Source organism: Coregonus clupeaformis, chromosome 12 (assembly GCF_020615455.1).
Source record: "Coregonus clupeaformis isolate EN_2021a chromosome 12, ASM2061545v1, whole genome shotgun sequence".
NCBI lineage: Eukaryota > Metazoa > Chordata > Actinopteri > Salmoniformes > Salmonidae > Coregonus > Coregonus clupeaformis.
This window is the reverse complement of record NC_059203.1, coordinates 9,595,888-9,654,485: the sequence shown is the minus strand read 5'-3', so window position 1 is coordinate 9,654,485 and position 58,598 is coordinate 9,595,888. Positions and strand designations below refer to the sequence as shown.

The following is a 58,598-nucleotide window of genomic DNA, read 5'->3' as shown; positions in this document are numbered from 1 at the left end:
AAGACCAAGTCCATATTATGGCAAAAACAGCTCAAATAAGAAAAGAGAAACGACAGTGCATCATTACTTTAAGACATGAAGGTCAGTCAATACGGAACATTTCAAGAACTTTGAAAGTTTCTTCAAGTGCAGTTGCAAAAACCATCAAGCGCTATGATGAAACTGTGTCTCATGAGGACCGCCACAGGAATGAAAGACCCAGAGTTACCTCTGCTGCAGAGGATAAGTTCATTAGAGTTACCAGCCTCAGATATTGTAGGCCAAATAAATGCTTCACAGAGTTCAAGTAACAGACACATCTCAACACCAACTGTTCAGAGGAGACTGTGTGAATCAGGCCTTCATGATCGAATTGCTGCAAAGAAACCACTACTAAAGGACACCAATAAGAAGAAGAGCCTTTTTGGGCCAAGAAACACGAGCAATGGACATTAGGCCGGTGGAAATTTGTCCTTTGGTCTGGAGTCCAAATTGGAGATTTTTGGTTCCAACCGCTGTGTCTTTGTGAGACGCAGTGTGGGTGAACGGATGATCTCCGCATTTGTATTTCCCACCGTAAAGCATGGAGGAGGAGGTGTTATAGTGTGAGGGTGCTTTGCTGGTGACACTGTCTGTGATTTATTTAGAATTCAAGGCACACTTAACCAGCATGGCTACCACAGCATGCTGCAGCGATACGCCATCCCATCTGGTTTGGGCTATTTTAACAAGAAGGAGAGTGATGGAGTGCTGCATCAGATGACCTGGCCTCCACAATCCCCCGACCTCACCCAAATTGAGATGGTTTAGGATGAGTCGGACCGCAGAGGGAAGGAAAAGCAGCCAACAAGTTCTCAGCATATGTGGGAACACCTTCAAGGCTGTTGGAAAAGCATTCCAGGTGAAGCCGGTTGAGAGAATGGCAAGAGTGTGCAAAGCTGTCATCAAGGCAAAGGGTGGCTATTTGAAGAATCAAATATAAAAATATATTTTGATTTGTTTAACACTTTTTTTGGTTACTACATGATTCCATATGTGTTATTTCATAGTTTTGATGTCTTTACTCTTATTCTACAATGTAGAAAATAGTTACAAAAAAATAAAGAAAAACCCTTGAATGAGTAGGTGTTCTAAAACATTTGACCGGTAGTGTATAGATACACTACATGACCAAAAGTATGTGGACACCTGCTCGTCGAACATCTCATTCCAAAATCATGGGCATTAATATGGAGTTGGTTTCCCCTTTGCTGCTTTAACAGCCTCCACTCTTCTGGGAAGGCTTTCCACTAGATGTTGGAACATTTCTGCAGGGACTTGCTTCCATTCAGCCACGAGCATTATTGAGATCGGGCTCTGATGTTGGGCGATTAGGCCTGGCTCGCAGTCTGCGTTCCAATCGTTCCAATTCATCCCAAAGGTGTTAGATGGGGTTGAGGTCAGTATTCTGTGCAGGCTAGTCAAGTTCTCCCACACCGATCTCGACAAACCCTTTCTGTATGGACCTCGGTTTGTGCACGGGGCATTGTCATGCTGAAACAGGAAAGGGCCTTTCCAAAACTGTTGCCACAAAGTTGAAAGCACAGAATCGTCTAGAATTTCATTGTATGCTGTAGCGTTAAGATTTCCCTTCACTGGAACTAAGGGGCCTAGTCCGAACTATGAAAAACAGCCCAGACCATTATTCCTCCTCCACCACACTTTACAGTTGGCACTATGCATTGGGGCAGGTAGGGTTCTCCTGGCATCCGCCAAACCCAGATTAGTCCGTCGGACTGCCAGATGGTGAAGCGTCACTCCAGAGAATGCGTTTCCACTGCTCCAGAGTCCAATGGCAGTGAGCTTTACACCACTCCAGCCGACGCTTTGCATTGCGCATGGTGATCTTAGGCTTGTGTGAGGCTGCCTGCTCGGCCATGGAAACCCATTTCATGAAGCTCCCAACTAACAGTTATTGTGCTGACGTTGCTTCCAGAGGTGGTTTGGAACTCGGTAGTGAGTGTTGCAACCGAGGACAGGCGATTTTTATGCGCTACGCGCTTCAGCACTCGGTGGTCCCGTTCTGTGTTCGGCTGAGCCGTTGTTGCTCCTAGATGTTTCCACTTCACAATAACAGCACTTACAGTTGACCGGGTTAGCTCTAGCAGGGCAGAAATTTGAGGAACTGATTTGTTGGAAAGGTGGCATCCTATGACGGTGCCACGTTGAAAGTCACTGAGCTCTTCAGTAAGGCCATTCTACTGGCAATGTTTGTCTATGGAGATTGCATGGCTGTGTGCTGGATTTTATACACCTGTCAGCAACGGGTGTGGCTGAAATAGCCAAATCCACTCATTTGAAGGGGTGTCGGCATACTTTTGTGTATATATAGTGTATCTTATAAAGAACTTTTGAAGTATAAAAGTGTGGCCATATGATCTTGGTCAATAATGGATTATTACACTGAACAAAAATATAAACGCAACATGCGTTCATATAAGGACATCAGTCAATTGAAATAAATAAATTAGGCCACAATCTATGGGTTTCACATGACTGGGAATACAGATATGCATCTGTTGGTCACAGATACCTTCAAAAAAAGGTAGGGGCGTGGATTAGAAACCAGTCAGTATCTGGTGTGACCACCATTTGCTTCATGCAGCGCGACACATCTCTTTCGCATAGAGTTGATCAGGCTGTTGATTGTGGCCTGTGGAATGTTGTCCCATTCCTCTTCAATGGCTATGCAAAGTTGCTGGATATAGGTGGGAACTGGAACACGCTGTCGCACACGTCGATCCAGAGCATCCCAAACAGGCTCAATGGGTGACATGTCTGGTGAGTATGCAGGCCATGGAAGAACTGGGACATTTTCAGCTTCCAGGAATTGTGTACAGATCCTTGTGACATGGCTGTGCATTATCATGCTGAAACATGATGTAATGGCGGAGGATGAATGGCACGACAATGGGCCTCAGGATCTCATCACGATATCTCTGTGCATTCAAATTGCCATTTGATCAAATGCAATTGTTCATTGTCCGTAGCTTATGCCTGCCCATACCATAACCCCACCTCCATGAAGGGGCACACTGTTCAAAGCGTTGACATCAGCAAACCGCTCGCCCACACAACGCCATCTGTCCGGTACAGTTGAAACCGGTATTCATCTGTGAAAAGCACACTTCTCCAGCATGCCAGTGGCCATCGAAGGTGAGCATTTGCCCAATGAAGTCGGTTACGACGCCGAACTGTAGTCAGGCCAAGACCCTGGTGAGGACTACGAGCACGCAGATGAGCTTCCCTGAGACAGTTTCTGACAGTTTGTGCAGAAATACTTTGGTTGTGCAAACCCACAGTTTCATCAGCTGTCCCGGGTGGCTGGTCTCAGATGATCCCGCAGGTGAAGAAGCCGGATGTGGAGGTCCTGAGCTGGCTTGGTTACACGTCTGCGGTTATGAGGCCGATTGGACGTACTGCCAAATTCTCTAAAACGACGTTGGAGGTGGCTTATGGTACAGAAATTAACATTACATTCTCTGGCAACAGCTCTAGTGGACATTCCTGCATTCAGGATGCCAATTGCACGCTCCCTCAAAACTTGAGACATCTGTTGCATTGTGTTGTGTGACAAAACTGCACATTTTAGAGTAACCTTTTATTGTCCCCAGCACAAGGTGCACCTGTGTAATGATCATGCTGTTTAATCAGCTTCTTGATATGCCACACCTATCAGATGGATGGATTATCTTGGCAAAGGAGAAATGCTAACTAACAGGGATGTAAACAAATTTGTGTTAAAAATGTGAGGCCTCCCGTGTGGCGCAGCGGTCTAAGGCACTGCATCACAGTGTTGCGGCGTCACTACAGCCTGGGGTTCGATTGGGAGTCCCCATAGGGCGGCGCACAATTGGCCCAGCGTCGTCCGGGTTAGGGGAGGGTTTGGCTGAGGGGGGCTTTACTTGGCTCATTGCGCTCTAGCGACGTCTTGTGGCGGGCTGGGTGACTGCAGGCTGACTTCGGTCGTCAGTTGAACGGTGTTTCCACCGACACATTGGTGCGGCTGGCTTCCGGGTTAAGTCAGCGGGTGTTAAGAAGCGCGGTTTGGCGGGTCATGTTTCGGGAGGATGCATGACTCGACCTTCGCCTCTCCCGATCCCGTTGGAGAGTTGTAGCGATGAGACAAGATCGTAATTGGATTGCAATTGGATATCACGAAATTGGGGAGAAAAAGGGAGTACAAAAATAAATAAAATGCCTAATTAAAACCCTTTAAAATAAATAAATAAAATTGAGATAAATAAGCTTTTTGTGCATATGGGATATTTCTGGGATCTTTTATTTCAGCTCATGAAACATGGGACTAACACTTTACATGTTGTATTTATATTTTTGTTCAGTATATTATGCCATTAATGCTCATAACAAAAAGTAAAGGGTGCCTTCCAGCCTGATGGAATAAAGCATGCCATTGACATCTCATTGCAGAGGTAAACATTATTATCATATAGCCAACTTCATCATCGGAGGCCTCAGCCTAGCACAACAACCCTTCTGAAATTAACTACATACATATTTTAGTATGACATTCTTTGAAAATCACAGCAGCTACTGATGTTCATCCCTTTTTACACCCTTTACTTACCGGTAAGTGAATTAGACCTACAATACCATGCTAAGATCTCACGTTTAACTAAATAACAGACACTACAGCCGGTAGAAGCTACATGTGTAGAAGCTTCCAGTTTTTACAAGGGTACAGAGTTTGTAAATTGCATTTTCTACATAATTTGAAACAGTTGTTTCTCCATTGAATAATGTATTTTAGCCTCTAACTACATTAGTTAGCCATATGAAAATAATGTATTTAAAAATTGCATCAGTTTATTTCCATCATATTTTCTGTTCTAAATATCTGCTAGTCAGGGAGTATGACTTTGTACATTTCTCTGCCAGTACTTGGGCTAGTCTTTGTGACGAAGAGATGCAATTAACTCTCATAGAATATATTGTCTGCCAGCTCCATCAAACTCTCATGCAAGTAAGATGCCCTAAGACACAATCAAATACCTTAAGAATAACATTTTCCATTGTACTATTTAATTTCAGGTATATATTGCTTTTAATTTGAATAAATAAACATTATCACATAATCATTGACAAACTATACTCTGTCCACAAATACATGGGCATAGCATTATATGCTGGTACAGTAGTGCTACATTTGATGAATGTACTCTCGTTGACTCTCCTTGATCCTTACAGTAACAACATGATTATCTCAAATAGACCTAAATCAATACAAATTGTCATTACTGGCCCATCATTAATTGTCTATATTCTGTAGATTACAGTACCTACATAAAGTAAATAGTGGAGGGAAAGACAGTCAGTGTGAGGCCAGGGAGGAGATTTGACCTTTCAGACTGAACTTTCTCGAGATAGGAGTAAGAGACAGGCCCTGCATGCCCAGTTGAGACAGACAGCAAGTGTAAGATTATCCTTTATCTGTTACTTGGTATTCAGGTGAGGTTGTAGAAGGCAGCAGACCTTATCAAACAGTCCCTCATAGACCCGCTGCATGTATCCCTGTTAGTCTCTCTGGCTCTAGTCTACACACACGCAGACACTCACATTGGCTGCTCCACTTCAACTCACAGCTTGGTGTCCGGAAACTTGAATGCTGGAGTGAGCTACACAAGGAAAACACTGGCGTTAAAAAAGACAGGAACATGCACAGCCAAATCATGCCACCACATTGTGTCTGCTTAAAATAGCTTCTGCTCTTTAAAATGTAAGGCATTTATATGCACCCAAACCAGAGCAGGTTGAATGTGTCTTCATGATTTCAACACATAACAGGGAGGGACATACTTAGTGCATGAGAAATGACAATGCTGGAGAATGTAAATGAGATGCTGTATTTGTGTAATGGATAAAAAAGTAAAACAAAAGGCAAACAAAAGACACTACTACATATGTACACCTCAATGGGTCAAGTGCATCAGAGGACGAAACAAATACTGCCACATGCATCAGTGGTAGCTACAGTATTAGTCAGAACAGAACAACGATGAGACACAGCTACAGTACCACACAGAGACTGTCAAGTCTTAACACTCATTCTCCAGTCAGCCATCCTGTATCGTTTGGAGAGAGGCTAAACATAACATCTCCTGCAGCAGGGACACAGAATGAGGACAGCGCCAGAGACAGAACAGGCCATCCTCACAGGAGGACACAAACACAAGGCAACACAGCACACAAAATAGGTTGAGCAAAACACAAATAGATAGAACCAACAGATAGATAGCTCCTGTAGACCTGCAGTTTCAAATATATTTTCAACCCAAAGTCAATTTGCATAATAAAACCATATCTAATTACATTTTGATCCCTCAAATGTAAAGTTCAAACAATGAGTAAGCCTGAATCCTGGGCACTGTTGTTCATTTTCTAGTGACACATTTTACCTCATGCTGAATCAGTGGCATGGATTGCAGGAGTCCGGCAACACAACCTGCCTCATAGTAAAGAAATGTAAGCAATGTTATTGGGAATATCTTATACTTTTCACAATGAATTGGCAAATAAAATTATTGCCCCCAAAGTCCTCGGACATACCTAAAATGTGGCCTTCATGAGGTGTTTTGGCAAATTTGTATTTGCATTATTCTACTATGGTAATACATTGTTGTGTTGTTATGATTTTCCTTGGTTTCTCTCACTAAATACATTTCAGGAAGTCCCGTTCCTTTTAAAAGCATCTCTTATTAATAATGGTTAAAAAAATGACATACTGTATAATTTTGAAACAAACATTTTCTTTTTAAAGGGGATAGTGCCATGTTTTAACACAGTGTTCTCTGATGAGCCGAATAGTCTCTCTTGGTAATAAAATGACTGGTGAGAGGCACCATGCACACTGTGGAGCTACAGAGCATCATATACATTATTATCTGGACAAACCTGTACCATTTCAACACCTTCACTGCAGCTCAGCCAAAGTGTTCATGTGTTGTCAACTCAAAAGTGCTGTAAGTCTTTTAAACCATGAAAGACGTGTGCAGCAGTCAGCAAGTGTGGAGAGTGTGTGATGGTGGCAAGGATGCTCAATTGATTACATTTAGATTCAAACTGATAGATTGCCAGATTGAAGTAAGGCTACTACTGTTCTTGGCAGAGTGATGGAAGAGTTGTCCAGTCCATTTGTGTACAGAATCACACAGGAAATGTAGGTTCAGTTCTTGATCCATTATAAATGGAAAGGGAAGATTCCTTGACGATCCATCACTGTATGATAAAAAATGCATAGAAAAAAGTTTGTTGATTGTTTTTTGTCTTTCGTATAGATTTTCTGTCCTTCATGCATCCCAGGCTAGATATGCCTCCTCACAGTGCCTCACAGTGGTAGATGCCTGGTAAGACAGGACAAGCTACAGATAGGGAAATAAAAATATTTAACGTGCCTGAGGGAAAAACAAGTGAAATACAAAAATAAACAGCATTAAAAAGATGAGAAAAATAGTTAATCCTTTTGGGAAGGGGATAAAATATTGTTTATGACTGAGTAGGATAGGCTGAGTTTGGGAAACAATAATGTTCTTTGTTCCACTCTGCTTGGGACCAAAACTGTCTGTGGATAATAGCCCAAGAGTAGTACTCCTTTGGTATTAGATAAATAGAGGAACTTATGAAGGTTTGTAATTTTCTTGTTCACATTGGCAGTACAACCAATGCTAATCATGTTACTGTGAGGTAAAAATGCAACAGGCAGCTCAACAGAAAAAATAAGTCTGGATTGTTTCGACTGAAGGCAGTCACTTGGAAAAAGAATAGCATGACAGGAAGAGAACAAAAAAGCCACAATCTCTTCAATGATGATAAACCTAATAGGGGTGGATGCAGATGAGTAGTTGGGAGGAGGAGGAGGAGGCAGTTTGGTTGAGAGAGCAGGGCCATTGTAGGTTCACTCCAGGTCCATCCACAAGTCAAGGGGCCCCATCAGTAGGGGAAGGGGCTGCCAAGGGGTGAGGAACAGGACAGGAATAAGACAGGAGAGAGGGCTGCAGGGATGTGGGATGTCAGAGCAGGGCAAGTTTGTGTAGGGCAGGGCAGAGGAGAGGGGGGAGCTCAGAGGGATGCTACCATCACAGTGAGAAGGCACAGGGCTCGTGAGACAGAGAGAGAGGGTGGTGGAGGTCAGGGGGCAAACTGGGTGCTAGGACAGGGTGAGGGCGGGGCAGGGGATCCAGCCTCAGAATATGGTGGTCTCGTACTTGGTGCTGACAGGGCGCTTGTTGGAGTCTCTCTGGTTGAAGAGCCAGGTGGTGCTGCCCAGGGACTGCATGTCTGCGTCCATCTCCAGAGGGTCAATCTGCCAGGGGAGGGGGGACGAGAGACGGGCGTGAGACTGCAGGAGTGGTGGAGGCCATCGCACACTCAAGTCCTCAGCCCACGTGCAAGTGGATTAAAGGCACAGTCCAGTGATATTAGAATCACAGACACCAGGGCTCAATCCACAACATAGAGATGTCTGATAGCAAAACAGGCTGCTGGAAACCTAACAGACCACACACACTCCCATCTGTCTCTTAATATGGGTTTCAAGTTAAGTGAAAATGTGAAAACACCATAAGGACCCAAACATGCGCTCATAACATGCTCTCACCCAAACAAAAGTCTCTGTTAACACATGAGTAGCCATACACATAATATGTTATAGCTTTTCCATGTGAATAAATGAACTTAAATTAGTAGTCCTGTATGTCTAATTACATGAAACACAACTGATTAAGAACATTGTGGCAATGGAAAACTGGGGTGTACAAGAACATCATTCAATTCTAGCTGTCAAATATCAGATTCATCAGAATCCAAAAGCTTAGTGATATAGGAGGATTAAGACTCAATAAGCCACCTCAAGCGTGTTGCTATTTATACTGATCACACAACTATGAAATTAAAGCACTAGATCATTAGCAGCAGAACTGCTAAGCCATGAATCTTCCGTAGATGGTTAGATCAAAGCTAATGTATAGCCTACTTATCCTCAGGAAAGAATAATGAGAAATAACTGCTTATCTTAAAACAGCTAAAATGGAATGACTATGAGAAAATAGAGAATGTGGCAGAAATTCAGTGTATGATATGTCATGTCAAAAGGGCAAATATTCTGTAGCTAGATGAAGTGCCTGGAAGCAAACCAAAAGGTGGACATGGAATGATAAGAGAGAGAGAGAGGTGTGTCAGGGGGGTTAGCAGATGGATGATGAAGGATAGCGGAAAGGAGGAGAGAGCAGGACCTGGACTCCAGGGCTAACAGAGTGCAACGGGAGGAAGGAGGGGCGGTGGGTAGTACACGTGTGACAGTAACAGCAGCGGCATTCTAGCGGAGGGGCACCCTGGGAAACAGGAGGACCAAGAAGACAAGAACAAAGAAATGTTAAACGGGGAAATAGAAGGACAGAGCATTTATAGTGGCACAGAACTGACCATAGCGGTGCAAGATATAAAAAGTGAATAATCTAGGTAATTTATCACAACCTATTAGGTGTAGACAAATAATGTTAATAAGATTTAACTCAGATTTTGTTTAAATACTGGACAGCAGCTGGCATAGCAGTGCTTTAACGCATCTGTCAACTAGACTGGACTGTACTAGCCAGGCTCCTCCAGTATCTAGACACAGCCACTACAGCACAGTGCAAAGTGATCAACTGCACAGTGATTTATGCCATTATTTACATCCGACAAAAATAGTGCATACCTAGCAAGAATGAAAGTACATTGGAAAAAAGGACAGGTCATCTCACAATTGTGAAATTATTGTCTACATTAAAAGCTTCAAATGGAGTTCTCTTGTTTTAGATGTTCCTAGAATTCCACTGCCTAAAACTAGATAATAAATACTGCCAACCCTGTGCATTATGCAGCGAACTGATTACCTCATGATATATTATGTTTATAGCAGATAATAAAGCACAGTGATTTGTGTGGATGCATAAACATGTTGAGCAGTGTGCATGCACGGTCCAGACAGTGCAGCTTTCTCAGGTGACTATGATCACTGAGTGTTCATTATTCAGGGTCCTGAAAGGTCAATACATCCATACATGGTCCAGGGCATACGTAAACATTTATGTAACATTCTGAATCAATATACTGGGAATCAGTGGAGGGGCCGGGCGACCAGCAGAGAGATGCACAGTTCTCCCTCTCTCTCTTTATTTCCAGATTAAATCATGTCCTGCCTGTAAGCAAAAAATAAGACTATTCATTCATCAAGTTTCACAAACTGTATGGCTGCAGGAAAATGACTCAGAGTTGGGGAGATGAGATTGGTAGCAAAGTAATGAGTCATCACTTTCATCGCACTACAAATCTTCCTTTTTTTTATGGTGTGATCAGTGGTTTAAAATCCGGAGGAACATTCGGTCACGAGGACTGTGTGTCATCTGATCGTGCATATTTATGCATACATGCCTATGCATGTACACATACAGGTAACTGCCAAAATAAAGGAAACACTTGAGTAAATGAGGGATACAAAGTATATTGAAAGCAGGTGCTTCCACACAGGTGTGGTTTCTGAGATAGTTAAGCAATTAACATCCCATCATGCTTAGAGTCATTTATAAAAATGCCCAGTTGTCCATTATTTTGGCTACCATGGCTGGAAGAACAGATATCAGTGAAAGAGAGGTCTTAAAAGAGCATAGGGGGTTTAAAGTGTGTGTGTGTGTGTGTGTGTGTGTGTGTATTTCAGTCACAATCCAATTGAACACTTATGGGAGATTCTGGAGCGGCGCCTGAGACAGCGATTTCCACCACCATCAACAAAACACCAAATTATGGAATTTCTCGTGGAAGAATGGTGTCGCATTCCTCCAATAGAGTTCCGGACACTTGTAGAATCTATTCCAAGGGGCATTAAAGCGGTTCTGGCAGATCGTGGTGACCCAACACCCTATTAAGAAACTTTATGGTGTGTCCTTTATTTTGGCAGTTACAGTTGAAGTCGGAAGTTTACATACACTTAGGTTGGAGTCATTAAAACTCGTTTTTCAACCACTCCACAAATTTCTTGTTAACACACTATAGTTTTGGCAAGTTGGTTAGGACATCTACTTTGTGCATGACACAAGTAATTTTTCCAACAATTGTTTACAGACTTATAATTCACTGTATCACAATTCCAGTGGGTCAGAAGTTTACATACACTAAGTTGACTGTGCCTTTAAACAGCTTGGAAAATTCCAGAAAATGATGTCATGGCTTTAGAAGCTTCTGATAGGCTAATTGACATCATTTGAGTCAATTGGAGGTGTACCTGTGGATGTTTTTCAAGGCCTACCTTCAAACTCAGTGCCTCTTTGCTTGACATCATGGGAAAATCAAAAGAAATCAGCCAAGACCTCAGAAAAATAATTGTAGACCTCCACAAGTCTGGTTCATCCTTGGGAGCAATTTCCAAATGACTGAAGGTACCGCGTTCATCTGTACAAACAATAGTATGCAAGTATAAACACCATGGGACTTTGGTGTGAAAAGTGCAAATCAATCCCAGAACAACAGCTAAGGACCTTGTGAAGATGCTGGAGGAAACAGGTACAAAAGTATCTATATCCACAGTAAAACGATTCCTATAGCAACATAACCTAAAAGGCCACTCAGCAAGGAAGAAGCCACTGCTCCAAAACCGCCATAAAAAAGCCAGACTACGGTTTGCAACTGCACATGGGGACAAAGATCGTACTTTTTGGAGAAAAGTCCTCTGGTCTGATGAAACAAAAAATATAACTATTTGGCCATAATGACCATTGTTATGTTTGGAGGAAAAAGGGGAAGGCTTGCAAGCCGAAGAACACCATCCCAACCGTGAAGCACGGGGGTGGCAGCATCATGCTGTGGGGGTGCTTTGCTGCAGGACGGACTGGTGCACTTCACTAAATAGATCGCATCATGAGGAAGGAAAATTATGTGGATATATTGAAGTAACACCACAAGACATCAGTCAGGAAATTAAAGTTTGGTCGCAAATGGGTCTTCCAAATGGACATTGACCCCAAGCATACTTCCAAAGTTGTGGCAAAATGGCTTAAGGACAACAAAGTCAAGGTATTGGAGTGGCCATCACAAAGCCCTGACCTCAATTCTCTAGAAAATTAGTGGGCAGAACTGAATAAGTGTGTGCGAGCAAGGAGGCCTACAAACCTGACTCAGTTACACCAGCTCTGTCAGGAGGAATGGGACAAAATTCACCCAACTTATTGTGGGAAGCTTGTGGAAGGCTACCCGAAACATTTGACCCAAGTTAAACAATTTAAAGGCAATGCTACCAAATACTAATTGAGTGTATGTAAACTTCTGACCCACTGGGAATGTGATGAAATAAATAAAAGCTGAAATAAATCATTCTATCTACTATTATTCTGACATTTCACATTCTTAAAATAAAGTGGTGATCCTAACTGACCTAAGACAGGGTATTTTTACTAGGATTAAATGTCAGGAATTGTGAAAAACTGAGTTTAAATGTATTTGGCTAAGGTGTATGTAAACCTCCGACTTCAACTGTACCTGTACATACTGTATGCATATAGAAACACACACACAGCTACATGTTGCGCTACGCATGCAATTTTTTGTTTGTGCTCAGTGTGTGGTACTCACTGTTGATCTCCTCATGCTGCTCCATTGCTGTGACGTGGGCCGGCTAGATTTGGTCTCAATGACCTCTGACCCCAGAGACATTGGGGGGACTGGGACATACTGCCTGGCCTTGGTCTGGAGAGCCAGCTGATAGGCCACCTCAAATGCCTGTCCCAGTGTCAGGATGATCTCATAGGTCTGAGTCTGTACCGAGGGAGTGAGTAATGAATGAAGAGACAGTTGCAGTAGTGACTGACAGCTACTTTGAATGAGGCACAATCTGCATTTTTATCATTGAGTTGTCATTCATAGCAGTAGAACTATGTTAATCAAGTATTCAATTAAACAATCAAGATGTAGCTGTGTCATGTGCCAGGAATGTTTGACACATGGCTTATAAAAGAGACTAATCAAGATATTATGTTACTTCCATGACAGCAGGTGCAATTTAATTAATCAAGAAGTTGCATGCAGTTTTGTCAGCAGGCTGCCAAGTCCCAATCAAGTTTTTCCTTTCAAGATTTTTTTATGATATGATATGGCATTTTGAAATAAATTAATACAAATCAGAGTACTTTAGAAAGATAGAAGGTGGGAAATGGGTGATTGTATTTTGGCATAGTCTTATGGAGTGATAATGTATGGAGTGACTGAGGGGTTTGGGCTGGTGTCATTATCTCCAGTGTAACTAGCTAGCCAGCTAACTAGCTACTTGCTATAAGCTACCGTTAGCGGTTTTCACCCAGAACATCTGATTTTCTGCCGGAATAACTGAATCACTGGACCTTAACAACAGATCGCAACAGCTAGCCGCAACCGAATGGATGTTGCTGTTGGCTAATCACCACTGCTCCCGAAGCAAGCACCAGTTAGCCTTGAGCTAGCCTCGAGCCAAGCCTATATCCCGGCTATCTGCCTCTCTGGCTACCGGACGGGAGTAGCCAGCTAACTAGCTACTTGCTATTAGCCACCGTTAGCAGGTTTTTTTCACCATTGTCCGTGGCCTGCACTACCTACCAGCCAGCTCTAGCCTGGACTATTATTGGCCAGTCTGCACAGCGTGTTATCGACCCAGATTCATATCGGATTTTCTGCCGGAATCACTGAATCACTGGACCTTTAACACCGGATCATCGCAACTAGCTAGCTGCAACCGAATGGATGTTGTGGTTAGCTAATCAGCCTTGAGCTAGCCTCGAGTCAGGCCCATCTCCCGGCTATCTACCTCTCTGTCAACCGGACGGGACCTCCTAGTGTCGACACGGAGCCCCGCCGATCCATCACGACTGGTCTGCCGACGTAATCGTCTGTGGTTTCAACAGGCTTCCCGTTGCGATGACCACAAAGATCCATCTGCTATCCCCGGCCCGCTAGCACATGCAATTCAACAGCCGTGCTTCCTCATCGCCTGTGCTGTAGCACCAATTCGAACTGCTCTCGGACTCACATTGCTGTTCACTGAACCTTATGATCACTCAGCTGCACAGCTGATGCCTGCTGGACTGTTCCTTTACACGGTACCCTGTCCTGTTTTATCTGTTTAGCCTCAGCCCAAACTTTCATCGCCATTACCAGTTGTTGTCTTAGCTCTCTCGAATAACACCTGTGATTGCTTTATGCCTCTCTCCCATGTCAATATGCCTTGCCTATTGCTGTTCCAGTTAGTTCTTATTATACAATTTCACTGTAGAGCCCCAAGTCCCTCTCAAACTGCCTCAAATAGCTCCTTTGTTCCACCCCCCATACACACGGAGACCGGCTCAATCGTTGCCTCCAGTGATGCTATCTCTTTCATTGTTACCCAACGCTTAGGTTTACCTCCACTGTACTCATATCCTTCCATATCCTTGTCTGTACATAATGCCCTGAATCTATTCTACAACGCCCGGAAATCTACCCCCTTTATTCTCTGTACCCAACGCACTAGAAGACCAGTTCTTAAAGCCTTTAGCCGTATCCTTATTCTAGTCCTCCTCTGTTCCTCTGGTGATGTAGAGGTTAACCCAGGCCCTGCAGCCCCCAGTATCACTCCTACTCCCCAGGCGCTATCATTTGTTGACTTCTGTAAACGTAAAAGCCTTGGCTTTTTGCATGTTAACATCAGAAGCCTCCTTCCTAAGTTTGAGTTATTCACTGCATTAGCACACTCCACCAACCCTGATGTTCTAGCAGTGTATGAATCCTGGCTTAGGAAGGCCACCAAAAATGCAGAAATGTCCATCCCCAACTACAACATTTTCCGTCTAGATAGAACTGCCAAAGGGGGTGGAGTTGTAATCTACTGTAGAGATAGCCTGCAGAGCTCTATCATACTATCCAGGTTTGTGCCCAAACAGTTTGAGCTCCTACTTCTAAAAATCCACCTTTCCAGAAATAAGTCTCTCACTCTTGCTGCTTGCTACAGACCCCCCTCAGCCCCCAGCTGTGCCCTGGACACCATATGTGAATTGATTGCCCTCCATCTATCCTCAGAGTTCTTACTGCTTGGTGACCTAAACTGGGATATGCTTAACACCTCGGCCATCCTACAATCCAAACTAGATGCCCTCAATCTCACACAAATTATCAAGGAACCTACCAGGTACAACCCTAAATCCTCCCTCATAGATATCATCCTGACTAACTTACCCTCTAAATACACCTCTGCTGTCTTCAACCAGGATCTCAGCGATCACTGCCTTATTGCCTGCGTCCATAACGGGTCTGCGGTCAAACGACCAACCCTCATCACTGTCAAACGCTCCCTAAAACACTTTAGCGAGCAGGCCTTCCTAATTGACCTGGCCCAGGTATCCTGGATGGATATCGATCTCATTCCGTCAGTAGGGGATGCCTGGTTGTTCTTTAAAAGTGCTTTCCTCTCAATCTTAAATAAGCATCCCCCATTCAAAAAATTCAGAACTAAGAACAGATATAGCCCCTTGTTCTCCTCAGACTTGACTGCCCTTGACCAGCACAAAAACATCCTGTGGTGTACTGCATTAGCATCGAATAGCCCCAGCGATATGCAACATTTCAGGGAAGTTAGGAACCAATATACACAAGCAGTTAGGAAAGCAAGGGCTAGCTTTTTCCAACAGACATTTGCATCCTGTAGCACTAACTCCAACAAGTTTTGGGACACTGTAAAGTCCATGGAGAATAAGAGCACCTCCTCCCAGCTGCCCACTGCACTGAGGCTAGGAAACACTATCACCACCGATAAATCTACAATAATCGAGAATTTCAACAAGCATTTTGCTACGGCTGGCCATGCTTTCCACCTGGCTACCACTACCCCGGCCACCAGCTCTGCACCCTCCGCTGCAACTTGCCCATGCCCCCCCCACTTCTCCTTCACACAAATTCAGACAGCTGATGTTCTGAAAGAGCTGTTAAATCTGGACCCCTACAAATCATCTGGGCTAGACAATCTGGACCCTTTCTTTCTAAAATTAGCAGCCGAAATTGTCGCAACCCCTATTACTAGCCTGTTCAACCTCTCTTTCGTAACGTCTGAGATCCCCAGAGATTGGAAAGCTGCCGCGGTCATCCCCCTCTTCAAAGTGGGTGACACTCTAGATCCAAACTGTTACAGACCTATATCCATCCTGCCCTGCCTTTCGAAAGTTAACAAACAGATCACCGACCATTTCGAATCCCACCGTGCCTTCTCCGCTATGCAATCCGATTTCCGAGCTGGTCATGAGTGCACCTCAGCCACGCTCAAGGTCCTAAATGATATTATAACCGTGATCGATAACAGACAGTACTGTGCAGCCGTCTTCATCGACCTGGCCAAGGCTTTCGACTCTGTCAACCACCGCATTCTTATTGGCAGACTAAATAGCCTTGGTTTCTCAAATGACTGCCTCGCCTGGTTCACCAACTACTTCTCAGATAGAGTTCAATGTGTCAAATCGGAGGGCCTGTTGTCTGGACCTATGGCAGTCTCTATGGGGGTGCCACAGGGTTCAAATCTTGGGCCGACTCTTTTCTCTGTGTATATCAATGATGTCGCTCTTGCTGCTGGTGACTCTCAGATCCACCTCTACGCAGACGACACCATTTTGTATACATCTGGCCCTTCATTGGACACTGTGTTAACAAACCTCCAAACGAGCTTCAATGCCATACAACACTCCTTCCGTAGCCTCCAACTGCTCTTAAACACTAGTAAAACTAAATGCATGCTCTTCAATCGAACGTTGCTGGCACCCGCCCACCTTAGAATATGTGGACAACTACAAATACCTAGGTGTCTGGTTAGACTGTAAACTATCCTTCCAGACTCACATTAAGCATCTCCAATCCAAAGTAAAATCTAGAATCGGCTTCCTATTTCGCAACAAAGCCTCCTTCACTCATGCTGCCAAACATGCCCTCGTTAAACTGACTATCCTACCGATCCTTGACTTCGGTGATGTCATTTACAAAATAGCCTCCAACACTCTACTCAGCAAATTGGATGTAGTCTATCACAGTGCCATCCGTTTTGTCACCAAAGCCCCATATACTACCCACCACTGTGACCTGTACGCTCTTGTTGGCTGGTCCACATAACATATTCGTCGCCAAACCCACTGGCTCCAGGTCATCTATAAATCACTGCTAGGCAAATCCCCACCTTATCTTAGCTCATTGGTCTCCATAGCAACACCCACCCGTAGTATGCGCTCCAGCAGGTATATCTCACTGGTCATCCCCAAAGCCAACACCTCCTTTGGCCGCCTTTCCTTCCAGTACTCTGCTGCCAATGACTGGAACGTACTGCATAAATCTCTGAAGCTGGAGACTCTTATCTCCCTCACTAACTTTAAGCATCAGTTGTCAGAGCAGCTTACCGATCACTGCACCTGTACACAGCCCATCTGAAATTAGCCCACCCAACTACCTCATCCCCATATTGTTATTTATTTTGCTCATTTGCACCCCAGTATCTCTATTTGCACATCATCTCTTGCACATCTATCATTCCAGTGTTAATACTAAATTGTAATTATTTTGCACTATGGCCTATTTATTGCCTTACCTCCATAACTTGCTACATTTGCACACACTGTATATATATTTTCTGTAGTATTTTGGACTTTATGTTTTGTTTACCCCATATGTAACTCTGTGTTGTTGTTTTTTATCGCACTGCTTTGCTTTATCTTGGCCAGGTCGCAGTTGTAAATGAGAACTTGTTATCAACTGGCTTACCTGGTTAAATAAAGTTGAAATAAAATAAAATAAAAATTGTGTTCCTCACCACTTCCACAGTGCTGAAGACATGGCAGAAGTGGTGGCCACTCTTACTGTCCTTGGTGATGTAGGCGAAGGTGCAGAGGTCATCAGGGTCCTGGGCCGCACAGGAGATGTTCCTGATCTCATGCTCGGCTACTATTGTCTGGTGAGAGGACAAAATAACATGTTGGAACTGAGGAGCAACAGGAACAAAACCATCGACCAGTAACAGCCACTGACTTCATCAGAACCAACAGTGCTATCTTTATTGTAGGGGAATCAATATGAAAACGCGAGAGAGAAAAATGATTGCCTGCAGGCTCCCATTACCTTAGTGGCGGCATCAATGAACTTGACCCCTTTATAAGTGATAGAGAGGATGACAACAGGTCCCTTTCTCGAATGGTCCTTTGACTTCTATAAGTAGAAAGAAAATGGCGAGGCGATCCATATGAATATGGCGTGCTAGAATAGAGTGATTGAATATTGATCTGCAGTATGACAGTCAGACTTACCCTAATTTTAGCACAGGCTTCTTGAGTGGACTCAATCCCCCTTAGATCCCTGATAATCATTGATCCCAAATACTGGAAAATAAGCAACAAAACAGGTTATCATCTCTGAACCCATTGGGCACAGACGTCAATTCAATGTCTATTCCATGTTGGTTCATACTGCAGATCAACATTGATTCAACCAGTGTGTGCCTAGTGGGAACTATCAATTCTTTATACATCAAGTGATTATCAAACTTGGATTAAATACTTTTTCTAGTGGCCGAGATTCAAGGGGACTTCCATTGACACAACAAGACAGGAGATTGACCATTGACATGACTTACACTGGCCTCATACCCGCAAGACTCTAAGATAAGTTTCTCAGGCTGGTGATGCCAAGCAGAGACCGTGGTGTACGTGGCAGACTGGCTCGGCGGCCGGAGGGTCAAACGGGGTTCCCTGTGTCGGTCACTCTGTCTGTCCTAGAAAGAGACATAGAGACGGATTGATGCTGTAGTGTACAAAGATGTTATGGCAGAACATTTAGTCACAAAATATTACAGGATTCTAAAACTAAAAAGATGCTGTAACACTTTGACTGATCCCCCCCACACTCACACACACTTTTGCCCTCAGAACAGCCTCAATTCGTCGGGGCATGGACTCTACAAGGTGTCAAAAGCATTCCACAGGGATGCTGGCCCATGTTGACTCCAATGCTTCCCACAGTTGTGTCAAGTTGGCTGGATGTCATTTGGGTGGTGGACCATTCTTGATACACACAGGAAACTTTTGAGTGTGAAAAACCCAGCAGCTTTGCAGTTCTTGACACAAACTGGTGCGCCTGGTACCTACTACCATACCCCGTTCAAAGGCACTTACATTTTTTGTCTTGCCCATTCACCCTCTGAATGGCACACATACACAATACATGTCTCAATTGTCTCAAGGCTTAAAAATCCTTCTTTAACCTGTCTCCTCCCCTTCATCTACACTGATTTAAGTGGATTTAACAAATGCCATCAATAAGAGATCATAGCTTTCACCTGTATATAACACATTAAGAACAGGAACAGGTGTTCTTAATGTGTTATATACTCAGTGCATATTTAGTACAAGCATGGAATGACTTCAATAATCTGTTAAACACCCCAGCAGCAGCTTTCTTTCTTTCTAACATGATTACCCCAAGCACACCACAGAGACACATACTGTATTTCTGTCACTTTATGAGGTACAGGTAAAGACAGCGTTTTGGCAGGAGGACTAACGTGGGAGCGGGGTCTCTCGCTGTAGGAGCGCAGGGATATGCTGCAGTCCTGGTCCATGGCTCTCCTCCTTCTTCCTGCCTCTCCCAGGGGCAGGAGCATGTCCATGGAGCGACTGGTGGATGGGTCCATCTGACTCAGAGGAGAGGTCCCTGTCTGGGACAACAGGTCCTGAAACTGCCATATACAGATTGATTGATCAGATTGATGACTGAGATTTCAATAAGGTATTAGAGCATTATGTAGTGGCATACAGTACAAGTGGGATCCCAGCTAGCACATAATTTTCGGAAAAACATATGTTTCATAGAGCTTGGTGAGAGTGTGGTTGTCCTATGGTTATTTTGCATACAACCTTCCCACAACTTTCTGGGAATGGTGCAGGATAGTTGCTTGGCTTTGGAACATTCTCAGCACATTTAAGGAACTTGACAAAAAATATATAATTTCTTGATATTTCATTACTTTAACAGAACGTTTCTTAAAAGTTCAAACATGGTTACATTTAAAGATGCACTTTGCAGAAATCGCACCAACATTTCATGGTTGCATTTCATGGTTTCAGTTTATGTGACAAACAAGCAAGTATAGTGAGAAAATCATTGTACCATCTAAACCGCTGTGAAATATATTTTCCATAACCAAAAATATTTTATTTTCAGCTGTTTGAAGCTGGTGTACAAAACTGAAAGTAAAAGACACAAAAACTAAACTTAAAAATGGGAGGCATTGAAATAGCGCACCTAGAACAGATGTACTGCTTTTTAGACTTGCTTTCAATGAGAATGACAGATCTATAACTCACACTTCGATGTGAATTTTGTCAGGCCACCCAAAATGTTACATATTGCAGCTTCAATTTCAATTTTGGTAAAAAAAAAATGTTTTGGTAATGTTCTAGGAACGTTCTCCAACTTGTTTGACATTGGGAATGTTTAAATATAGTTCAGAGAACATTAAGAAACAACGTTCTTCTGTGGGAATTTCAGTACTTCAGCATAACGTTTTCTACAGGTTTCCACATGGTTCTATTTAAAGGCATGTTCTCAAATTGTTTCGAGAACATTATGAAAACTTTCAATAAAAACCACAAGAAAACTAGTAACGTTCAGAGAACATTTATGTTATTTAAAAGAATATACATTCCATTCACAGGAGGTTGGTGGCACCTTAATTGGGGAGGACAGGATCATGGTAATGGCTGGAGCGGAATGAGTGGAATTGTATCAAATACATCAAACACATGGGTTCCATGTGTTTGATGCCATTCCATTTACTCCTTTCCAACCATTATTATGAGCCGTTCTCCCTTCAGCAGCCTCCACTGATTCCGTTCTCAGCATCAACAAAACTTTCTCTATTCTCTATCTTGTTAAGTGTGTTCAGGTGTATGGCCTCGACCGCTAATTGGCCACACCTGATCTTAATGAGTGCTTGTCTCCTTTGAAAAGGAGTCTGTTTAAATAGACTAAAAGGAACAGCTTTGTACAGTGCATTTAGAATGTATTCAGACCCCTTGACTTTTTCCACCTTTTGGTACATTACAGCCTTGTTCTAAAAGGGATTAAATATATGTTTTTTACACAACACCCCATAATGAAAAAGTGAAAACAATTTTTATTTTATTAATTTTTTTAAATAAAAAACAAAAATACCTTATTTACATAAGTATTCAGACCCTTTGCTATGAGACTCGAAATTGAGTTCAGGTGCATCCTTTTTCCATTGATCATCCTTGAGATGTTTCTACAACTTGATTGGAGTCCACCTGTGGTAAATTAAATTGATTGGACATGATTTGGAAAGGCACACACCTGTCTATATAAGGTCCCACAGTTGACACTGCATGTCAGAGCAAAAACCAAGCCATGAGGTCGAAGGAATTGTCCTTAGAGCTCCGAGACAGGATTGTGTCGAGGCACAGATCTGGGAAAGGGTACCAAAACATGTCTGCAACATTGAAGGTCCATAAGAACACAGTGGCCTCCATCATTCTTAAATGGAAGAAGTTTGGAACCACCAAGACTCTTCCTAGAGCTGGCCGCCTGGACAAACTGAGAAATCGGGGGAGAAGGGCCTTGGTCAGGGAGGTGACCAAGAACCCGATGGTCACTCTGATAGAGCTCCAGAGTTCCTCTGTGGAGATGGGAGAACCTTCCAGAAGGACAACCATCTCTGCAGCACTCCACCAATCAGGCCTTTATGGTAGAGTGGCCAGATGGAAGCCACTCTTCAGTAAAAGGCACATGACAGCCCGCTTGGAGTTTGGCAAAAGGCACCTAAAGACTCTCAGACCATGAGAAACAAGATTCTCTGGTTTGAAGAAAACAAGATTGAACTCTTTGGCCTGAATGCCAAGCGTCACGTCTGAAGGAAACCTGGCACCATCCCTAAGATGAAGCATGATAGTGGCAGCATCATGTTGTGGGGATGTTTTTCAGCGGCAGGGAGACTAGTCAGGATTGAGGGAAAGATGAACGGAGCAATGTACAGAGAGATCCTTGATGAAAACCTGCTCCAGAGCGCTCAGGACCTCAGACTGTGGCGAAGGTTCAACTTCCAACAGGACAATGACCCTAAGCACACAGCCAAGACAACACAGGAGTGGCTTCGGGACAAGTCTCTGAATGTCCTTGAGTGGCCCAGCCAGAGCCCGGACTTGAACCCGATTGAACATCTCTGGAGAGACCTGAAAATAGCTGTGCAATGACGCTCCCTATCCAACCTGACAGAGCTTGAGAGGATCTGCAGAGAAGAATGGGAGAAACTCCCCAAATACAGGTGGGCCAAGCTTGTAGCGTCATACCCAAGAAGAATCGAGGCTGTAATCGCTGCCAAAGGTGCTTCAACAATGTACCGAGTAAAGGGTCTGAATACTTATGAAAATGTGATATTTCCGTTTTTTATTTTATTTTAAATTTGCAAAAAAATCTAAAAACTTGTTTTTGCTTAGTCATTATGGGGTATTGTGTGTAGATTGATGAGGGTAAAAACATTTTTTTAATCCATTTAATAATAAGGCTATAACGTAACGAAATGTGGAAAAAGTCAAGGGGTCTGAATATTTTCCGAATGCACATTATGTGCAAAAGAATATGGCATGCTAGCTCCATCCTGATGGCACAGTGGACTAATTCCATGAATAGAGAACAGAAGATTATACGTTCGAAGCTCACTAATACTGTCACACAATTCAAAAGAAATGTGTTTGCATTTCCATGTGTCCTATCTGTGCTTGGATAAAAAAAAAAAAAAGTGAATACTAAATAAGCTAGCAGTGTTATTAAAACTCTTATTGAAACATTCAGTGAAAGTTTTAAGGAAGTTATTCAAAAACCTCAAAATAACCTATAATTTTAGTTCTCAGAGCTTTAATAAAACCTCCCAGAAAAACTTTAAAGGAACCAGAGTAAAACATTCCCAGAACAGGTAACATTTTCGCTTCCGTTCTCAGAAATCTTCAGTTTTACCGGTCAGGAAACTTATGGCTTCGTTTCCAGAACCAGTGGGAAACCAAAAACGTACGTTCCCACAACTTCCAAGGAACCAAATGTGCTAGCTGTGATTATTGTTAAAATGTAAGACACTGAGGACTCTTACTAACCCTGATCTGTGAGAGACGGTGAGAGATCTGTGATTTGGTCGGGGCCTCCTCATAGGGCCGCTCTGCCAGAGACGCTATGATCCTCTTCCTGTGGCCCAGAGAGACGATTTTCAACACCTGCAGAGACAGGCACAGATAAGACACAACAGTAACTACTAGACCGTACATAGTGCTATGTTCATATGAACAACACAGACACTAATATTGACAAACAAGTACAAACCAACAAATATGAATGGATATACACCCACACTGACTGTATACAGTGAGTCTGACACCCATGCTGGCACTTGGCAAGCAGACAGAATGGACTCTCCTCAATTATTCAGCTCAAATCTGTTTTGCCTTAAGCTCAGTACAGTGGTGTCTCCTCCCTGAGGCACTCCATAATTCACTAACAAAACATTGGCCTCACGTTGACAATCTCCAGCTCCCATAGGTTCTTCACACAGTCCAAGGTACGGTAGCCACTGGACAGGAAGTTAGGCAGGTACTCCTGCAGGCCCAGCACATCCAACCAGGTGGAGAGAGAGGTGCTGCCATCACAGCCAAGGGCTTTCACCTACAAAGAGGGACAGAAAGGAGATCAAATTACATTCAAATAAAAGCAGGATTTCACAATTTCTTTCAAGCTTTTTTAAACCATACCCAATGTCAAAGGGCTTTTTCACATAATTGCTATTGCCACCCATAGCTACAGACTAGATCAAAGCTACTTTACAATACATGTCATTATCATGATTGAAATTACTGTACACAAGATGGCTTCTTAGACAGGAATGAATGGTCAACCAGGCACAAGGTTGCAGGCAGTGCCATGTACTGATGATAACTACTGTACCTTGGGCAAGCTGCGTGCTGCATGGATGATCTTCTTTCTGTGTCCAGGGTCAGTGATTCCCATATCTCTAAGGTCCGTGTCCTCCATCACGTTACTGCCCTACGCACACACGCACATGCACACGCACATGCACAAATTAATTACACAAGTACGACAAACTGCAGACACTTCACAAAGTCCACAGTATACAGAAACACGTATAAATCACTTAAGCTAACTATTAACATAGACATTACAACATCTCCTACACTCTATTGGTCCCTATATGCAATCAATAATACACACAGACACACATACACAGAAACACAAATGAACACACACACACTTATTTATGTCCTCAGACAAACAAGAATGACACGGTGAGAGGACATTGGAGTCAAATTGTGCATGTTAAAGGTAATCAATCTATTTTAATGCAACACCACCAAGGAAAAAGCAATCAAAACTGCAGCAGCTTTTACTTCTGAGCTGCAATGTTGCATTGAGACATTACATTTGCTAAGAGGGAAATGTATAGGACTACACATCTGTGTGTTTGTGTGTGTGTGTGTGTGTGTGTGTGTGTGTGTGTGTGTGTGTGTGTGTGTGTGTGTGTGTGTGTGTGTGTGTGTGTGTGTGTGTGTGTGTGTGTATGCGCGTGTATGCACATGCGTATGCAAACAGCTGTGGTGTTATAGACAAGGAATGAACATTTCACTGCATATAATGGTGAAGACAATAAAATCATCTTAACATTTCCCATTTTCCTTTACAGTAATGATTGACAACAATAGATGTTCACCATTGGTTTTACATAACTCTCCATAAGTGGCACATGCTTCATCATCTAATCGGGTTTATAGGGAGGAATAAAGATATAAGGAGACCCTTAAAAATGTTGAGCTCAGCATTTTCCCAGTGGACTGCTGCAGATTGATTCTTCCTGGCCAAGAATGTTAAAATGGAGCTAGTCTTTTCTAAATATGGCATCACTGCTTGTTTCTGGAGCACAATGCAGCAGTTACAGTAACAAGGGAGGACAGTAGGAAATTACACACTGATTATCACTAGAACAAGGATCAAACTAATTCAGTGTCTGACGTCAGGAATAGCCTGAAATAGATATTTCCAATGAAGTGATTGTTGGATGTTCCAGGAGGTCCCACGGGAGCTTGTCATTTATACTTCATCAGGAAAATATGATTAAGTAATGAAAAGCTATTTTTGTCCATATCTATAAGTGCTTATTACATAACCATAACTGTGATACATACAGTCCCTCATCACAAAGGAGAAAGGTGTCATGAAATGAGGAGGCTCTAAAAACATGTATTTTATTATTTGCACCAAAAAACCCATAAGGGCAGAACGGTAGGCCATACGAGAGACATGAGAGACCCATTTATCGGTGGATAAAAGTAACAACAACAAAAATTATCATCTTGTAAAAATTAGGAAAATGGGGACACAGCAGATTATTATTTATGATCCCTCAAAAGCTGCACACTACAGAGTGAATGTGGGCATGTGTTCTCTGGTGGTAGGCTTACTGTATCTACAGTGATAGGTCGGAAGGGTAGACTAACTCTGATTTCTCAGTATTGAAGAATTGGTTCTATGACACTCTTGCCTTTTGGGTCAGCAGGAAAATAGGGTACTCAGATTTCTCTCCTATTTTCTTAATGAAGATGACATCTTTGTCTTTGAGTTGTTCACCAACTCATGTGCATCTCTGGCACAGTCACTATTACCTTTGCTCCTCTGGGCTTCATGACATTGTATTTCTATGAGATTTATAGATTCATTTGATGATAGGGTTGAACAATGTTTCACAGAATATCTCAACTATTCAACAAAAACGATGCGGGGCAAAACCCAGCATACCACTTCTCCTGATCCACAATCAGCCCACCAAGCAAATAAAAAAATGAACAGATCAGACAGTCCAATAGGACACCACTGAACCTTTACAACATCTCTCTGACTGCTCTGACCTTTTCAGACAGCAACCTTCAAGTCCTTGTAAGTATCTGAGGGTAATTTGTCCTGCAGGGAGCTAATCAATTATCTGCTTGGTGCTTCTACACCTCAGACACATTAGTCAAGAGATTAACATTAACATCACAATGCTAATGACCCATGATCCTAATCCTCATCCTATTATTACCTTATTAAAGAGATTCTCCGGTACTTTTGTATAATTTTTTGCCAGTAGTTCTGAAAGTAGAGCTTACGGTCCCCGGAAATGGTGTACTACATCACGTCCAGATATGTGCACCACGTCATTGCACTTTCTCTCGCTCTGCTGTGTGTGCATCTTGCTAGCTGTTACTCAAATAGCGAGGGGCTGAACCTCATTGGCTGGAACTTGAATTGCTAGGGGGCTGGCCCATGTGCGTGGAAATGTAGGGAAAATGGCGCAACACAGCTTCTAGTAAACGGTCACTTTCAAACTAGGGATTTCGTGGCTAATTGAGGTAAAACAGTAATTCTGCTCATAGATTATGATGTATGAACTACAAATTGACACATCCAGCCCAAAGCAGGAGGCTTAAAAAATACTTACTAGTCGCCAAAGTTCCGGAGCATGTCTTAAACACAAACACCTAATGGTATTGGTACAATAGATGATACAACACTGGGCAGACTGACTAGCTATTCCCAGTCCATATTCAGTATATCAGACCTCTTCCATTGGCTATGTGACCTCTCTAAAAGGTGCAGTCAGTTGCCCCTTACCAATCTGTCATCTATGGCAACCTCCTGTAGACTACAGTACTGAAGCAGTTGTGTTGTCAGATCAATTAGTGTGTTTGCTTTAAAGACCATGTTATTCACCATTTACAACAGCTTTTTCAGAGTTGCGCAATCAGTGGAAATGTAAGTGTTGTTTTGTACATTCATTTGCAAATGTTGTAACACACACACACATCTGTGTGATGTAACTTAAAAGGAACAAGATAGTCCCTTTTAGTTTGACTCAAAACATACAGTAATTTGAGCTGCGGCTAAATGATTTCAGCAATACATGATTCCAGAGACTTTTAAACAGCACAGCCAAGTTAATCTGTCTATGCTTTTCAAAAACAAGAGACATACAGATGTAGGATCTTAATTTGAGCCAGTTTTCTACAGCAGGAAAATAATCCTGCAGCAACAGGAACTTTGAATTATTATGTGGATTATAATGAATGGACATTTTTGGTAGGGATTGATCCATTTTTTGTGAATCAAGTCTGACATTTCAGAGTGTAAAATACAAACTTTAGAAGCCTTTTTAAAACTCAAATACACTACACGTTTGTATTTCCGGCTGAGCATGAACATTCTCAGCAACAAAAGAGTGATCAAATTAAGATCCTACATCTGTAAGAAGCACAAGGGATGTCATAATGATGTAACATTCTGGTTGAATTGAGTTTTTCTGGCTGAAGTGGCATCTGTTAAAGATGTATTTTTCAGGACTACAAAAATGTCCTTTTTTAAAATCAGTATACAACTTGACCATGAAATCACAATAGACGAAGTCACTACAGCATGAAGTCACTACAGCAAAAATTATTTTACCGTAAATGAGATGGCATGTTAACAGGTTTTGTTGTGATTCGTCTTACCATTGGTGACAGCTTATACACTTCAAAGGGGATTCACCGTAAACACATAAATCTGTATGGGGTCATCTACTGTATAACAAGGAGAGGTGAAGAGCAGCTATAGAAGGGAGATGGAAACTGGGAGAGAGAGAATAAGATGGATGGAGAAAGTGAAATGGAAGAGGGAGAAAAGGAGATGGAGAGCGATGGAAAGTGGAAAAGATCTTAGAAACGTTGACTCACCATGTAGCGCAGGTCATCAAAGCCATTAAGCAGCAGCTTGCTCTCGTACTGTGGCAGCCCCACATGCTCCAGCCACTCTCCCACGGGTTGGTCCAGGGCTTTGCTGCAGGCCCCATCTGCCGAGAGAGGGAAGCGCTTCAGCAGGGAAAAGCCGTTCAACCGGTAGCAGCGGCACTCCGAGGACGAGACATGGCATTGCCACATCATCCTCGGCCAGCACAGCCGAGTGCAGGAGCACCAGCAGGGCAGAGGAGACAGGGTCCAGGCTGGGGGAGGGCAGCTCCCACAGAGCAGGAGGGGCCCAGCTACTCTTACACTGGAGATATAGTGGTGGAACCAGCCCGCCGTGATATACTGTACACCCACCGTTGTTACTGTGAGTGTCAATGTCAGGCAAGGGTAGAGATAGAGTTGGATATGTAGACCCTTTGAATATTGATCACCACGTTCAATTGATTGAGCCAATCTGGCATCTTCCATCAAAATGTTTAGCTAATTACTTGAAAAATTAATGAAAATTGATCCCTTTGGTAGGTACATCAGTGACTACAAAAAAGCATTTGTGACTTTGCCTATGCCTAAAAATATGTCAATATTTCCAGTACACTGTAATATGAAGCACTAAACAAAATAACTTTCAATGCCATACAAAGTTATACAATATTACTGGATATCACATTCCACATGGTGTCCTTTATCCTGGTTAAACCATCATCATAATCATCATCCTTGAAACAGATAATATTCCACAAAGGTATGGTAAACCACAGTAAATTACAGCTCCACAGAGTACACTTTGTAGCACTTGGTCACCTCTGTCTCAGTCCCATGGCTTTAGTGGACAACCTGTCTGAGAGCTCTGACGTGGCTCATTGAATAAAGGTAGAACCATGATAAGGTAAGGTTTTAATGTAATCTGGATCATGATATTCTCTCTATGATTATTTTCTTACTCCACAAACGGAATGAGAGTCCAATCTCATACACCAAAACTCAGGTCTCCCCTGTGGCTCCTGACTGTTGATGAAAAACTGCTGAAATCAAATCAGAATCCAATTACCAGCCCCTTGATAAAATTCTGCCTGCTTGCCTGTGAAAAGAGGCTCTATGTCCTTGGTGTTCCCAGAGATCCTGGTGGTAAACCTGGTGCTTCCCAGCGAATAGACTCTCCTCTGGAGACTGGCTCATTCAGAGAACGTTCTTATCATATCTCACACCAGTAAATCCAAGCTCAGCTCCAACAGAGCGCAGGTGAGCCTCTTGACTCTTGGCTGAGATTTCCACAGGACCACCTTGGTTCAGCCTGCCCCCTCCCCATGCGATAAGCCCCCTCCACCCCACCTGGCTCTCCCCCGCTGTGGGTACAGCTAGCTCCAGAAGCCCCTGTGCTCTGGGCAGAGGTTTGCTGCATCCCCTGTCTGATGCACGTACTGTCACAAAGAAGCTGCTCTCGGCTCACACGCTCCCCTCACTGCTCCCCTCACAGGGCATAACGTCCTGATGCTGGATACTCACGAGCCCAGAAAGCAGCCTCAACCGTGTCCTTCCCGCATCCACAACAGGCAGTCTTGATGCTCATCCCCTCTCCCATTCAGACAAATCCCTCAAGCTTTATCTTACCCTGTCTCTCTTGCTCTCTCTCTCTCTCTCTCTCTCTCTCTCTCTCTCTCTCTCTCTCTCTCTCTCTCTCTCTCTCTCTCTTCTGCTCTCTTTCTTGCTCTCTATCACATTCCCTCATTCACATAGTCTCAGTGCACTGCAGGGCTGCCGTATGTTGCCTGATGGAGCAGGGTACAGCTCCACGTATCAGCTCTCTGTTCCTTCCTTTATCTCTCTCTGCCTCACACTCTCACTATATCAATCACCCTCCCTCTCTCTCTGCCTCACAGTCTCTCGCTCTCTCTCTCTCCCCCCCCTCTCCCTCTACTCATAGCCTCTCTCTTCCTCTCGCTCACAGCCTCTCTCACCCTCCCTCTCCCTCTCCCTCTTCCTCTACCACATAGTCTATCTCTCTCTACTTTACCTCTACCATTCAGTCTCTCTCTATTCCCACCCTCTGCACTGATTAGAATTGCACAGAGGCACTCTGATCTTGCTAGTGCAGAAAGGACACCACCATCAGAGGCAGGGAACAAGCACTGGGAACCCTAGATCACAGACCTCTGTATGGAATAAATATGGTATGTATGTTTCTCCCCTTCTCCCATTCTACATGGACCGTGATTTCAAAGCTAGGCTTCCCAGTGCTTAACAAGGGATATTAAAACAAAGACAATTTTCAAGCTCTAGCTTATTAGCAGCTTTAATTAATTTACATTTCGCTTTGATGATAGGACTAGGGGGCAACACTGATTAAAGTCAGTGCAGCTCTCACTCACACATGCACACACACACCTGCGCACACACGCACACGCACGGACACACACGCACAGACACAGTGCTTTAACAGAGTGACTCTCATACTGTCAAACATAGTGACTCTCAAGTCCTTGTCATTCAATACCCCCCATGCTACAAGATGACAAGAGAGACACATTCCATTAACTCCTGTTGTCACGTTAGCACATATCACAAACTATTTTTAGAATACAACAGTTGATGCGTGAAGCTTACAGGTCAGATAACTGCTGGAATCATACAGTGAAATGCAACAGGATGATACAAATGGGCACACAAACTTCTATGGACATAAATCCAAATAGGCATTAGCACCCACCTACACAGGGCTGCTTACTGCGTCCATCACTGGTGTTATCTGGATACAGCTGCAGGCACAGAGTAATTATGCAGGCTTTCAGTCTGCCTGTGAACACCTCACACATCACATCCCCAGCCAGCTGGCCAGAGGAGGAGATCAATCGAGTGAGCTCCTGACGTAATTGTCCGGCTGTAACCTAGTTGCTGTGCCTTAACGATCAGGTAAAGGTCAGGTCTTTGTGACAACACATCCGAGCTAAGAGCAAGAGCTAACACTTATAATTCATAATCAAGACCAGACAGCCCTCCTATTAGACACACCCTGAGATAGAGAGAGAAAGGGAGAGGGAGAGAAAAGGAGAAGACAGAAAAGAGACACACAGAAGAAGATGAATAGGGAAGGTGATGAAATGTGCATGTGGGGGAGATAAGATGGTAATGAAAAATAGGAAAGATTGGAGAAGACTCATTATGTTTCAGTCAGACCCCTCCCCTTTCTCCCTTCACCCCAAGCGTCACCCATGTCAGCTCCTTTACTATATCACTCAAACAAAGCCTGTATAAAATACCAGCCCTCCCCACCCAATTACAGCCATTCATTTGGGACGACAACCCCTCCCAGGGACCAGCGGGGCCTAATTACTGACTGACAGAGGGTCAATCCATCGCTCCTGTTACTGTTAGGGGGAACTGGGTCACAATCTCAGCCTGCTAAATGGGTCTTCACATCCAGTTTGGGCTAGTGAGCTTTCGCATAGGGAAAGAGAAAGCTACCTAGGTTTAGACTTGGCTCAGAGGGAAACCAGACAGACCTAGTTAGGGAGAGGTAAATGCTCTACTGCCTAGATGAAGCACTGCCTCTTTATCAGTGTGAGAGGAATGTTGGCTCCCTGTCAACACATCAACAACTCTACCAAAATGAGCTGCAGAGTTGAATTAATTCATGGGAACGGAAGACGGACTCTATTCCTTTGAACGTCAGAAGAATGGCGTACACAAACTGAGCTGCAGGATGTCTCCTGTGTGTTGTTAGGAAAGCTCTCTCTCTCTCCCTGCTCCCTTTTAAGCTCATTTACTCAATGCTCCTGCAACAGACAATTGAAGCACTTTCGAACCACAAATGCAAACAGCACAACGCTTAAGCATTCAAAATTCCACATGGAATTGCAGGGATGTTTCTAGAGGCAGTCTCATATAAAAACATTTTTATAGTTTAGAATTAATTAGCACAACTTGGCTCCAGGCCATCCCTGGGAAATATGATCTATGGAGAGAGAGGGATGGAAGGAATGGGAGGGAGCGAGAGGGATGGAAGGAATGGGGGATAATGGAGCTCCTTTACAATGGTGGGATAAGGGAGGGTAGAAGAGTGACAATTTGGCTTCTCTCTCTCTCCCTCCCTCATTCTCTCCCCCTCTCTCTCGGGGGTCCAACGACGGAGTAATAAGCCTGAGTACAATCAGGAGATAAAATCAGCACAGCTATGACTCAGCTAAATCTGTGACAGGCTCCTGTTAAGTCCTCTGTATGACAAACTTAAATACAGAACTAGTATAGTAGCACCGTCTACATCAACAAACACATCAATTACCGTATTTTCCAGCCACATTACGTAGAGTACAATAACCTCAGGTATAAAAATAATAGTAAATTAATATCCAGTGGCCTCAACAAATTGGGATAAAATATATATGTTAAAGTGAAGGAGAGGAAACACTGAATTGGTGAGTTTCATGACAGTGGTTATGACTAATGATAATACATTATGTATCAAGGACCATATATGGAGATTATGACTGAGGCCTGTTCAGTGTAATGGGCACACATCGTCAGAGGGAGGCAGCTGTGCTGAATGATGTCATGAAAAAGACCCCAGCACAGTGAGCCTGCAGTGGGTAGCTAGCTATTACTGCAAATTAATTCATAAGATACTGTACATTAAGCCCACCTATAAAACATATTGCAACATTAAGCCAAAAGAGTGTCATTATCAATATGAGTTTGACAAAAAAATCCTCATAGGAAAATGACCCATAATTTTCTGCAGTACATAGCCTTATAGAGGGATCTAAGAGAGACTGTTGCGCAATGGAGATACCGTATATCAAGTTGGGAATGCAATCTAAACAAATTGAGCCATTGCCAGTTGGCTTCCCCCTGAGCGCAGCCTGAAGGACAGACTCGATGAAGCAGAGCATCAATTCAGCCACTATTGAGACAGGGCACAGGAAAAATTACAGTCAAGTGAGTTTTAAATTAGATTTATTTAAAAGTGGAAATACACTTCACCCCACAAAAACCCCATACAGATGAGAGAAGTTGCACACATAACTAATGACACATTGGATTGTTTTGATTTATGGGGGAAACAAATCTTCCTATCATTCATGTATTTTTCTATTTTATAGTATTTTTTTTTGGGGGGTAGATCAGCTTTAATATTTCAGATAGATTGTGGGTTCTATCAATTTAATTGTTTGCATCATTTTTAATCCCTCTTATTTCTTTTGATTTTGATTATTTATACTATTTTCCCCCCTACCCTACCATCCCTACCCTGATTGGAGTAAACTAACGGACAACAATACTTCTACTGCTACTTACAGCTATTTTCGCTCACATGTAAGGTACATGTAATTAAATACTTATACATATATTCCTAATTTCATTTTTTTGCAAGTTCTGGATTTTCACCCACAGCGGCCAATCCACTATTCATTGTGATCTTAACTCCAACCCTCCGATGTCCACAGATTAACACATATTTCCCAGTATAATGCCATTTTGCTATTTCCTTTTGCAATACATCCCTCCATTTTACTGTGAGGTCTTACGATGGTCCTGAACCTCCCTATTTGTAATTTTTTTAACAGATATTTCCCTAAAAATAAATACTTTACCCAAGAGTATAATGATATTTCCAATTGACTGATCGTGGTTTTTCAGATCCCCTAAGGAATACAATTTGCAGGTCCATCTGAACCCTGATATTATGGCATAACAACTATTCCTGGACCTGACTCCAAAAGCTAGCTACCGATGGACAGTACCAGAAAATATGCTCTACTGATTCTGTTTCCTCGTGGCAGAGTGTGCACAAGGCTGACTGTTCAATGCCCCATATATTGAGCATTCTTTTTGTAGCAAGTATTTTATATAATAGCTTAAATTGAAACAAACAGATTGATGTATCAATTGTTGTTTTATATATCAGTTCATAGACCCGATGCCAAGGTATTTGGACATCAAAGACCTGTTCCCAACTAACTTGAATTTTATACGACATTGGTGTCAAACCTTTTGACTTTAAGTGAAACTGATACATTTTTCGATTTATTCTCATCATTTTAAGACATTTATGATTTTTAATGGGTGGCAGAAATACTTATTCTTTAATTTCTTCTTTAAGTAATTGTCTCTTCCAATTTTGTGGCAGAGCCGTGATGAGTTGGTTATCATTTTGTCTTACACCTGCATACGCTGTTGTTAGTTGCTTGTGTGACATAATTTTACCGTCCTTGTTTACAATGTCCTTCATAAATATTATACCCTTCTTGTACATTTTTTTCCAATATATATATATATTTTTCTATCAGTACATTGTAGTTTAGCCATATTATTATCTGTAATATTAGATCTGCCTTTTCTGGAGGATGAAATTGAAATTGTACCCAACTCTGTATGACTTAAAAAGGAGGATACTTTAAACATGGATGCATTGTCAATCCAACTAAAATGTAAAGTTTTAATCTGCTAAAAGGCAAAGAGCCCACTATTAAACAATGGATGGGCCTCTCTTAGTAGAAAACCAGTTTGGATTTAGATACAATTTTGGTACAATGGAGGCTTTAAGAGAGAGGTTTAATGCCTTAATATTTAATAGTTTTAAACCTCAAAACTCCTTTTCATTATATAAATATGCTCATTTAACTTTATCTGGTTTGCCATTCCAAATGAAGTGAAATATTTTTTTCTCACATGGTTTGAAAAGGACTCTCCTGGAGTCGTTAGAGACATGAATAAATATGTAAACTGCGATATCACTAAAGAATTAATCAGGGTAATCTTTCCATAAATGGATAGGTGTTTCCCTCTCCACGGTTTCAAGATTCTATTTTTTCACAATTTAGAGCAACTTTTCCAGGATATGTACACCAAGCATATCGACATCACCATCTGCCCATTTAATCGGGAGACCACATGGCAATTTAAAGTTTGTGTCTTTTAAAGACCCAATCCTTAATATAGTACACTTATCATAATTGGGTTTTAGTCCAGAGAAACTGGAGAAATTATCCAGGTCCTCAATGAGGCCCTTCAAGGTTGAAGATTGAGGACTCGAGAAAACTTGAATCATTGGCGTACATTGATACTTTTGTCTCTAATCCATACATGTTTAGCCCCTTAATGTTATCATTAGCTAACAGTTCAATGGCCATAATAAATAGGTATGGTGACAGAGGGCAACCTTGTTTTATGCCTCTTGACAATTCAAAGTTATCAGAGACATAACAGTTATTTATTATTTTAAATAAAGTATTGTCGTACATTACTTTTACCCATTTTATTAAAGATTCTCCAAAGTTGAAAAAATCCAGGCACTTGTAAACAGATTCTAGACATACTGTATTTAAGGCTTTCTCAAAATCTGCTATAAAGATTATACCTGGTTTCCCTGCACATTCATAGTTTTCCATTATTACTAGTAGTTGTCTTGTGTTGTCTCCAATATATCTTCCTTTTAAGAATCCCGTCTGATCGTGATGAATTGTTGTACATTACCGGTAAGACCTTTTATATTCTATGAGCAATACGTTTTGCCAATAGTTTTGCATCGCAACATTGAAGGGTGAGGGGCCTTCAAGAGCCCCCCTGGCTCCTGCTTCAGTAGGAGAAAAATCTGCCCCTCTTTTTGTGTGTCCGACAGTCTGCCATTTATATATGAGTAATTAAAATATGATATTAATGGATCTTTCAGTAGTTCATAAAAAGTTTGATATATCTCTATTGGAATGCCATCGAGACCAGGGATGTTTCCTGTCTGAAAGGAATCAATTCGTCATAGCCAACCATAGCTCGTCATGTGTAATTAAGCATTCACAATAACTTTTTTGTGCTGCAGATAGTTTAACCTGATTTTGGGGGAGAAGGATATCACAAAACTCATTGTCAAGTGAGGTTGAAGGAACTTGACAAGAGAACATTTGTTTAAAATATTTTACTACCTCATTCCAAATCTCTGTTGGTGAGATAAGGATTTGTCCATCGTTTGTAACAATTTTTTTAGTAGTTTTTTTTTTGGTTGCGTTTCTATATTGAAGGTTTAGGAAAAACTTTTTGTCAGTTCTCCATCCAATTTGCTCAGTTTTTTTGATAGATGAAACCCAATCTTTCCAGAATAAGTTCCTCAAACTCCTTTTGTTTCGCGTCTAGATTATTCAGTGCTTCTGTATTACATGTATCTACACCATTGACGTGTAATATTTTCTATCAGTTGTTCCCTCCCCAGAGCCTAGCTCAAGAGTAGACTTACTATGTGAATGCATTTACCGTTGTAGCTACCGTTGTAGCTGTTTGAGAGGCACGCTAAAATTGAGCAGGGATGGGAAGATTTGATAAGCCAATGTATATTCCTGGCTAATGGAGCTCAGATACCCCACTTCCCCCCAACACACACACACGCTGGTCCCCCGTGGAGACCCTTCTTCCCCAGCACCCCTGTGCAGTCAGACTATTATGATGCTGTGCCGCCAAGGCCACAGTATTCTGCCCCCTCTCTGATTGTCCGAGTGCGACCCTCCCCCCATGGGTTACTGCAGCCAGTGTTGCCAGCGCTGCCACTACCTGGGTGGGGTACTCCACCAGAATTCCCACCGGCTATCATTTATGTTAATAGGGTTGTTGGCTGTTAGTGAGACTGTACAGCATAGGCACATTCTACTTGTAATGAATCGGGTTAACCCTTTACTAGAACACTCTATCACAAGGCTGACATAGAGCTTACTGCAGCATTTACCTACATGTAGGTATTCAAGACAATACAAATAAATAACATTTACCTGGGGGGGATATGCACTGCTTGTCATTGGATGATTCGATGCCTGCTCCAATCAGGTTCATAATCTTGTCAATCTGAGGAGGAGGAGCAGAACAAACCATATACGGTTACCCCCAGATTCAACAATAGCAGTATTAAACATATTCATCCTTTCCATAACACAAGTAAGCGTAATATAGTATATTTTCGGAGTCTGTAACCTTATCCTTTACTGCTAACATTTCTTAAGACAGGCTTAATAAGCTTCAACATGTGCTCATCCATCTTCTGTATGTGTGTTTACAGACAGTGTAATGTTGATTGAACATGGAGGCTGACTGAGGAGGAGGGCTGAAGATGGCAGAGGGTTGATGAAGAGTAACACAAACATTTCGGTAGCGTTTTGATGGTCATTCACACTCCCTCCACCACTCAGCAAAAACACAGCAGGGTAATAGGGTCACTCACAATTTAAAGTGTTGGAACCTTGTGTGCACGAAGCCCAGGGGAAACAGGCAGGCCAAATAGCTTACGGTCTCTGCGAAATGACCTTTATGAGATTAAATAAGGCTCTATGCCCCATCTCTGAACAGAAAGGGAAAACCTGCAGTATACAGAGTGTATACATGCCTGCCTGGAGGTTAACACAGATCAATCCAGCACATCATGGACCTAAAACCTCATCTCTCTTGGAAAAGAAAGGATAATAATGTATCTTATAAAAGTAAAGTCAAGAAGAATATTGCAGTAATATTGTACAGTTCAGCCCTGTATTGTTGTGTGAGAACTGGTGTGACATTCTCCAGCACCCTCTCCTGTTGGCAGACTGAGATTATGGGAAGAGAGCTTCTCAGAGCCATGGAGGGAGCTTACTGTACACTAACTGTTCAGGTGGTAGCTAATGCCATAATACAGTGCTATCCAGTGATTACCTCTGTATTTTCTACAACTATAACAGGCTGAAAATCTGAATTTGCTTTCACTAATTACACTGGAGACAAAGAAAGGGCTATTTGATGCAATATTTAGTATTTGAGAAGTCCTATGCACTTTGCTAGTGGCATCAACACTCAGGAAAAGCCTTGATTCATTTAGAAGTCAGACATGTGGGAAGCATGGCAGCTCCCTCCAGCGATACAGACCTTACATATTCCACTTTGAATTAACCCAGTTACATTCTATATCACACACTTACCAGCACCACATTGCCCCCAGTGCACCTTATCTCAGCCCAAAAGCTGCTTTTTGAGGAATTCCATCTCATTATAATTAAAGACATTCTTTCGGCCTGAGAGTAATACAATTTAGGCTACATAACTGTTCCACATCATCTTTTTTTAAATCTATTTTTTTCTGGCTAGATATGCTTACTGTTTTTTATAGGTCTAATTTGCACACATTTACTATGCCAAGACTAAGATGTGCCAATCACATCTTAAAGAGGAAAAACAAGACTAAGCTAACAGTACAACCATTTATCTGCTCAAAACCCATCAAACCACAAGCAGTATCACTAATATCCACCACCTGATCAACTGGAGGGAAGAAGCGAGGATGTTCAGCTTTAACTAAAACATGAGTCACTGTGCTGCCATTTTCTTTTTTAATAACCCACTTGTAGCTCTGATATTCTCATGGTTGTGTTGCTGTGACGTCGCCGTGCCCTGTTCTGGTACACGGTGGCTATAAAAATACCCTTTTCATGTTGGTGCAGCAGAGAAAGCAGATGTTCCCACAGCGAGGGACTGGGGGCTAGAGGCCTGGAGGGATGACTCCTTTGACCAGGGAATATGTCCCTGGCTGGCTGTGTCCCTGTGCTAATGCTAACATGTGTAACAGATGTGATCGTACTATGTAACTCTATTGCGTTGTGTTTTTAAAGAAAGGACTATCCAGCCAGCAATCCCCGTTGATTGGTGTTTATTCTGATGATAGACTCAAGTAAGCAAATTAGATATGAAGGACAACAGTATGTTGATGGCTGTAGATTCGTTGTTAGTCGTTTGCATGTCATTACCATACTGGGTATTTTGTAATCAAACATCATAACAATGACAAAAATAGTACAAAATACAATAAATATAAGTACCTGACGTGTCACGCCCTGGCTCTGGGGACTCTTTAATGTTGAGCCAGGGTGTGTAAGTGTCTATGTTGTATTTTCTATGTTTCGTTCTAGTTCGTGTTTTCTATATTGGCCAGGGTGGTTCCCAATCAGAGGCAGCTGATTCTCGTTGTCTCTGATTGGGACCATCCAGAATCTACAGCCATCAACACCATAGTGCCCTCAAAGCTCATCACTAAGCTAAGGATCCTGGGACTAAACACCTCCCTCTGCAACTGGATCCTGGACTTCCTGACGGGCCGCCCCCAGGTGGTAAGGGTAGGTAACAACACATCTGCCACACTGATCCTCAACACGGGGGCCCCTCAGGGGTGCGTGCTCAGTCCCCTCCTGTACTCTCTGTTCACCCATGACTGCATGGCCAGGCACGACTCCAACACCATCATTAAGTTTGCCGACGACACAACAGTGGTAGGCCTGATCACCGACAACGATGAGACAGCCTATAGGGAGGAGATCAGAGATCTGGCCGTGTGGTGCCAGGACAACAACCTCTCCCTCAACGTGACCAAGACAAAGGAGATGATTGTGGACTACAGGAAAAAAAAGAGGACTGAGCACGCCCCCATTCTCATCGACGGGGCTGTAGTGGAACAGGTTGAGAGCTTCAAGTTCCTTGGTGTCCACATCACCAACGAACTATCATGGTCCAAACACACCAAGACAGTCGTGAAGAGGGCACGACAAAGCCTATTCCCCTCAGGAGACTAAAAAGATTTGGCATGGGTCCTCAGATCCTCAAAAAATTCTACAGCTGCACCATCGAGAGCATCCTGACTGGTTGCATCACCGCCTGGTACGGCAACTGCTTGGCCTCTGACCGCAAGGCACTACAGAGGGTAGTGCGTACGGCCCAGTACATCACTGGGGCAAAGCTCCCTGCCATCCAGGACCTCTATACCAGGCGGTGTCAGAGGAAGGCCCTCAAAATTGTCAAAGACTCCAGTCACCCTAGTCATAGACTGTTCTCTCTGCTACCGCACGGCAAGCGGTACCGGAGTGCCAAGTCTAGGTCCAAAAGACTTCTCAACAGCTTCTACCCCCAAGCCATAAGACTCCTGAACAGCTAATCATGGCTACCCGGACTATTTGCACTGCCCCCCACCCCATCCTTTTTACGCTGCTGCTACTCTGTTAAGTATTTATGCATAGTCACTTTAACTCTACCCACATGTACATATCACCTCAACTACCTCAACTAGCCGGGTGCCCCCGCACATTGACTATGCAACGGTACCCCCCTGTATATATAGCCTCCCTACTGTCACTTTATTTTATTGTATATATAGCCTCCCTACTGTCACTTTATTTTACTTCTGCTCTTTTTTTCTCAACACTTTTTTGTTGTTGTTTTATTCTTACTTTTTTGTTTAAAATAAATGCACTGTTGGTTAAGGGCTGTAAGTAAGCATTTCACTGTAATGTCTGCACCTGTTGTATTCGGCGCATGTGACCAATAAAATTTGATTTGATTTGATTTGATTTACTTAGGCAGCCGGTTGGCACTAGTTTATTGTGGGATCTTGATCTGTATAGGTTTGTGTTGGTGAACCTTTAGACTTCACGTTTCGTTTTGTTGTTATTGTTAAAGTACTCATTAAAAGATGTACGCCTATCACGCTGCGCCTTGGTCTGCCTCTTGTGACGATCGTGACATGACGATAGACACAAGGAAGCACATTAGATGTGCAGGACCAACATTTTGTTGATGGCTGTAGATTTGTGATTTGTGTGTTAGCATGGAAATAACTGTGAATAAGCAGGGAGCTTATGCGACCATTACAATTAGAGCATGATAGCTAACTCGCTCTTACAGCAATAACATACAAAAGCACACACTCATATACACAGTGCATTTGGAAAATATTCAGACCGCTTGACTTTTTCCACATTTTGCTACGCTACAGCCTTATTCTAAAATTGATTACATTATTTTTTTCCCTCATCAATCTACACACAATGCCCTATTATCACAAAGCGAAAACAGGTTTTTAGACATTTTTGCAAATGTATATAAAAAAAACAATTTAATACATTTTAGAATAACCTAACAAAATGTGGAAAAAGTCAAGGGGTCTGAATACTTTCCGACTGTACAGTGCCAATCAAAAGTTTGCACACACCTACTCATTCAGGGGTTTTCTTTATTTTTACTATTTTCTACATTGTAAAATAATAGTGAAGACATCAAAACTATGAAATAACACATATGGAATCATGTAGTAACCAAAAAAGTGTTAAACCAATCAAAATATATTTTAGATTTTAGATTCTTCAAAGTAGCCACTCTTTGCCTTGATGACAGCTTTGCACACTCTTGGCATTCTCTCAACCAGCTTCATGAGGAATGCTTTTCCAACAGTCTTGAAGGAGTTCCCACATATGCTGAGCACTTGTTGGCTGCTTTTCCTTCACTATGTGGTCCAACTCATCCCAAACCATCTCAATTGGGTTGGGGTTGGGTGATTGTGGAGGCCAGGTCATCTGATGCAGCACTCAATCACTCTCTTTGGTCAAATAGGCCTTACACAGCCTGGAGGTGTGTTTTGGGTCATTGTCCTGTTGAAAAACAAATGATAGTCCCACTAAGCGCAAACCAGATGGGATGGCATATCTCTGCAGAATGCTGTGGTAGCCATGCTGGTCAAGTGTGCCTTGAATTCTTAATAAATCACAGACCGTGTCACCAGCAAAGCACCTCCACACCATCACACTTCCTCCTCCATGCTTCACGGTGGGAACCACACATGCGGAGATCATCCGTTCACCTACTCTGCGTCTCACAAAGACACGGCGGTTGGAACCAAAAATCTCAAATTTGGACTCATCAGACCAAAGGACAGATTACCACCGGTCTAATGTCCATTGCTCGTGTTTCTTGGTCCAAGCAAGTCTCTTCTTCTTATTGGTGTCCTTTAGTAGTGGTTTCTTTGCAGCAATTCGACCATGAAGGCCTGATACACACAGTCTCCTCTGAATAGTTGATGTTGAGATGTGTCTGTTACTTGAACTCTGTGAAGCATTTATTTGGGCTGCAATCTGAGGTGCAGTTAATTGCCGATTTCTGAGGCTGGTAACTCTAATGAACTTATCCTCCTTTCCTGTGGCGGTCCGCATGAGAGCCAGTTTCATCATAGCGCTTGATGGTTTTTGCGACTGCACTTGAAGAAACTTTCAAAGTTCTTGACATTTTCCGGCTTGACTGACCTTCATGTCTTAAAATAATGATAGACTGTCATTTCTCTTTGCTTATTGGAGTTGTTCTTTTTATTTTTTATTTTTTCTGGGGTAATGGATCAGCTTAATATTGCAGATATATTGTATCTTCTATCAATGTAATTGTCTGCATCACTTCCAATCCCCCATGTTTTTTTATATATATATACAGTGGGGAGAACAAGCATCCGACACACTGCCGACCCCGCAGGTCCTCCCACCCACAAAGAACGCAGAGGTCTGCAACCCTTATCATATGTACACCTCAACTGCGAGAGACGGAATCCAAATTTTTTTCTCCAGAAAATCACATTGCATGACTCCCAAGTAATTAATTTGCATTTTATTGCATGACACAAGTACTTGATCACCTACCAACCAGTAAGAATTCCGGCTTTCACAGATTTGTTAGTTTTTCTTTAAGATGGCCTCCTGTTCTCCACTCATTACCTGTATTAACTGCACCTGTTTGAACTCGTTACCTGTATAAAAGACACCTGTCCACACACTCAATCAAACAGACTCCAACCTCTCCACAATGGCCAAGACCAGAGAGCTGTGTAAGGACATCAGGGATAAAATTGTAGACCTGCACAAGGCTGGGATGGGCTACAGGACAATAGGCAAGCAGCTTGGTGAGAAGGCAACAACTGTTGGCGCAATTATTAGAAAATGGAAGAAGTTCAAGATGACGGTCAATCACCCTCGGTCTGGGGCTCCATGCAAGATCTCACCTTGTGGGGCATCAATGATCATGAGGAAGGTGAGGGATCAGCCCAGAACTACACGGCAGGACCTGGTCAATGACCTGAAGAGAGCTGGGACCACAGTCTCAAAGAAAACCATTAGTAACACACTACGCCGTCATGGATTAAAATCCTGCAGCGCACGCAAGGTCCCCCTGCTCAAGCCAGCGCATGTCCAGGCCCGTCTGAAGTTTGCCAATGACCATCTGGATGATCCAGAGGAGGAATGGGAGAAGGTCATGTGGTCTGATGAGACAAAAATAGAGCTTTTTGGTCTAAACTCCACTCGCCGTGTTTGGAGGAAGAAGAAGGATGAGTACAACCCCAAGAACACCATCCCAACCGTGAAGCATGGAGGTGGAAACATCATTCTTTGGGGATGCTTTTCTGCAAAGGGGAAAGGACAACGGCACCGTATTGAGGGGAGGATGGATGGGGCCATGTATCACGAGATCTTTGCCAACAACCTCCTTCCCTCAGTAAGAGCATTGAAGATGGGTCGTGGCTGGGTCTTCCAGCATGACAATGACCCGAAACACACTAACTAAGGAGTGGCTCCGTAAGAAGCATTTCAAGGTCCTGGAGTGGCCTAGCCAGTCTCCAGACCTGAACCCAATAGAACATCTTTGGAGGGAGCTGAAAGTCTGTATTGCCCAGCGACAGCCCCGAAACCTGAAGGATCTGGAGAAGGTCTGTATGGAGGAGTGGGCCAAAATCCCTGCTGCAGTGTGTGCAAACCTGGTCAAGACCTACAGGAAACGTATGATCTCTGTAATTGCAAACAAAGGTTTCTGTACCAAATATTAAGTTCTGCTTTTCTGATGTATCAAATACTTATGTCATGCAATAAAATGCAAATTAACTACCTCAAAATCATACAATGTGATTTTCCGGACCTCTGTTCTAGATTCCGTCTCCCACATTTGAAGTGCACCCATGACAAAAACCACAGACCTCCACATGCTCTGCAAGCAGGAAAACCCGCAAAATCGGCAGTGCACCAAACACTTGTTCTCCCCACTGCATACTCCCCTTTATTACTTTTCAACCCCACCATCCTGAGTGGCGCAGTGGTCTAAGGCACTGCATCGCAGTGCTAACTGTGCCACTAGAGATCCTGGTTCGAATCCAGGCTCTGTCGCAGCCGGCCGCGACCGGGAGACTCATGGGTGGCGCACAATTGGCCCAGCATCGTCCAGGGTAGGGGAGGGAATGGCCGGCAGGGATGTAGCTCAGTTGATAGAGCATGGCGTTTGCAACGCCAGGGTTGTGGGTTCGTTTCCCACGGGGGGCCAGTATAAAAAAATAAAATATGTATTCACTAACTGTAAGTCGCTCTGGATAAGAGCGTCTGCTAAATGACTAAAATGTAAATGTAAATGTAATCCTTTCCCTACTTGGAGTAAATTAGTGAACAACAATGCCCAGGCCTCTACTTCCGGTCTATACTTACTATCTACACCTTATGGACAGAGTTAATTTTGCAATAATTCTATTGTAAAATATATATATTATTTTTTTGCTTCTGAACTTCTTCTACTCTCAACCTCTCCGATCATTTTCATGATGTCCATCCGGTTTGCTTCTATATGCCATATCTTTCTAACTGTGCTCTTTCCCAGAAGCTCCCAACATACAACCTATATACTTATTATGGACACAGTATGCTTACATTATTAGCTATCTTTGTTATTATTTGTTGTTATTTGTTATTAGTCCCATCCTTCAACTCTATTCAATACCTCCCATCTATCTCTTAACACCATCCATATAGGATTTCTATTTGCCATACAGTGGGGGAAAAAAGTATTTAGTCAGCCACCAATTGTGCAAGTTCTCCCACTTAAAATGATGAGAGAGGCCTGTAATTTCATCATAGGTACACGTCAACTATGACAGACAAAAATAGATTTTTTTTCCAGAAAATCACATTGTAGGATTTTTTATGAATTTATTTGCAAATTATGGTGGAAAATAAGTATTTGGTCAATAACAAAAGTTTCTCAATACTTTGTTATATACCCTTTGTTGGCAATGACACAGGTCAAACGTTTTCTGTAAGTCTTCACAAGGTTTTCACACACTGTTGCTGGTATTTTGGCCCATTCCTCCATGCAGATCTCCTCTAGAGCAGTGATGTTTTGGGGCTGTCGCTGGGCAACACGGACTTTCAACTCCCTCCAAAGATTTTCTATGGGGTTGAGATCTGGAGACTGGCTAGGCCACTCCAGGACCTTGAAATGCTTCTTACGAAGCCACTCCTTCGTTGCCCAGGCGGTGTGTTTGGGATCATTGTCATGCTGAAAGACCCAGCCACGTTTCATCTTCAATGCCCTTGCTGATGGAAGGAGGTTTTCACTAAAAATCTCACGATACATGGCCCCATTCATTCTTTCCTTTACACGGATCAGTCGTCCTGGTCCCTTTGCAGAAAAACAGCCCCAAAGCATGAAGTTTCCACCCCCATGCTTCACAGTAGGTATGGTGTTCTTTGGATGCAACTCAGCATTCTTTGTCCTCCAAACACGACAAGTTGAGTTTTTACCAAAAAGTTATATTTTGGTTTCATCTGACCATATGACATTCTCCCAATCCTCTTCTGGATCATCCAAATGCACTCTAGCAAACTTCAGACGGGCCTGGACATGTACTGGCTTAAGCAGGGGGACACGTCTGGCACTGCAGGATTTGAGTCCCTGGCAGCGTAGTGTGTTACTGATGGTAGGCTTTGTTACTTTGGTCCCAGCTCTCTGCAGCTCATTCACTAGGTCCCCCCGTGTGGTTCTGGGATTTTTGCTCACCGTTCTTGTGATAATTTTGACCCCACAGGGTGAGATCTTGCGTGGAGCCCCAGATCGAGGGAGATTATCAGTGGTCTTGTATGTCTTCCATTTCCTAATAATTGCTCCCACAGTTGATTTCTTCAAACCAAGCTGCTTACCTATTGCAGATTCAGTCTTCCCAGCCTGGTGCAGGTCTACAATTTTGTTTCTGGTGTCCTTTGACAGCTATTTGGTCTTGGCTATAGTGGAGTTTGGAGTGTGACTGTTTGAGGTTGTGGACAGGTGTCTTTTATACTGATAACAAGTTAAAACAGGTGCCATTAATACAGGTAACGAGTGGAGGATAGAGGAGCCTCTTAAAGAAGAAGTTACAGGTCTGTGAGAGCCAGAAATCTTGCTTGTTTGTAGATGACCAAATACTTATTTTCCACCATAATTTGCAAATAAATTCATAAAAAATCCTACAATGTGATTTTCTGGAAAAATAATTCTCAATTTGTCTGTCATAGTTGATGTGTACCTATGATGAAAATTACAGGCCTCTCTCATCTTTTTAAGTGGGAGAACTTGCACAATTGGTGGCTGACTAAATACTTTTTTCCCCACTGTATATATTTCAACCGTACTGTGATGTTTTACAAAAGTTCTGAACCTTTCTATTCTCATTGCTTCTACAGATTGTGAATTAAAAATAAACATTTTTGCTAAAAGTATTATTATATTATTGATTGATTGACTATGACTTTTCAGATCACCCAGTAATGCTATCTGCAAGGTTAGCTCCAGGTAAATATTGCAATCCTTTAGCCATTCCTGGACCTGTGTCCAAAAACAAGCTACAAATCACATCATCACTCTTGCCAGATGTACAGGACATCAGGTGAGAACAAATTCGTGGAAAATGTGTACAAAAACCTAGCCAGTGTAGGTATCATAATGCATCACATAATAGATGATTATTCAAAGTGAATTGTGAATTGTGATCCCATTCTTTGAGGTTCTTACAGTAGAATGCACATATGCACTATCTTCCAGTAAGCTCTTGAGTGGCAAGCCTTTGTTTAGTGCGACAGTGGGTGGGAATAATCAAGTATAGTGACCACAAATAAATATAAATTATAGCACAGTTATGAAGTCAAGGGCCTGTTGATGGACTCAATTAAATCAATTGTGCTCCTCTTAAAGTGATCAGGCTGTATTCAGATGGGAACTATATGCTAATCCTCTTAGTGGGCACTTCAATCTCTGCTGCTGATGCCATGCTGCTGTCACACTGCTCTGTTACCCACACCAAGGAGCCAGGGAGAAGACCTGTTGGGAAGCTTACCCTAACCAGGGCCTCTCATGGGTCTATCGCTCAGGGTTAAATCTGTATAGTAATGTATAGTATCCACATATAAAGTCCCCATATAAACAGAAGTTAATTGGTTAATTATACACCCATCTGTGTAGATCATGAATAATCACTGTCAGCTATAAGCTTTGAGCTGGATAGCCATTAAACTACTTCATCCAATTAGCAATTAGGAGCCTGGACTGTTAATCCCTTTGCCAGATTGCATAGCAGCAGCTCTTTATGGAACTTTTTCTCAGTATCTAGGCACCATAAGAATGTGTGGTCCATAAGTATTGCCTTTTCACTGCAGGTATATTACAAATGAATGGTGACGTTTAGCCATCAGGAGGTAATATGAGGCTGGGGGTTAAGTCAGATTGGTATGTAACAGGATCACTAATTTAGGACAGGCCACAGTACAGACTAATGGACTGATGGTGGAACCAAGAGGACACCTCAAAGACACATGACTGAAGACGTGGGGTTTTTCATGGATCTCATTGTCATGCCTGTTTTACCTATGGAATATGTTCACTGCTGAACTGCCCATTCGCTCCATGCCTAGATGATGAGAGCAGAGACTTTTAATCAGATGTTCAATCAAGCAGGTTTTCTCACATCCCCGAACCATGATGGCACAGCCTGCTCTCTGTTAGTCTGGTGCAGTGGGATGGGGACATCAGGTGGATGCAACATGGCCTACGTGTTTTGCTGGGTGAGCCAACGCAGACCCACATTTTTTTTTTCAGAGTTTTTTTGCCAATGTTCATGAACACATCTGTCAAACTAGATATTATAAATAGATGTGCACGCACGCACAAACACTACAACCACAATAATCTCTCTGATACAAAAAGGTCATTTGAAGTAAGCTCACTAATGAATGGAGATATTCAAAGCATCACTAATGAATGGAGATATTCAAAGCATCACTAATGAATGGAGATATTCAAAGCATCACTAATGACTGGAGATATTCAAAGCATCACTAATGACTGGAGATATTCAAAGCATCACTAATAACTGGAGGTATGGAGGTATGCAATCTCTAACATGTCTTGTTTGGACACTTGTGTCTTTAGAGAATTTAATAAATGTACTCAAGATGTAAAGCTGTTGATCATAGATGTCATCATATATGACATTAGCATCCAGTGTGATGAGCCCTTGCTTGCTAGAGTGCTTTCCCGTGTGGAGGACCAGCATAATTACAAATATACCGGTAAATGACTTCAGACAATTTTGACAAGTGTGTGTGTGTGTCGACCCGTGGCTTCGTCTCTCCCTGTGTGTGTTTGTGTGTGTTTGAGTGTGAGTGTGTGTGTGTGTGAGTGTGAGTGTGAGTGTGAGTGTGAGTGTGTGTGTGTGTGTGTGTGTGTGTGTGTGTGTGTGTGTGTGTGTGTGTGTGTGTGTGTGTGTGTGTGTGTGTGTGTGTGTGTGTGTGTGTGTGTGTGTGTGCGTGTGTGTGTGTGTGCGTGTGCGTGTGCGCGTGTGTGTGTGTGATAGAGCCTGGCTCTGGACTGTCCAATGGGGAAAGGGACGTTGTTAAGTCTGAGTAAGTATTTGCCCCTGCGTCCTCTCCCCCATCCTGCTCCAAATTAATCCCTTAAATCTAGACGAGAAACAGACACACGGGGGCAGCTGCAAAACAGGATGCCCTTGAGAACAGGACACCCCACCCAGCAGGGCCTGAGTAAACAGTACTGTCAGGGAGCAGAGAGGAGAGGGGAGAGCAAGAGGTGGCCGGGGAACCAGGGAGCAACAGGGGGCATGGCCACGGGGGGAGAAACTGCTGAGTCAAAAGAGGCAATAACCTCTATCTAGACTAGAGTTCAGCACAATGCAGCTTTAGACCAGGATGGAATCTGTATACATACAGTAAGTGTTGAGGTTGGGGCTGTGGCCTGCATTAGCCTACCGGAGAGCAGGAGAAACAGTGGGAACAGGGGAGACATTGAGCCATGCATGGGCTGACCCTTGGGAAGCAGTCTGGCTGGATCTGGAGTGACAGTCCAAGCCTAATTAGCCTTGTGTGCCAGGGCTGCTATGGGATATCGGTGGGAGTGATCAGGCCACTCATGCGTTCAGCACTTGCCTGCAGGCATTCTGCAGTGACTGTATAGGTAAAGCCAGCGCCGCTGATGCCTCTTCCCCTCCTGCCTCTCACTCTTCTTCCTTCCTCTCTTTATCACTCATTACAATACTCCCCCTCCTTTCCCCTGAGCCCCTATAGGAGTTAAAAAGCTCTATTGGTAGCCTGTCTAAGCCTTAACTCTCCCAGTGCCAATCCCTGCCTCTACTCCCACCCAGAGAACCCATAGTATTACCTCATCCCACTCTGAGGTGAAGGAGGGCGATCTCTCCATCCGTTTTTTCCCAGAGCTGCAGTTGGTCACATACTCACAGCGGCCGTTCAGACCCCCATCCTCCTGACTCAGGGGAGACACAAACAGGTCTGAGTCCAACTTGGAGAGGCTGCAGGTCAGCTTCAGGTCCACCGGAGGCCTCAGCCTGACTGGAGGTACAGCCACAGCACCTGGCGACTCCCATGCTTTGGCCTTGGCAGTGTGGACAACCGTGGCGTAGATGGGATCAGCGTCCAGGGGGGAGGCTGACATGACTGTTGAGCTGCCTGTGTGGCAGTGTAGCCTCTCTGTTCTCAGGCCTCAGGCAGCAGTTTCTCCTCCTATGCCAGTGGCCACTGGTAAGAGTAGATAGTGCTGTAAAACACTGCAGGATCCAGGAGTCTCAGTCTGTGCAGAATTGTTGTTTTCTGGGTGAATTCTGAGAAAAAGCCAGACAGAAGATATTATGTAAGAAACAGTGTGACAGAAAACTGCCTACTAAATCTATTCCTGTTTAAAATATATCAAATCTATTCCTGTTTAAAACATTAAATCTATTCTTGTTTAGGGAAAGGGAGCATGTAAAAGAGAAGCTTGCTGCTACGTGTGTCCATGGCTCAGATACAATCATTAGACGCCACCCACTAGTTGTATCCGGCTGCCCTCCCCTTAGTGACTGCTGCCTCAAATAGTAAAAAAAAAAAAAAACATTTTCCTTCCCCTCCCTGCATGTCTCTCTCTTGCTTTCTCTCTCTATCTTCCTCCTCTCTTATTCTTAACCAACATAGTATCGTTCAAATGGTCCGGATTTTAAACAAGCATGGCTAGAGAAACTTCCCGACAGGACATACACTGAGTTTACAAGACATTAGGAAAGCTTTCCTAATATTGAGTTGCACCCCCTTTTGCCCTCACAACAGCCTCAATTCGTCAGGGCATGGAGGTGTTGAAAGCATTTCACAGGGATACTGGCCCATGTTGACTCCAATGCTTCCCACAGATGTGTCAAGTTGGCTGGATGTCCTTTGGGTGGTGGACCATTCATGAAACACACAGGAAACAGTTGAGAGTGAAAAACCCAGAAGCGTTGCAGTCTTTTTGTCTTGCCCATCCACCTTCTGAATGACACACATACACAATCCACGTCTCAATTGTGTCAAGGCTTAAAAGTCCTTATTTAACCTGTCTCCTCCCCTTCATCTACACTGATTGAAGAGACATCAATAAGGGATCATAACTTGCACCTAGATTCACCTGGTCAGTCTATGTCATGGAAAGAGCAGGTGTTCTTAATGTTTTATATACTCAGCATATGGCTGAAAGTAGACACTAGAGTGAAAAAACTGGAGGAAAATCCAAAAATGTGTGTGATACACACACACACACGTTGGTTTTACTATCCAAGTGGAGAACAAAACTTTTATTCCCATTCAAAATCTTATTTTACCTAACCCTAACCCTAACCCTAACCCTAACCCTTAACCTAACCCTAACCCCAAACCCCAAACCCTAAAACTAAACCTAACCCTAACCCTAACTCCTAACCCTAACCCTAAACCTATCCCCTAACCGCTAACCCTAATTCTAAACCTAACCCCTAAGCCTAAAATAGCCTTGTCAAAATCTTCCTTGTTTTACTATCCTTATGAGGACTTTTGGAACCCAAAATGATAGTAAAGTTAGACCACACACACACACAGAGAGAGAGAGAGAGAGAGAGAGAGAGAGAGAGAGAGAGAGAGAGAGAGAGAGAGAGAGAGAGAGAGAGAGAGAGAGAGAGAGAGAGAGAGAGAGAGAGAGAGAGAGAGAGAGAGAGAGAGAGAGAGAGAGAGAGAGAGAGAGAGAGAGAGAGAGAGAGAGAGAGAGAGAGAGAGAGAGAGAGAGAGAGAGAGAGAAGAGAGAGAGAGAGAGAGAGAGAGAGAGAGAGAGAGACAGAGACAGAGACAGAGACAGAGACAGAGACAGAGACAGAGACAGAGACAGAGAGAGAGAGAGAGAGAGAGAAAGGATGCTCTCTCTGTGCTTGTTATTCTAAAACTCATCCAACACAGCAACAGTTAGTAAGTCATTCAAAAACAGCTACTTACAGGAACTGTAATAGCTTTCAAAACACCATGTGAAATCCCATTCATAAGCTTTCCCATACCTGCAAACTTTGTCTTGACTGTATCCTGAGAGGAGCTACCGTCCCTTTCCTTGCCTGTCCTCTGACTCCCTATCGGAGGACTTAGTCTGTCCTGTCCTGATCCGTGGTGGGGATATGAGGCTTGGCCTAATTCAGACTGACAGCTGGGGTGCCTGCCTGTTCAGAGGGAGGACTGTCTGGGAGGATTCCTCCACCACAATGTGTGCTGTACCACTGGGTCTTGGATAAGCCCCTGTATGAATTAGTAGAGTATATTTTCTAGTCAAGATATTTGCTCCATTCGGCATTGCAATGGTTAAAATGGATGAAGAGACTTGATGACTTGAGAAGAATGCAGTACAGATCCCACACACTCTCATATCCTGAGCAGTCTGTTCATCAGGGGTTGATTCTGACAAAGGGCTCTCTTGTAAGGCGTCCTTAGCATTCAGCAGCACCCGCTGCCATGCACTGTGTACCCCTACCCTGCAGTGCCCTCAGCCAGCCAAGTCCCTGGCCTGCCCACCTCTTCCCTTTTGGTAGGGCTGGTATGTACATGACACAAGTGATAACATCCTAGCCAGGGAGAGAGAGAGAGAGAGAGAGAGAGAGAGAGAGAGAGAGAGAGAGAGAGAGAGAGAGAGAGAGAGAGAGAGAGAGAGAGAGAGAGAGAGAGAGAGCACAGTGCTCAGCACTGAACACCACCACACTCTACAGTACACCATAACACACACTGGGCTCTGACAACTTCAGACTAATGACAAACAAATCGGAGGTGTAATAAACCAAATTATTCATAACCATTAAATCAATTTGGAAAGGTTCTGGGCGTACAATAAATGTTTACAGAGATGTAATGATGCCTTAACGGTATATTAGAGGAACTACAACAAGAAGAAATATGTCTGCTCCTTCATCTGGCTGCAGAACCCCAGGGCAGAGATGATGACTCATGAACACGGTACTCCAACCAAGTGAAGCACAGCCAGCAAACACAGCATCACCATGTAGTAAACACATGCAACGCAAGCACCGCTCCGTGTTTCAGTTTGTTGTGTAGGCTCTGACTCACAACTGCATTTTAGATTTTGGAGTTCCTATGCATTTGGTCTTGAAGGTACTTTGCACCTATGTATCCCCAGGCCCTCAATTTACATTTTCATAACACTGCAGAAATTCCATTACTTCCCTCGTGCTTGAAATCATTACTTCTCTCTGCAAACCTCATGCTTTACATCATCTGGACAGGCCCCAGATGACCGCATTCATTCTAGGAAGTGAAAGGGGGCCATTGTGTTATAAAGATATATAACCAGAGATGTTATTGCCTTCTGTGAAGCAAGCTGTTTGGCTTGAATACAAATCTTAGAACCAAGATAATTCATACTAGTGAAAACAGGGGGGAAACAGGAAAAACCCTGCCTGATGCCTACCTCTCAGAGACACCTTGTATAAAATGAAACCACACATTTCATTTCAGTTTATTAGAAGGTTATTATGCCTGTATGCTAAGGATGAGAAGTTCATCCTTCAGAATCATAAGAGAATTTCATTAGGGATTTGGAGAATTTGCCTGGGCTGTGACACTGACTCTCAGACTCTTAGAACTTAGAAGCTCTTACAAAGTCAACCTGTCACATGTACTGTATCTTAGCCCTGAATGTGGTGCAGTTGAAAACACACATTCAACTGTGAAGCAGTAATTAAATTATGATCTGTAAGAGTTCTGTAGGCTTATAATTACGGTTTGAACTGACACACACTTTTAAAATAATGTTAAATGATTCAACATTGTAAGGAAAATAGTAGGCCAATTGTCCATCAGGGAACAAGGTCAAATTACTCTGATCTACAGCAACTCACACAAAACATAAAAGATAATGGTAACTGACACTAAGACTATGAAGTCTGAGGTCGGCACAAATACAAAACAAAAGACATCCAACAGCTCAGAGAGCTCATTCAAGATGGACAGGCAGTCCTGAAAGGCTCATAACCGTCACAAATGGAGCTGACCTCCCAGCAGAGGAATGTGAAGGAGAGCACGCATGGCTGAGTGAAGACCCAGCACAGGATATCTATCAGTGTCCTTTCATCCCAGAGTAGAGACGAGAGGTGACATCCCAACAGACCGAGACTGTACACCACAAATGTCTTTCCTCTACAAACAGGGAATGGTCACCTCTGAAAAACATGTGAATATGTTCATAAACAAAGAGAAGTAAACTGTGGAACTGTGGAAGAGACATACAGTATTAGAGAAAATGATATCCGATGCAAAGGTGGACACACACTGATCTTGACAAGTCCTTCCTATTCACGAGGGTTTGTAAACCTTTGGTTTATTCCTCCTTCCAGTCTTCAGAACTTGATAGGGATCCTGTTTAAGTGGCTTAACTGGACAGGTATTGGAAGCAATCTCTTTAATTCAAATGGTACAGTAAAGCCAGATGGCCCATCACACTGGCATGCCTGGAAACTACACTAAATACTGTATCAGTCTCAGACAATGAGATTCATAGACACTATTTTAGTCACACTAGCTACTTAAATTTTATACAACTTGGAATCATGTACTGCAGTTATTACTTCTGGACAAATACCGATGTAGAGTTAGCATGCAGTTCCTACAGTAAAATGGAAATCAAAGCACAGCATGGCACCATACCATCATGCAGAAAGGGAATGAGAGGGAAAAATACACTAAGTATATCAAACATTAGGAACACCCAGCAGCGTTGCAGTTCTTGACACAAACCGATGCGCCTGACACCTACTACCATACCCCGTTCAAAGGCACTTAAATCTTTTGTCTTGCCCATTCTGAATGGCACACATACACAATTAATGTCTCAATTGTCTCAAGGCTTAAAAATCCTTCTTTAACCTGTCTCCTCCCCTTCATCTACACTGAGTGAAGTGGATTTAACATCAGTAAGGGATCATAGCTTTGACCTGGATTCACCTGGTCAATCTATGTCATGGAAAGAGCAGGTATTCTTAATGTTTTGTATACTCAGTGTATGCTATGTGAATGCATGACTGTGACTGTGTGTTTGTGTTTATGTGTGAAAGGGCCAGCAAAGAGCAGAGTTTCCAGTGTAAGTTCATGCTTGATTCTGTGCCCTATGAAAACAATACTAGGCACAGTTTTTTGTTTGTGGATTTCCCATTAGGAGCCAGTGATGACAATGGCTAGTGACAGATTCCAGGGCTCTCCAACCCTGTTCCTGGAAAGCTACCGTCCTGTAGGTTTTCGCTCCAACCCTAATCTAGCACACCTGATTCTAATAATTAGCTGGTTGATAAGATGAATCAGGTTAGTTACAACTGGGGTTGGAGTCGAGGGAGGCTCTCCAGGAACAGGGTTGGAGATCCCTGGATTAAACACATTCCCTTTTTTATTGCACTTGCCACATGATTTGAGGAACAACACCACAAAAATGTTAAAAATCTAAAACTGTGAAAAATGTTTAAAATAAAAAGATTAACTATTCTCTTTGTTGTTCTGTCAAATGCTCTTGCTCTGATATTTTTTTCAGAACAATGCCAGGTCCACCCTCAACACATTCTGCTGAAATCTATATTGATCAAACTGCACAGCACAATCCCAATTTAGTTTAGTGGTAGTTCCGTTGGTGGTATGTTTGAGATAGAGAGGACAGATCTAAATCCAGATAGAAGTAAAGAGAGATGGAGCGAAACAAGTGCAGAGATAAAATGAAGCACATGAAGGTAGGAGTGATGAAGCAGGGTAATGAATCCATAGATATTGCTGACGGTTGACAGCGAGGTCACTTTACAGTGATAGACGCCCTTGACAACATGACATTGATCAAGTACCTGGAGGAGATATTAAAATGGTGATAAAGATATTGGCCACCTTGCATCACTATCACTAAGGTGGCTAATACATATTGCTGCAGAGATCCTCTCCCTTGCACAGCTCTATGAATGTAGTTTCACACATTTCAATGAGCAAAGTGCTTGTATTACAAACCATTATTCCCATGTTCAGAAGGAGATAGTTACAGACGAGTTTTCAATTTCACTCCAGATTGGTATTGATTGACAGAGAAGTAGAGATGTACATGCTCTGTAGAACAGAGAATAAATGTCGCTTGACTGAGAATAAGTGTCAGTCATTTAATGGACAGGGAAACTCAGGCAAAAATTGTGTCAACGATGCGTTTTTCTTTTCTTTTCTTTTTCTCTGGTCAATGCTAATGTGACAGAGGGTTGGAATTTCATAACCACTAACAACCCTCATAATGAAGACTGTACCATCAAGAGATGATGTGAAGGTACAGTATCCCTGTTTATCCATGCATGAGTGAGAAGGGTAGGGCTAACCAGATCCTCTCTACTGCTTATGAAGAGGCGAGCTAGGAGACATTGAGAGCATGTGAACAGGGTCAGAGGTAAGACGGCCAAATCCCACTACACTCACACTCTAACCCCCCAGTCCCAGGCGCTGTGGGCTAGGCTAAAAAAAGGAGCATTTGTGTGCGTGACTATGATCACAATCAATTGGATTGTGTGCTTGTCATTGTGGCCATTTCAATGCATTTCCGCTGAGGAAAACCCAAATGTGAAGTCATGAAAAGTATTGAACTACAGGCCAAGTTCAAAAGGAAAGAATGGTTTAGAATAGATGGGGAAGAGAGCACAGGAGAGGAAGGATGGGGTTGAAAACTTAAAAACTACCATTTGCTGGTAAGTATGTGATAAGAGTGAATAGGAAGTATCTGTGTGATGGCACAGGCTGGACACTTCGCAAGGCAGGAATTCACTCACAGGATGAAACTCGTCATAGCACGATGTGATAAGGACCTTGATAAAAAATTCAGGTCCCTCCATATGACGTGAGTTCGTATGAAAATGTAATTCAGTTATTCCAAAATTACAGTGACACTTTTGAATTGAGGACATCAAAACACTTACAAAGCACTTACAATTGTATGAGAAGTAGGCTTGGGCGGTATACCGTACCGTATACTGGGGTATTTTGGAATACCGACGGAACGATTTTCAATACCGTCAATTTTGTAAAAAGATATATAATGGTTTGGGGCGCACTAAAGCTAAGGGGGTGCTTGCAACACCACTGCTTATAACTATAAGTTAACTATCTAAGATGTGGCAAATAAATTATCTCCAGCTCAGGGCTCCAGCTATGCATTTGGTTTGCTAACTTGCTAGCTGAGTGGCTAGCTTGCAAGATCAAGCTTCTTGGTTACAGGGATCAAGATCCCTGCTGCCTACATTAAGAAAACCTGACATCAGAAGTCAGGGGCGTTCAGAGAGAAATAAAGTAAATGAGAGAAGAACCCTCAGAAATGAAGACAGTGACAATGATAAAAGTAGAGGAGATCAAGGAGGAGATGAGAAGAGAGCTTTTAGAAGCAAAAAAGGAGCTGAAGAACAGAGAGGACACCATACAGGCCCTGAAGAACAGAGAGGACACCATACAGGCCATGAAGAACAGAGAGGACACCATACAGCACCTGAAGAACAGAGAGGACACCATACAGGCCCTGAAGAACAGAGAGGACACCATACAGGCCCTGAAGAACAGAGAGGACACCATACAGGCCCTGAAGAACAGAGAGGACACCATACAGGCCCTGAAGAACAGAGAGGACACCATACAGACCCTGAAGAACAGAGAGGACACCATACAGGCCCTGAAGAACAGAGAGGACACCATACAGGCCCTGAAGAACAGAGAGGACACCATACAGGCCCTGAAGGAGCAGCTACCCAGGGTCACTAACCCCAGCCCACCTCCCCCTGTTTTCCACCCACTCACTCCCACCAGCCCTCCAGGAGATCCCACTCCACCCAATTCCTCTCCACACCAACCAGTCTCCTCCAGAAGATCCCTTTCCAACCAACACCAACCCTCCTCCCTCAGATCCCTCTCTAACAAATAACAACCTCCCTACCACCTCAGCTCAACTGATAGCTCAACCAATACTCCCACCTCAGCTCAGCTCCAAGAACTCATTCTCTGTGACTCCAACAGCAAACATCTACGGGGAAGAGAACTACTACCTGCATGGAGGTGAGAAAAATATGGTGCCCCATGACTCAGTGCCCTCAAAGTAATTTCAGAGAACACTTTAATAGGAGCGAAGACAATAATAATACACACTGGAACGAACGACCTAAGAACATGAGAGAACGTGAGGCCCCAGCTATGGCAGAAGTAGCCATTATGGCCACTAAGGCCTAATGTCTTTCTGCACACCACAAAGACATCCACCCTCAGCACATGCAAGACCACATCCACCAAAAGTCGTTGCAAGGGTGCTAAAGTACACAGCCAATATGGGAAGAAAGAAGCCAGCAAATAAGAAACACCACAGCCTCACACCCAGAGAGCCCAGCTCTCCACCCAGAGTCACTAGCAATCCACCCAGAGAGCCCAACTCTCCAACCAGAGAGTCCAGCACTCCGCCCAGAGAGTCCAGCACTCCGCCCATAGAGCCCAGCTCTCCACCCAGAGAGGCCAGCACTCCACCCAGAGAGTCCAACACTCCACCTATAGAAGCTAGCACTCCGCCCAGAGAGTCCAGTACTCTGCACAGAGAGCCCAGCTCTCCACCCAGAGAGATCAAAACTCTGCACAGAGAGGTCAGCAACCCCCCACTCCATTGGCCCCCACTCAATACCCCACCCCACTACCCATCATGCTGACAGGACAGCACCCCCCCACCCCATTACCCCCCATGCCGACAGGACAGCACCCCCCTGCACCATTGAGACCAACAGTCCAGCAAGACAGCTATGCAGAGCACCCTGCTGCAGCCGAGCTGAATCAGACAAGGCATCCGCTGAACATAATCTGCTCAAAAATCCATAAATTCCTTCTTTGTTAATTTCAGAAATATAATTATTAGAAATACAACCTATTATCATTATGAGTTCAGTTTTAGATAAGCTACCCAGGAAAGGGACAAAATTAGCTCATATAAATATATGTAGCCTCAGAAACAAAGTTAATGAGATTAGTAATTTGTAGGAATAAAAGGATATAACATCTATACAAAATACAGGAATGTTTACGAGGGAGGTGTTGCTGTATATATTCAGAGCCATATTCCTGTAAAGCTCAGAGAGGATCTCATGACAAATGAAATATAAGTGATGTGGTTGCAGGTTCACCTGCCTCATCTGAAGCCTCTTCTTTTAGGGTACTGCTATAGGCCACCAAGTGCAAACTTCCAGTAACTGTAGAATACTGTATGTGTGTTATGTTAGATAAGGTCTCTGATGCTAACAGAGAAATGTATTTTCTTGGTGACCTGAACATTGACTGGTTATCATCTAGTTGT

General features: G+C 43.1%; 1 protein-coding gene across 7 annotated transcripts; it reads right to left on the bottom strand.

Annotated features, from left to right (window-relative positions):
- Nucleotides 1–4,295: 4,295 nt before the first annotated feature.
- On the bottom strand, nucleotides 4,296–51,335 carry LOC121577751 (ankyrin repeat and SAM domain-containing protein 1A). 7 transcript variants are annotated; one of them, XM_041891612.2, is made up of 16 exons: nucleotides 51,280–51,335; nucleotides 49,116–49,572; nucleotides 36,605–36,677; nucleotides 27,849–27,964; nucleotides 24,034–24,132; nucleotides 23,608–23,754; nucleotides 23,193–23,309; nucleotides 19,592–19,765; nucleotides 18,665–18,802; nucleotides 18,339–18,410; nucleotides 18,154–18,240; nucleotides 17,849–17,986; nucleotides 12,637–12,819; nucleotides 9,267–9,365; nucleotides 8,241–8,338; nucleotides 4,296–5,654 (listed from the first exon to the last, which is right to left on the bottom strand). In XM_041891612.2, the coding sequence occupies exons 2-16, from the start codon at nucleotides 49,404–49,406 to the stop codon at nucleotides 5,528–5,530; spliced, it is 1,959 nt and encodes a 652-aa protein (XP_041747546.2). In that variant the 5' UTR covers nucleotides 49,407–49,572; nucleotides 51,280–51,335; the 3' UTR covers nucleotides 4,296–5,527. The 7 variants fall into 7 exon arrangements, with proteins under 7 accessions (XP_041747546.2, XP_041747548.1, XP_041747549.1 ...); XM_041891613.2 differs by lacking the exons at nucleotides 4,296–5,654; nucleotides 36,605–36,677; nucleotides 49,116–49,572; nucleotides 51,280–51,335 and adding an exon at nucleotides 5,864–7,397 and having other exon boundaries at nucleotides 27,849–29,145; XM_041891614.2 differs by lacking the exons at nucleotides 9,267–9,365; nucleotides 36,605–36,677; nucleotides 49,116–49,572; nucleotides 51,280–51,335 and having other exon boundaries at nucleotides 27,849–29,145.
- Nucleotides 51,336–58,598: the final 7,263 nt, after the last annotated feature.

Excerpts from the sequence above, each read along its gene's own strand:
- LOC121577751 (XM_041891612.2), bottom strand. The coding sequence starts at position 49,406 with ATGTCAGCCTCCCCCCTGGACGCTGATCCCATCTACGCCACGGTTGTC. Across the intron at positions 24,133-27,848 it reads TTGATGACCTGCGCTACATG|GGCAGTAACGTGATGGAGGA; the intron begins GTGAGTCAACGT and ends GTGTGTGCGTAG. Across the intron at positions 5,655-8,240 it reads AAGCGCCCTGTCAGCACCAA|CTCACTCCAGCATTCAAGTT; the intron begins GTACGAGACCAC and ends TTCCTTGTGTAG.